Below are 71,788 nucleotides of genomic sequence, written 5' to 3'. Positions count from 1 at the left end.
GCGTTTGAAGCAGGGCGGCAATTCCGTGTACAAGTACAATGTTGACTTCCACGAGCTGGCCCGTTACGCGCTGCAGGATATCCCGGATCAGAAGAGCAAGATTTACCAGTTCAGGGGTGGCTTGAAAGAAGACTTGCAGTTAGCTCTTGCCTTGCACGATCCTGAGGAGTTTGACAAGTTCTACAACCTAGCTCTCAGAGCAGAGGCAGCCTTGCTCAGGGTGGAAAATTCCAAGAAGCGCTTCAGAGATTCCAGCTCTTCCTCGACTCAGGTGGTTCAGAAGCAACAGAGGTTCTGGGTTTCTCCTCCTCCTCCTCGGCACTCACAGCAGCTGAAGCACTCAAGTGGTCGTGGTTCTTCCCACCCACCCAACCCTGGCTTCCAGCAGAGATACCAGCATCAGAAGCAAGGGCCTCCTCAGACTCAGTACCGGCAGCCAGCAGATGTCACTTGTCACAAGTGTGGGCAGAAGGGTCACTATGCCAACAAATGTACTTCCCAGCTCCGACTGCCGCCTCCTCCTCCAGGCAAACCTCCAAGCAATGCTCTTGTCAAGTTCAACCCCTGATCAGCTCGAGTCAACATGGTGAACGCAGCTGAAGCAAACAACTCCTCTGATGTGATCATTGGTAACCTCCTCGTCAATGATATTCCTGCTAAAGTGTTATTCGATTCTGGTGCTTCGCATTCGTTCCTCTCCATTCCATTTGCATCCAAGCATAATGTTCCTATTGAAGAGCTTCCTAGTCCGTTGTCAGTAGTTTCTCCACGCAAGTTCATGCATGCTAGTACTCGTGCTCCCGATGTTTTTGTCAAGATGGGCATGTCACGCCCAAGATGCGACGCTATCCTCAATTTGGCACGAGGGCCCCGTCAGGGATAGAAGTGCATCTCGTCGTGTCGCAAGAATGGATATCGTTACAAGTACATGTACTGAAAGGAAGAGATATATAATAGAATTTGCTTACACTCGCCACAAGCTACATCAGAGTCACATCAGTACATTACACATTCCCGACTACGGATGAAAACAAACGAGAAAATAAGAACGACGTCCATCCTTGCAATCCCAGGCTGCCGGCCGGGAACCCATCCTAGATCGATGAAGAAGAAGAAGAAGAAGCAACTCCAAATGAACAATCAACGCGCTCGCGTCAAGTAACCTTTACCTGTACCTACAACTGGTGTTGTAGTAATCTGTGAGCCACAGGGGACTCATCAATCTCATTTCCAAAGGTATCAAGACTAGCAAAGGGAATACTCATGATTGACACCAGTTAAGATGATGGCACAAGGCTGAAATGATGAATCTGCAAGAGAATGACAAGGATTTGAGAGAAACACTCCTTCGGTCTTCAAAGCAGAGAATGACGAGAAGAACACCACCAAGAGTTACTGAGACACTCCGGAATAATGAAGAATGAAAGGTTGAGTCAATTATGAGAATTAATTCAAATTGATCTTGAAGAAAGAATATGACTGATGAAATTCATACTTATGTCATAGTTGAAAAGATTAATGATCTCCGGAAAATGATTAAAAGAGCCACGAAAGATCTTGGGAAAACCTGTGGGTTATGGGCCCACTCAAAGAAATCACAGTTGAAAAGATTACTAGAACGGGAGATATTGCACCGGTACAAGAAAACTAGATGAGGTTAGCACCTCAAAATAACTGAAGGGTTGCAAATCAGAACTTCTGAAATATCTTTAACACTCCGGATAGAAAGAGAGAGGAATTAATAAACAAGATAGGCTGAAAGAATTTCCAACGTCGGAAAGAATTTAATGGTTGAAAAGGATATGATGACCATGGATAACTGAACTGAATTCACGAGTAAGGATGACAAGAATGAATAAAGATGAACATGAAGCTCCTGAGAATCTTCACAATGAATCACCGGGTAAGAGAGAAAAGAAATGATAGCGGAAGCAAGAATGAAAAGAAAGCTCTTGGATGAAAATTGAATCACTGAAGAAAAGGTTGGGAGGGCGGGGAAAAACAAAGACAACTTGGGACATATGAGATAAACTCCGGTAAGAATTGAGAGAATGATCTGCAAAAAATTAGAGAGGATTGAATTCAGTTGCAGAGAAGCACACTGGTTTAATGGATTTGATAAGATGACTCCGGTTGTCAAAAATTGATATGACAATTGAACGAACAAAAGAATTTGCATTCTCAGATAAAAATATGAGAACACCTCTTAGGAAAGATCTGAAATCACCAGTTGACATCGAAGCAATTTGAATTACCATATTCCAACAAAGCAAAGGGTGAGGCTTATGAAACAAGCCCGAACAAACTCATGAGAAAGATTTCGTCCAATATTTTCGTGGACAGGAATCACCTAGATGTCGAACCCCAACCTAACATCATGCATTTGTTTGAAGATTGTCCTATAAGCAACTGCTTGAATTCCCACCTATGAATTCCTGAAATATCTGGTCATGCAATCTGGTACACGGATACAAGGAGTAATAATCACACAACTCCTATACTAACCCGTCACTTGTATCACATCCGTCAACACACGACCAGAATCTCGGACCTTCATCTACAACAGACCCTCGTGATCACAACGATACAAAGTATGGCAGTACCCCCGAACAATCTGCACCAGTACTGGGGACATCGGAGTTATCTCACCACTACTAGTATTGAAGCAATTACGAACATCCTTCGTTCTGAGATATTAAGAAATCTGAATGATAACGATGTGCTCAAGAATCCCCTGGAGCTCAACTCCCGTGAAACTCAAAGCAGATAGGAGGCACCAAGACAGAACTCCGTCACATCGGCATCATATAGATTCCAAAAATATCCGCGTGATCCTAAAAAAAATTTGAGTGAGAAGAGGAGTAGAATTAAATTATTACGTCAAGATTCCTCACCAGAGCATAGAAGAGGAGAAAAAAGAATCCTACTCTCCGATATATAACTAGACTCAAAGTATTTTTTTCACTAGACTCGACTCGGCCAAGTTCGATCAATCAAGGGGGCTCCTAGGTCGGTACTGCTCTGATACCAACTTGTCACGCCCAAGATGTGACGCTATCCTCAATTTGGCACGAGGGCCCCGTCAGGGATAGAAGCGCATCTCGTCGTGTCGCAAGAATGGATATCGTTACAAGTACATGTACTGAAAGGAAGAGATATATAATAGAATTGGCTTACACTCGCCACAAGCTACATCAGAGTCACATCAGCACATTAGATATTCATCAAAAGTAAGAGCAGTGTCCGAGTATGGACGAAAACAAGCGAGAAAATAAGAACGACGTCCATCCTTGCTATCCCAGGCTGCCGGCCTGGAACCCATCCTAGATCGATGAAGAAGAAGAAGAAGAAGCAACTCCAAATGACCAATCAACGCGCTCGCGTCAAGTAACCTTTACTTGTACCTGCAACTGGTGTTGTAGTAATCTGTGAGCCACAGTGGACTCAGCAATCTCATTTCCAAAGGTACGTGACTACTGATGATCAAATGAATGATCCTGAACACCTACCTGCGTCATAAATAACCCCACCGTGTCCTCGACCGGAGAAGGAACTCACGAAAGAGACAGTCACGGTTACGCACACAGTTGGCATATTTTAATTCGGTTAACTTCAAGTTATCTAGAACCAGTGTTAAACAAAGTATCCACGTTGCCGCATAACCGCGGGCACGGCTTTCTGAAAGATTTAACCCTGCAGGGGTGCTCCAACTAGTCCATCACAAATTACCACAAGCCGCATAGAAATCCTCAATCACGAAGCTCGCGATCTCGTCGGATTCCCTCGTGGAAAACCTCAACTCTGAGATTACCCAAAGCATCAACGGAATCCCGATGCACAAGATATCTCGTCAAAGGTAAAACTAATCCAGCAAGGCCGCCGGACGTGTCGACGATCCCGATAGGAGCTGTGTATCTCGTTCTCAGGACACGACGGATGAGCGATGGTTACCACGCCAAACGCCGAGTTGCCCCGGGTAGCGTTAATAAGCTGCTCTGTTTTGGACCAACACTCATGAGGAGCACTGGCCCGGGGGTTGATTAAATTATCCTCGGGGTCCAGAAAGTCCCTATGCAATTTTATTAGGTGATTAGGCAAATGTAGTACCAATGTTGGGCCTTGCCAGACCAGCTTTAATCTAAAACGAATTATCAAGGGGGTCCCCATAACAACCCCGATCGTGTTAGGAGCGCTCAATTATGGAACATAACACCGGTAGCCGAAACTAAGGGGGCAAAGGTGGAACAAAACACCAGGCTAGAAAGGCCGAGCCTTCCACCTTTTACCAAGTATATAGGTGCATTAAATTAAATAGCATCAATATACTGAAAAGACAAGGAGCCCATGTTATCACATGGAAGCAACTACACCTGCAACTAGCAACGCTAACAACAAGGTTAAGCAAGCGGTAACATAGCCAATCAGTGGTTTGCTAGGTCGAACAGGTTGTAGGTAATCATGGCATCGTTGAGAGGCTGATATTTAACAAGTGGTAGGCAACGAGACATTAACGATAGAAGCGATAAACTAGCATGGCAATGATAGTAATGGTATCTGGGGAAATGGTCATCTTGCCTGAGATCCCGCTTGGAAGAAGAATGACTCCGAGAAGTCGGCGAACCAACGTAGTCGAACGGGTCCTCACATTCCGACACGCTTGCGGAACTCTATCGAGACGAATCAAACCGGAAACAAACATCAACACAAATATCCACCACGACGAAAGCAAGACATGATGCATACCCTAATATGATGCATGATGAGTTCAATGATGCAAGGCATGGCATGGCAATTCACCTCACACAAACTCTACACATTAAGTGAATCTCGATATGCAACGGGTTACATATCGACGGAACTCCACGATTAATTATTTAGTTCACTCCCGGTTATTTACATGGCAATATTAAATTGTAGTTAACATGGCAAGGGTGAAGCGACGTTCCTACATTCATCCTAGTCGGTAAACACGCGAAACATAGATCGGAGCTACGGCACAAGAGACATGCAACACAATAGAATTATGCCATGAATGCGACATGCATGCAAGTTCATCAACATCACGGCAAGAAGGGAAAGAAGCATATGTCGCCACGGCGAGCGAGAGGGAACCATGGCGGCAAGACAGAAACGATGCCACGTCAACGTTCCTATCCCGATAACTCGTCGAGATATTGTGCCAACGTACTGGGAACGCGTGCGGGAATGGTAAATAAAGATGGGGTGATCCCGTTTACCGGGTTCCCATGTGTCGAGGCACAACATAAGAGGGACAACGTGCAACGGGCAACAACTATAGGCGCAAACAAATGATACATCTCATACAACATGCATTCGGTTCACGACACGTCTCATCGGTATACCTTCGACGCGTGCGAATCGGAGTGGTTCGGTTCGGTGAAGGGGAACAACGGTCGTCGTGAACGTCGTGGAAGTAGTTGTCGTCGTGGTACACGGTCTCGTCGATGGTACTCGTTCACTCGGCGTCGTGGTTCACGTCTTCGGCGACGGTAGTCGATCACGTCTCCGTCGATGTTCGGGGTTCGTCGAGGACATCGTTGTACTCGCCGGACTTGTCGACGACCCACGGCGGCGGGGATGGTGCACGCGGTCTTCGCAATGCTCCAACAGGCAACCGGGCAAGGCAACAACAAGCGGCGACGGCAAGCGGCAGCAGCAACAGGCAAGCTAGCAAAGCAAGGCAAGCTAGCAAGCACGACCAGCAGCTAGCTCACAGCAACTAGCAGGTATTAGCAAGCAAGCAAGCAGACTAGCAGCAAAGCAAGCTAGCAAAGCAAGCTAGCTAAGCGGCATGCTTATGCAGCTAACATCAAAAATCTACTAACAAATACTAGCTAGCAAAGCAGCAGCATCTACAGCAACTACATCAAGCATGCCAAACATCCACGGCAGCAGCATGCAACAGGCAAAAGCAAGAGCAACTAGCAACAGCACAAGCCAACTGCTAGCAGCAACTACAGGCAAAGCAAGGCACGGCAAGCATCCGGCCACGGGAACAGCAACTGCAAGCGCTACAGGCAAAACCAGCAGGCAACAGCGAGCAGCAGCTACATCAGCAAGCGCAGCAACACAACAGCAGGAGCAGCAATCGGCAAGAGCAGCAGGCTCGGCAGGGGCACAAGGGCGGCGCGGCACCGGCGAGCGGACCACGGCCGGCGAGGGAGGAGCGGTGACACGCCGGCGAGCAGGGAGGCGGGTGCGGCGACTGCGGCGAGCTCGCGAGGCGGCGCGCGCACGGGACGACGGGGAGGCCACGGCGCGGCGACGGGGAGGCGCGGGGCGCAGGGCTCCTGCAGGCGGCGGCGCGGCCAACGGCAGGGCACGGCGCGGGAGACGGCGAGGCCACGGGCGGCGCGAGGAGGTGACCATGGCGGTAGGGGAACGGCGAGGAGGAGGAGGTCGGGCACCGGCGAGGGCGGCGACGCAAATGAGGCCGACGGCAGCGGGGCTGACCTGGGGGCCTGCCGGCGAGCAGCGAGGCGGCGCGGGCACGCGGGGGAAGAGGCGACGCGCGGGGTGGAGCGAGGGGCTCGAGGGGAGGCAGAAGGAGGAGGCGCTGGGAGATGGCGACGGCGCGAGGGGAGGAGAGGGACGAGGGGGCCGACGCGCACGGGAGGCCTTCGCTAGGGCAGGGGTCTGCTCGGCCTTGGCCCAAGTGGGCCTGGCAGGCTCCTCCTCTCTTGGGTTTTTTTTTAAAAAAAATAACAGAAAAACACACTTTAAAAGATGAAGATTAAACAAAAAATAGAAAAATGCCTTTTTTACTGCTTTTAAAATACACCCCAACTTTTAAAATAGATCGGGCCTTTTAAAACAATTAAAAAATGAAACCTTTTTCTTAAGAATTAAATCAAAACCCTTTTACAAAAGAATAAAATAAAACCTCTTTATTTAAAGAATAAAATAAAAGCCCTTTTAAAGAGAAAAGGAAATGAGAGGGTTTTAAAATAAAACACAAGGAGTAATAAAAATAAAAACCCAAGGGTTGCCCCCACATTTAATAAAAGGACTTTTTAAAAGAAGACACTTTTTTAAAGGGGTTAAAACGGAAACTTAGCAAAATCACAAAATGAAATAAGAGGAGAGAGAGGGGGAACTTCTATCACTCTACGACTCGGTGATCACTCGAAGCACAACACTCCAAACACCACACGCGACAGACGATGCAAGATGCCATGCATGATGCGATGATGCAACTACATGATGATGCAACAAGTAAAAATACCCACACGACGGAAACGGAAAGGAAAGGGGAATCTTTTGGAACGTCGGCATCGGGCTGTCACAACTCTCCTACACTACAAGAGGATCTCGCCCCGAGATCCAAGAATGAAAGGGGGGAGAGGATGAGAAAGAACAATAGGTAAAACTTAGTCGCTTCTTTGAAAAACGAGTGAAACCAACGATCCTTGAAGGTTGCAAAGAGATGAGGAATGATAAGAGAAAGAAGCAAGAATTCACGGAAAATTTCGGCAGCACTTCGGTAGGAAAATGGGACAAAAAATTCGATAAGATGGAAGAAATAGACAATATTCACAACAAACAAGTAAATAGAACAAGGGACCACCATGGTCTTGATAGAACAACATAATAGACCTCAAAAGAGCAACATCACAAAGCCTCCGGAACAATAGAATAGGAACTAGCTCATACGGAAGAAGAGAATGAAGAGAGAATGACAACTACTATCACGATAGAATTGAAGAGCCCCTGGATAGAAGAATAGACGGAGTAGTTGGAAAACCAACAACGAAAAGAACAAGATAGTAGTGGGCTTATGAAAATCATCTCAACATTTATGAGGTGACAACCAACCACTAAAAGAAACAAGGAATGATTGGGAGAAACAAGATATGAGCAATTCTTACACCAAAAGGATACCTTGAGAACTTGGATTAATGACAAGCACCATGAAAGCAGCAACCCATAGGAAAAGCTTTAGGTGAAATCCAACCAAGATAGCTCAATGAAGAAATCATGGGTTGAAAATATATCATGATCAGAGAATTGGTGGGTTTAATTATCTCATTCTTGAAAAGAAAACTCTTCGAGGCTCCTACACTAACAAGAATGCTATAATACCACCTCAAAGGATAAAGGAGAACAAACGCACATATAAATGCAAGAGAAATGATACTTGAGGCTCTCCAACAAGAATCTTGAAGAACACATGAGAATGGATTGAAACCTTGATGAACCACCATGACGGACCTCCGTATACAAATGAATGATGCAACGAAATAAAGGTAAAAAGAGTAAGATTATAACCTTGCCAAGATATAGATGAAGCTTCACAAAGAGATACTTAATAGAACTTGGAACTCCGGGAAAGAAAAGATAAGAATACTTGAGAAAAAAGGAATTGATATCATGAGCCACTCCGGAAGAAAGATTGAAATCACTATGAAACAGGAATAAGAATTATGTTATGCTTATCCTTCATCAAGTTTAATTGATGACAAACAACGGATTAGCGTAGCACTTATTCTTGAAAGAATCTTGAAGAGGCAGAGAGATAAGCACCATTTGAGGCAAAATTGAAGGAAGCACCAGTAAGAATTCACAACTAAATGGGAATTCCAAGAATGCATGGAAACACCTGAGAATAAAGAGATCATGAGCCACCTGAGAGAAAACTTGAACAAGGCACCGGATAATCGAGAGACGAACGAAGAGACAACAATTGAGAAGAATTGAGGATGACAGCTGAAAGCTGAGAATGAAGAATCTTCTAAAATGATGTCCTTCGGAGGAACGAGAAATAAAAACAACTCAAAAATGCACCGGATAGCAAGAAAGGGCATACTCATGATTGACAACAGTTAAGATGATGGCACAAGGCTGAAATGATGAATCTGCAAGAGAATGACAAGAATTTGAGAGAAACACTCCTTCGGTCTTCAAAGCAGAGAATGACGAGAAGAACACCACCAAGAGTTACTGAGACACTCCGGAATAATGAAGAATGAAAGGTTGAGCCAATTATGAGAATTAATTCAAATTGATCTTGAAGAAAGAATATGACTGATGAAATTCATACTTACGTCATAGTTGAAAAGATTAATGATCTCCGGAAAAAGATTAAAAGAGCCAGGAAAGATCCTGGGAAAACCTGTGGGTTATGGGCCCACTCAAAGAAATCACCGTTGAAAAGATTACTAGAACGGGAGATATTGCACCGGTACAAGAAAACTAGATGAGGTTAGCACCTCGAAATAACTAAAGGATTGAAAATCAGAACTTCTGAAATATCTTTAACACTCCGGATAGAAAGAGAGAGGAATTAATAAACAAGATAGGCTGAAAGAATTTCCAACGTCGAAAAGAATTTAATGGTTGAAAAGGATATGATGACCATGGATAACTGAACTGAATTCACCGGTAAGGATGACAAGAATGAATAAAGATGAACATGAAGCCCGTGAGAATCTTCACAACGAATCACCGGGTAAGAGAGAAAAGAAATGATAGCGGAAGCAAGAATGAAAAGAAAACTCTTTGGTGAAAATTGAATCACTGAAGAAAAGGGTGGGAGGGCGGGGAAAAACAAAGACAACTTGGGACATATGAGATAAACTCCGGTAAGAATTGAGAGAATGATGTGCAAAAAATTAGAAAGGATTGAATTCAGTTGCAGAGAAGTACACCGGTTGAATGGATTTGATAAGATGACTCCGGTTGTCAAAAATTGATATGACAATTGAACGAACAGAAGAATTTGCATTCTCACATAAAAATATGAGAACACCTCTTAGGAAAGATCTGAAATCGCCACTTGACATCGAAGCAACTTGAATTACCATATTCCAACAAAACAAAGGGTGAGGCTTATGAAACAAGCCAGAACAAACTCCTGAGAAAGATTTCGTCCGCTATTTTCGTGGACAGGAATCCACTAGATGTCGAACCCCAACCTAACATCATGCATTTGTTTGAAGATTGTCCTATAGGCAACTACTCGAATTCCCACCTATGAATTCCCGAAATATCTGGTCATGCAATCTGGTACACGGATACAAGGAGTAATAATCACACAACTCCTATACTAACCCGTCACCTGTATCACATCCGTCAACACACGACCAGAATCTCGGACCTTCATCTACAACAGACTCTCGTGATCACAGCGATACAAAGTATGGCAGTACTCCCGAACAATCTGCACCACTACTGAGGACATCGGGGTTATCTCGCCACTACTAGTATTGAAGCAATTACGAACATCCTTTGTTCTGAGATATTAAGAAATCTGAATGATAACGATGTGCTCAAGAATCCCCTGGAGCTCAACTCCCCTGAAACTCAAAGCAGATAGGAGGCACCAAGACAGAACTCCGTCACATCGGCATCATATAGATTCCAAAAATATCCGCGTGATCCTAAAAAAAATTTGAGTGAGAAGAGGAGTAGAATTAAATTATTACGTCAAGATTCCTCACCAGAGCGTAGAAGAGGAGAAAAAAGAATCCTACTCTCCGATATATATCTAGACTCAAAGTATTTTTTTTCACTAGACTCGACTCGGCCAAGTTCGATCAATCAAGGGGGCTCCTAGGTCGGTACTGCTCTGATACCAACTTGTCACGCCCAAGATGCGACGCTATCCTCAATTTGGCACGAGGGCCCCGTCAGGGATAGAAGCGCATCTCGTCGTGTCGCAAGAATGGATATCGTTACAAGTACATGTACTGAAAGGAAGAGATATATAATAGAATTGGCTTACACTCGCCACAAGTTACATCAGAGTCACATCAGTACATTACATATTCATCAAGAGTAAGAGCAGGGTCCGACTACGGACGAAAACAAACGAGAAAATAAGAACGACGTCCATCCTTGCTATCCCAGGCTGCCGACCTGGAACCCATCCAAGATCGATGAAGAAGAAGAAGAAGCAACTCCAAATGAACAATCAACGCGCTCGCGTCAAGTAACCTTTACCTGTACCTGCAACTGGTGTTGTAGTAATCTGTGAGCCACAGGGGACTCAGCAATCTCATTTCCAAAGGTATCAAGACTAGCAAAGCTTAATGGGTGAGACATGGTTAAGTGGTGAGGTTGCAGCAGCGGCTAAGCATATATCTGGTGGCTAAACTTACGAGTACAAGAATAAAGAGGGGGGAAAATCTACGCATAGCGGACGTGACTACTGATGATCAAATGAATGATCCTGAACACCTACCTACGTCATAAATAACCCCACCTTGTCCTCGGCCGCCAGACGTGTCGACGATAGCGGCCGTCGGACGTGTCGACGATCCCGATAGGAGCCGCGTATCTCGTTCTCAGGACACGACGGATGAGCGATGGTTACCACGCCAAACGCCGAGTTGCCCCGGGTAGCGTTAATAAGCTGCTCTGTTTTGGACCAACACTCATGAGGAGCACTGGCCCGGGGGTTGATTAAATTATCCTCGGGGTCCAGAAAGTCCCTATGCAATTTTATTAGGTGATTAGGAAAATGTGGTACCAATGTTGGGCCTTGCCAGACCAGCTTTAATCTAAAACGAATTATCAAGGGGGTCCCCATAACAACCCCGATCGTGTTAGGAGCGCTCAATTATGGAACATAACACCGGTAGCCGAAACTAAGGGGGCAAAGGTGGAACAAAACACCAGGCTAGAAAGGCCGAGCCTTCCACCTTTTACCAAGTATATAGGTGCATTAAATTAAATAGCATCAATATGGTGATAAGACAAGGAGCCCATGTTATCACATGGAAGCAACTACACCTGCAACTAGCAACGCTAGCAACAAGGTTAAGCAAGCGGTAACATAGCCAATCAGTGGTTTGCTAGGTCGAACAGGTTGTAGGTAATCTTGGCATTGTTGAGAGGCTGATATTTAACAAGTGGTAGGCAACGAGACATAAACGATAGAAGCGATAAACTAGCATGGCAATGATAGTAATGGTATCTGGGGAAATGGTCATCTTGCCTGAGATCCCGCTTGGAAGAAGAATGACTCCGAGAAGTCGGCGAACCAACGTAGTCGAACGGGTCCTCACATTCCGACACGCTTGCGGAACTCTATCGAGACAAAGCAAACCGGAAACAAACATCAACACAAATATCCACCACGGCGAAAGCAAGACATGATGCATACCCTAATATGATGCATGATCAGTTCAATGATGCAAGGCATGGCATGGCAATTCACCTCACACAAACTCTACACATTAAGTGAAGCTCGATATGCAACGGGTTACATATCGACGAAACTCCACAATTAATTATTTAGTTCACTCCCGGTTATTTACACGGCAATAACCTCATTAAAGCGAATGTTCCAACTCTGAGATGTTCCAACTCATTAAAGCGAATGTTCCAACTCTGAGATGCTTGCACCAGCCCATAGATGGAGCGCTGGAGCTTGCACACTTTGTTAGCACCCTTAGGGTCGACAAAACCTTCTGGTTGCATCATATACAACTCTTCCTTAAGGTTCCCGTTCAGGAACGCTGTTTTGACGTCCATTTGCCAAATTTCATAATCATAAAAGGCGGCAATTGCTAACATGATTCGGACTGATTTCAGCTTCGCTACGGGACAGAAATGTTGGAATTATGCCCTAGAGGCAATAATAAATGTATAGTTATTATTATAATTCCTGTATCAAGATAATAGTTTATTATCCATGCTATAATTGTATTGAATGAAGACTCATTTACATGTGTGGATACATAGACAAAACACCGTCCCTAGCATGCCTCTAGTTGGCTAGCCAGTTGATCGATGATAGTCAGTGTCTTCTGATTATGAACAAGGTGTTGTTGCTTGATAACTGGATCACGTCATTGGGAGAATCACGTGATGGACTAGACCCAAACTAATAGACGTAGCATGTTGATCGTGTCATTTTGTTGCTACTGTTTTCTGCGTGTCAAGTATTTATTCCTATGACCATGAGATCATATAACTCACTGACACCGGAGGAGTGCTTTGTGTGTATCAAACGTCGCAACGTAACTGGGTGACTATAAAGATGCTCTACAGGTATCTCCAAAGGTGTTAGTTGATTTAGTATGGATCAAGACTGGGATTTGTCACTCCGTGTGACGGAGAGGTATCTCGGGGCCCACTCGGTAATACAACATCACACACAAGCCTTGCAAGCAATGTAACTTAGTGTAAGTTGCGGGATCTTGTATTACGGAACGAGTAAAGAGACTTGCCGGTAAACGAGATTGAAATAGGTATGCGGATACTGACGATCGAATCTCGGGCAAGTAACATACCGAAGGACAAAGGGAATGACATACGGGATTATACGAATCCTTGGCACTGAGGTTCAAACGATAAGATCTTCGTAGAATATGTAGGATCCAATATGGGCATCCAGGTCCCGCTATTGGATATTGACCGAGGAGTCTCTCGGGTCATGTCTACATTGTTCTCGAACCCGCAGGGTCTGCACACTTAAGGTTCGACGTTGTTTTATGCGTATTTGAGTTATATGGTTGGTTACCGAATGTTGTTCGGAGTCCCGGATGAGATCACGGACGTCACTAGGGTTTCCGGAATGGTCCGGAAACGAAGATTGATATATAGGATGACCTCATTTGATTACCGGAAGGTTTTCGGAGTTACCGGGAATGTACCGGGAATGACGAATGGGTTCCGGAAGTTCACCGGGGGGGGCAACCCACCCCGGGGAAGCCCATAGGCTTTGGGGAGACACACCAGCCCTTAGTGGGCTGGTGGGACAGCCCCAAGGGGGCCTATGCGCCAAGAGAAGGAAATCAAAGGAAAAGAAAAAAAAAGAGGGAGGAAGTGGGAAGGGAGGGGGACTCCTCCCACCAAACCAAGTCCAACTCGGTTTGGGGGGGGGGGGTCCTCCCCCCCTTGGCTCGGCCGACCCCTTGAGGGTCCCTTGGACCCCAAGGCAAGGTCCCCCTCCCTCCTCCTATATATATGGGGCTTTTAGGGCAGATTTGAGACGACTTTCTCACGGCTGCCCGACCACATACCTCCATAGTTTTTCCTCTAGATCGCGTTTCTGCGGAGCTCGGGCGGAGCCCTGCTGAGACGAGATCATCACCAACCTCCGGAGTGCCATCACGCTGCCGGAGAACTCTTCTACCTCTCCGTCTCTCTTGCTGGATCAAGAAGGCCGAGATCATCGTCGAGCTGTACGTGTGCTGAACGCGGAGGTGCCGTCCATTCAGTACTAGATCGTGGGACTGATCGCGGGATTGTTCGCGGGGCGGATCGAGGGACGTGAGGACGTTCCACTACATCAACCGCGTTCTCTAACGCTTCTGCTGTACGATCTACAAGGGTACGTAGATCACTCATCCCCTCTCGTAGATGGACATCACCATGATAGGTCTTCGTGCGCGTAGGAAAATTTTTGTTTCCCATGCGACGTTCCCCAACAAGAAAGTCTCTTCGTAGTCAACTCCTTGAATTTGTCGAAAACCCTTTGCGACAAGTCAAGCTTTGTAAACGGTTACATTACCGTTTGCATCAGTCTTCTTCTTGAAGATCCATTTATTTTCTATGGCTCGCCGGTCATCGGGAAAGTCCACCAAAGTCCATACTTTGTTCTCATACATGGATCCTATCTCGGACTTCATAGCTTCAAGCCATTTGTTGTAATCCGGGCCCGCCATCGCTTCTTCATAGTTCGAAGGTTCACCGTTGTCTAACAACATGATTTCCATCACAGGGTTGTCGTACCACTCTGGTGCGGAGCGTGCCCTTGTGGACCTTCGCGGTTCAGTGGTAACTTGATCTGAAGCTTCATGATCATCATCATTAACTTCCTCTTCAGTTGGTGTAGGCTCCACAGGAACAACTTCCCGCGCTGCGCTACTATCCTGTTCGAGAGGGGTTGTAATTACCTCATCATGTTCTACCTTCCTCCCACTTACTTCTTTCGAGAGAAACTCTTTCTCTAGAAAGGATCCATTCTTCGCAACAAAGGTCTTACCTTCGGATCTAAGATAGAAGGTATACCCAATAGTTTCCTTAGGGTATCCTATGAATACGCATTTCTCCACTTTGGGTTCGAGCTTTTCTGGTTGAAGTTTCTTCACATAAGCATCGCAGCCCCAAACTTTAAGAAACGACAACTTAGGTTTCTTACCAAACCATAGTTCATACGGTGTCGTCTCAACGGATTTAGATGGTGCCCTATTTAAAGTGAATGCTGCAGTTTCTAATGTGTATCCCCAAAATGATAGCGGTAAGTCGGTAAGAGACATCATAGATCGTACCATATCTAATAAAGTGCGATTACAACGTTCAGACACTCTGTTGCATTGCGGTGTGTCGGGCGGCGTCAGTTGTGAAACGATTCCACACTTCCTTAGGTGTGTGCCAAACTCGTGACTCAAATATTCTCCTCCACGATCAGATCGCAGACATTTAATTTTTCTGTCACGTTGATTCTCAACCTCACTCTAAAATTCCTTGAACTTTTCAAACGTCTCAGATTTGTGCTTCATCAAGTAGATATACCCATACCTACTCAAATCAGCGGTGAGAGTGAGAACATAAAGATAGCCACCGCGAGCTTCAACGTTCATTGGACCACACACATTAGTATGTATTATTTCCAATAAGTCGGTTGCTCTCTCCATTATTACTGAGAATGGAGTCTTAGTCATCTTGCCCATGAGGCACGGTTCGCATGTGTCAAATGATTCAAAATCAAGAGACTCTAATAGTCCATCAGTATGGAGCTTCTTCATGCGCTTAACGCCGATATGACCAAGGCGGCAGTGCCACAAGTATGCGGGACTGTCATTATCAACTTTACATCTTTTGGTACTCACACTATGAATATGTGTAACATCACGATCGAGATTCATCAAGAATAAACCATTCACCATCGTGTCTCCATGAAGTCGTCACGCCAACTACTACTATCACTACTACTATAGCTAACCGTTAGCAATGAAGTAAAAGTAGTAAGCACATGGCGTTGCATCTCATACAATAAATTAAGACAACACCTATGGCTCCTGCCGGTTGTCATACTCATCGACATGCAAGTCATGAAACCTATTACAATAACATGATCATCTCATACATCATACATGCAACATCACAACTTTGGCCATATCACATCACATGTCAAACCCTGCAAAAACAAGTTAGACGTCCTCTAATTGTTGTTGCAAGTTTTACGTGGCTGCTTTGGGTTTCTAGCAAGAACGCCTTCTTACCTACGTGACAGCCACAACGATGATATGCCAAAGCTATTTACCCTTCATAAGGACCCTCTTCATCAAATTCAATCCGACTAGAGTAGGAGAGACAGACACCCGCTAGCCACCTTTATGCACAGTGTGATGTGTGTCGGTGGAACCAGTCTCACGTAAGCGTACGTGTAAAGTCGGTCCGGGCCGCTTCATCCCACAATACCGCCGAAAAAGAATAAGACTAGTAGCGGCAAGCAAATTGACACATCATCGCCCACAACTTTTGTGTTCTACTCGTGCATAGAATCTACGCATAGAAAACCTGGCTCGGATGCCATTGTTGGGTAACGTAGCATAAATTCAAAATTTTCCTACGCATATTCAGATCTTCCTATGGAGAGACCAGCAATGAGAGAGGGGTAAGAGCATCTTCATACCTTTGAAGATCGCTAAGCGGAAGCGTTACTAGAACGCGGTTGATGGAGTCATACTCGCAGCGATTCGGATCGCGGTGTGATTCCGATCTAGTGCCGAACTACGGCACCTCCGCGTTCAACACACGTGCAGCCCGGTGACGTCTCCCGCACCTTGATCCAGCAAGGAGGAGGGAGAGGTTGGGGAAGAACTCCAGCAGCACGACGGCGTGGTGTCGATGGAGAGACGAGGTCTCCCGGCAGGGCTTCGCCAAGCACCGGCACAGAGGAGGAGGAAGAAGGGCAGGGTTGCGCCGAGGGAGAGGAAGAAGTCTGTCTCCAATGGCCAAAAGTGCCCACTATATAGGGGGAGGGAGGGGCTTCGCCCCCTTGAGGGTTTCCCTCTCCTGGAGGGGCGGCAGCCCTAGATGGGGGCTGGTGCGGCGGCCAAGGGGGGAAGGAGGGGTGTGGCGCACCCCTGGTGGGCCTTAGGCCCACCTGGCTTAGGGTTTGCCCCCCCCTTTCCCTCTCCCCTGCGCATTGGGCTGAGTGGGGAGGCACACCAGCCCACCTAGGGGCTGGTTCCCTCCCCCACTTGGCCCACCTTACCTTCCGGGGTCGTTGCCCCCCTTCGGTGGACCCCCAGGGCCACCTCCGGTGGTCCCGGTACGTTACCGGTGATGCCCGAAACACTTCCGGTGTCCAAAACCATCCATCCTATATATCAATCTTTACCTTCGGACCATTCCGGAGCTCCTCGTGACGTCCGAGATCTCATTCGGGACTCCAAACAACTTTTGGTAACCTCGTATAACAATTCCCTATAACCCTAGCGTCACCGAACCTTAAGTGTGTAGACCCTACGGGTTAGGGAGACAGGCAGACATGACCGAGACACCTCTGTAAGTGCATCTAGTGCCCCTTAGTGATTTTGGTGGTTTGAAGACTTATAGGTTAAGTATCTAATGTGTTTGTGAGTATACACAGGATCTATAAGTCATTGAGGAGTTTGAGATATTTGAAGAATATCGACCCCTAAAAATATATGTCTTTAGTTGAAGAAATTGGTCTGAAGCTGAAGAAATGAATCGCGAGGAATCTGCGATGAAGTTGATATTCCTCATGAAGATACTGATATTGAGAAGTCTGGTGTGTCCTGAAGAAAATCACTCTGAAGAATTTGAAGCATGAAGACTTACACTTTCTGTTTTATTTTCTTCGCATTTGAGTAATAGGAACACCGTACTGTTAAAGGGGGTCGAAGTTACACTATGGAATGAATTTCCTCATGATGCTCAACCCAAGCCTAAATCCTACCAAAAGCCTCAAGTGAGGAATACGAGTGACATGAGGACTCTCACAGTTGAGGGTCCCGACCGTTTTGATAGCCATGCCAAGTCATTGGTCTTATCCATTCCAACGGTCATATTATTTAAGGGCATTAATGTCAAATCATGTCGGGATGCTCCCAGGCTATAAATAGCCACCCCCACAACCACTAGTTGGTTGGCTGCTCCGTTAGAAACTGACACTTGTCATAAGAGCAACCCAATTCCTCAGAGCCTTCGAGAGTAATTCATCAGTGAGAAAATACACCATACACCGAAACCACAAACCAAACCTAGTGATTGAGCATCACTGAAGAAGTTGTTCCTGTGTGGGACTGGTGCCTTTTACCTTTGAGGACTGTGCATCCTCCAGACGGTTAGGCGTCATGGTCTAGAGCTTTCCAGCAGTCAATTGTGGATCGCCGGGTGACCAAGTTTGTGAGGGTTTGGAAGTCTGCCCTGAAGACTTACCACGAGTGTTGGGCGAGGACTGTATGTCCTTAGCTCAAGGAGAATACGGTAGGGACTGTGTGTCCCGGGACTGTGTGTCCTTTGGTTTCAATTACCAAGCCGCTCCAAACCAGATGTACGACTGTCACAGCAGTTGGAACTGGGTCATCAACGATTGTCTTCACTGAGAAACGGGTTCTAATTCCTCAACTCCTTACTTTCCTCGTATTATGTGTTGATGACTTTCACTGCAACTGTTTGAAGAATTTGCTGAAGACTTTCTCTGAATTTCCTCAACCCCAAATTCTTCACGTCAGTTAATCCTCATCTGTATTCTGCGTGCCTGCTCACTGTGCAATCTGTTTTCACATTCTTCACTCTGAAAAACTGTTGTTGTGAAACTTTGCACTTCTGATCCTTTACTGTTTCCGCTGTAAGTTAGTCATCATAGAGGAATTTCCTCAAAAGGAATTTTCTCAGTGATGAAATTCTAAAAATCTCCTATTCACCCCCCTCTAGTCGATATAACACACTTTCAACCTCTCTGGCCAATAACCATCAGCAAGGTCTGGATACCCATGGTGGATCCCACTTGCTCCACGATGATCTCATCGGATGAACCACGATGTCAAGGATTCAATCAATCTCGTATACGATTCCCTTTGTCTGTCGGTATAGAACTTGCCCGAGATTCGATCGTCGGTATACCTATACCTTGTTCAATCTCGTTACCGGTAAGTCTCTTTACTCATTCCGTAGCACGTCATCGTGTGACTAACTCCTTAGTCACATTGAGCTCATGATGATGTTCTACCGAGTGGGCCCAGAGATACCTCTCCGTCACACGGAGTGACAAATCCCGATCTCGATTCGTACCAACCCAACAGACACTTTCGGAGGTACCCGTAGTGCACCTTTATAGTCACCCAGTTATGTTGTGACGTTTGATACACCCAAAGCACTCCTACGGTATCCGGGAGTTGCACAATCTCACGGTCGAAGGAAAAGATACTTGACATTAGAAAAGCTTTAGCATACGAACAATACGATCTAGTGCTATGCTTAGGATTGTGTCTTGTCCATCACATCATTCTCCCAATGATGTGATCCCGTTATCAATGACATCTAATGCCCATGATCAGGAAACCATGATCATCTATTGACTAACGAGCTAGCCAACTAGAGGCTAGCTAGGGACACATTGTGATCTATTTATTCACACATGTATTACTGTTTCCTGTTAATACAATTATAGCATGAACAATAGACGATTATCATGAACAAGGAAATATAATAATAACCATTTTATTATTGCCTCTAGGGCATATTTCCAACAAATAGATCCACCACCACCACCATACCGCCGTGTTGGAGAACTCATCTATCTCTTCGCCCCTATTGCTGGATCAAGAAGGCGGAGATCGTCATCGAGTTGTACCTGTGCTGAACAAGAAGGTGCCGTCCGTTCGGCACTATATCGGGATGGATCGTGATGGGATCACGGGACGGGCTGGGATTTGGATCGCAAAGATATTCCACTACATCAATCGCGTTATATACGCTTTCGCTTAGCGATTTACAAGGGTACGTAGATGCACTCTCCCCTCTCATAGATGATCATCACCATGGCTAGGTATTGCGTGTGCGTAGAATTTTTTTCCCATGCGACGTTCCCCCAACAGGGCCCTGGGTGTGCCCTGGTGCCTAGTGGGCCGCATGGGCCTCCTATTGTGATCATCCTTGGTCCCCAAGTTTTCTTCTGGTCCAGAAAAAACTCCAAAAAGTTTCGTGGCATTTGGACTTCATCTGGTATTGATTTTCTGCAAAGGAAAAAACAACAAAAAACAGTAACTCGCATTGGACAGTATGTCAATAGGTTAGTCCCAAAAAATGATATAAAGTTGCTATAAAATGATCATACAACATCCGAAAATGATAATATAACAGCATGGAACAATACAAAATTGTAGATACATTGGAGACGTATCAGTTATGCACCCAAACATCTGTGTGTTTGTTTGAGATTATGATTTTGGTTAGGCTAGAATCTGAGAATCAGTAGCTCAAACCCAAACAAAGGCCGCTTTAGCATCATAGTTTCATCCCACGCCCATAGCCTACAATAATCATATCGTCTGTTTCCGGGATTTAGGCATGAACATGCTTGGTATTTTAGAGAAAGTTAAACGATTTATCATTTTTTCGTAAGTGTGGAATTACTTTGGATTTGTATTGTGTGACAGTGAGTGCCGAAACAATAACAAATAGGATTAGAAGGTATCCACTAAATTGAGGGGATGGTTTAGGAGTCTTGTCGAACATGTGTTGTCTACAGGGATCTCTCATGCTATCACTCGCTTGGGTTTGAAGATCATACATCATACATTAGTTGTTGATTTCGCATTCTCATGTCGCAACATAAACACTTGACCACAAACCTCTATCTTATCCTCTCCACAACTGCTCACACATTTGTACATCTCAAACGAAAATGACCGACCGCATGCGCATATGCCGTCAATCACTCAATGGATGCATATCCCAGGGACCTTCCACCGCACGGGGCCACCCCGACGTTGCGCGTCGTCCATCCCCATGTACACTCGCCACTCCTTCATTAGGTTCCCAAGGTCATGCAGCTTGGCTGCGAGGCCGACGCAACAATTGGCGTGCATGGTGTAGAGCGTGTTGAAGTCCCGGGTGTTGTTGCAGAACCCGGCATTGTGCACTGTGTCGAGGAACTGCACCCGGAGCCCGCGCTTGTCGACGAGGTCGAATTTGATCTCGTTGAACACCTGTTGCTCGTGCTTTCCCGGGAAAGTCAACCTCGCATGCTGCCATGCCTCGAAGACACCCACCATGCGTGCGCTTGACCTCACGTACAGGAACCCCGTGTTCGGGGCATTCACGGGGTTGTACGGGTCGCCGAAGTAGAAGTCCGACGATGTCACCATGTGCGCCGCCACCGACATCCGCTCGAATGGGTTGCGGAACCACATGATGTCCACATCCTACATTATTAAGATGCAAATGCAACTAAAGTTTTAGTGGTGTGATGAAGTTTGGGAATACCTACTATAAATTCAATCTGTGTATCTAAAAAGAATAGAATATCTTAGAGATTTCTCACAAACTTATACAGACGATTTTTGAAATTCCAGCACACATGTTGTGTTTTGGTAGGATATTTACCCCACATGTATTTCACAAGGTACGAAATGCTGGTGTCATCGCCAAGCTAATAAGCCTCAAGTTTTTTGTTGCCAAGTGTGAGAGGGATGTTTATGCAAAAATGTGGTCACGTTGGACCGTTTCTTAACTTCCATTTTTTAATCTTTTATTATATCTTTGTCCAGGCAAAACTGTTCCACCTGCTCCGACGACGAATACGTACCGTGAAGAGGAAGTTGTAGCCGAGCTCGAGGATCCTCTGCTGCAGCCGGACCTTGCTCCACACCAGGTCGAGGTAGTCCTTGCTCATGAACACCTTCTCGTCGGAGAGGTTCTTGTTGCCGCCGGCCACGGGCGGCAGGAGGTAGCAGTGCGGGTGCACGGCCCGGCACCGCTCCAGCGCCCCGGCGTCGAGGGCCACGACGAGGAGGTTGTCCACGAAGTGCGCGATCCGCTCCCCGGCGCGGAAGCTCTCGAGGAAGAGGTCCAGCAGCGAGCCCTCCGCCGCCCACGCCTCGTTCACCGACGTCATGATCACCGTCTTGTGCTCGTCCGCCACCTCCCGCAGCAGCCGCTGCAGCTCGTCCTCCGCCGCCTGCCAGACCAAATCAAGCATTCAGTCAGAGACGCTAAAGGCAAAAAAAACAGACAACTAACCGAGCAAGAATCGCAAGGTTTCGAAACCTACCTGGCTGGCGTTGTGGCTGGCCTCCTGGGGGGAGGCAACGCCTTCGACCTTGCTTGAGCTTGTGTGGTTAGCCTCCTGGGCAGAAGCAACCGGCACCGCCATGGTTCCATTGACCCAGCTGGATATGCCGGCCGCGGACGGCTCCGTGCCGATCCCGGCCGAGGACATGAAGAAGATGAGCACCCCGGCGACGGACGCCCCGAGGAGGAGCGACACCAGCTGGTTCAGCAGGTTCGGCTGGATCCCCATCATGTCTGTGTCCGCGAGAACTGATCGTCGGCAGCGGCAGGGAAAATAAATAATCAGGTCGGAGGAGGACGAGAAGAGGAGTGGCGTGGAGGGAAACTGCTTAGCAGCTCATGCAGCTTCTACTTGCTTAATTAACTCTGAATCTGGTGTTGCTGGGATGCTGAGGTTGATGTATTCAAACCGGGACATTGCCCAATCAGACCGTTTCTACATGGTCACAGTATATGCAATGCACAGATGGTGCAACGTGCGCTTCTCGTGTCATGTGATGTGACAAGTCAGAGACCCCTCCTGGCTTTGACAGACAGGGAGGCGTCGAATGTGCTGTGTTCTCCATGTGTGTGTATGCCATCGGAATTCAGGCAGAGGCCCTCCTGGTGTATGTTTGCTGCCGTGCCCTTCAGAAGCACCTTGCTCCATGTGTGTGATGTGTCTATACATCTGCCATCAGAAACTCACCACTGGGAGTGAAATGCTGTGTGTGTTTCCAATGCAGTTTGTGCATTCCTCCACTCACATGCGTGACTTCATTCCTTGCGCAACCACAGTAGAAAACAGTTTGTACTACGAATGATTCTGCGCACGAGGCGGCCCTGCAATTGCTGCTGCTTCCTCTACTGTTCTTAGTAAATAATACAACCGGCTGCTTAGTGCAGAAAATTAGCTTGGCAGCTGGATCTCTTGCACCCGTTTTAGATATACTCCCTCCGTACCATAATATATGACGTTTTAGAAGTTCATTTGAGTTGCTAAAGCGTCATATATTATGATGAAGAGGTAGTACTATAAAATTAATAATTCTAGACCTACGGGCCCTTTACGGGGTCATTACGGAACCTTCCTAAATACTCTCAGCCACCTCATGATTTTCCACCGTGGTGGCCCGCCTCACTCTCCTTCTTCCAATCACCTGTTGCCATCGGAATACAGAAAATTTTGGGAGGAAGAAAGGAAAATCAGCTTGGATACGTGCAATAATGCTGAAAACAGTGGCAATTTAGTATTGTTCAGTTGCTTTCGCCAACTGCCCCTTGAATTGAATCATGCACGTCTCACGTGGACGAGCGCGCCAGTTCAAACCCTCTTTTGAATATTCAGAAGTTTGTCAACTGCGACGCCGATGGCTGCGTGAGATGCTGTTGGACAAAAGCAGGTTACATGGGCAGCTTGGCTATCCATCCATCCACGCTTTGTTTACCTCCGTGCTTTTTTCCCAATTAAAAAAAAACTAAAATAAACTTGACGCCGAGATCTCAATGGGCCATCGTCATGACCTCAGGACTTGGGATTTCGTCGCAAAACCTGGTCTTGGCTGAACACGACATCTCTTCTTTTTCTTGCCAGCGAGAGAAAAACATCACCAAACTGCATTGGCTCTTTCATACTTCTCAAGCCAGATTCTGCCACACACACACAAAAAAAAAATCTCACTCGTCTCATTTTAGTTCTAGAAGAAGAATCTCATTCCGAACCATGAGGTTTTTATTTGAGAATTCCTTGCGGCCAGGTGTCAATACTGTTTGACGCCACCTAGCCTCAAATGGTAGTGGCTTTGCTGACAGCCACCCTTCATACGGGCAGCCCCATGTTCGGCTGTTTCGCTTCGGTTCTTCTGTTATGGTTCGGCTGTTTTATTTTAGTTTGATGTCATGGTTTATTAATACATGGTGAATAACATTTTAATACATGGCGACTCATTGTTTAATAAGTATATGATAAACTTTTTCGAATAAATACTTCGCATTTTGGTAATAAGTTGAACATTATTTGATATACAATGAACATTTTTATATATGGTGAATTTATTTAATTACACACACACAAATTACACAACTGGTATTTTTAATATACAATCAGTATTTTAAGTATGTACTTTTCTAAACACGTATTAAACAAAGAAAACTGAAGAAAACCAATGAAAACTAGTAAGAAAACACACAAAGGAAAAGACTCGTATAGAAGCTAAACCGGACCGAACCGGTCGATAGAAGTTTCACAAAAGCATTCTTAGCAGGTATAGTACTAGGCCGATGCGAGACCAAAGGATGGATATAACCCTGGCGAGGGACCTCCTAATTAACGCGGTGCACGCTCGCGACGAGCCAACCCGCATAATCCCTCCCCCCGACGTGCCCTTTTGGGTCGACCCATGTGCGGGGCGGGATGCACCCTTTTTTGTCCCTTTATTTTTTCTTTCCTGTTTTTCCTTTATCTTTTAAAAATGTTCATAGTTTGGAAATAAATGTTGGCTAATTCAAAAGTTGTTCATTATTTGGATAAAAAAATGTTTTACAAATCAACAAATGTTCATGATTTGGAAATAAACGTTTGCTTATTAAAAGAATGTTCTTGAATTTGAACATAAATTCATGAATTCAAAACAAATTCCTGAACTTTAAAAATGTTCATGACTTACAAAAAAAGGTCATCAAGTCAAAAATGTTCGTCAATTCAAAACAATGTTCATATATCAGAAAATGTTCAGGGATTATGAAAATGTTCGGAAATTTAGAACGGGTTCACCAATTCAAAAAATGTATATGAATTTGCAAATATGTTTTACAAGTTTAAAATGTTCATTATTTATCTAGAATGTTCACAAAATTCAAAACAAAATTGGAAATTTCATAAAAAATTTCCCGAACTGAAAGAAAAGTTCATCAACTCAAAAAGTGTTCATGAATGGGGAAAATGTTTATGCATTCCAAGAAATGTTTTGATTAAACACAACCAAAATGTCCATGTGTTTCAGACATTGATCCCAAAATTTTAAAGATGTTTGTTGGTTTAAAAATGTCGTCGATTCAAAAAATGTTCATGATTTCAAAATCATTCACAATTTTAAAAACTGTTGACTAGTTTGGAAAAATTTATCATGAATTCGATTAAATAATTGAATATTTTCGAAAATATTCATGATTTAAAAACTGTTACAAATTGGAAAGACGTTTGCAAATGAAAATGAAAAGGTCAAGGATAAAAAAGAAAGAAAATGAAAATAAAAGAGGGAAATAAAAACATAAGTAAAAAAACATGATAAATCCGAATGCAAAACAAAAATGTAAAAATAAAGTTTTGAAAGAAAATAACACAAAAACAGAAAGGAAATAACAAAACATATAAAAGAAAGAAAAAATGGGTCGTGCTTAAAACGGTCTTAATTGGGCCTGGGCTAGCAGCGGTTGGAGGGTATAGCTGGCCCATTACGACGGTCGGGAAGCCCAACAATTTTCCAGCGCGGACAAGCGGTGCGTGATCTCGGAATCGATCGTGCCAGCCTAGCTCCAACTTCAATGTCCTCAATGATCACTTCTCTCGATTTGTACGAATCATCAAGCAAGGAAAAAAAAGAAGAAGAATTGTCTCGGTACTGGTGGGCGCCACGAAAAGATCGCCCTCACGGTCAATGGCCGCACCATCACCGTCACCGTGCTGCGGGTCTCCAGGAGCAGTAGGAAGAGCGCGTTGGACTCTCGTGGACCGTCCATCTGGCCGCCGCTTTTGCCTGGACGGTGGGGATGGCGCATGTACCACCACCCCTCATGCGCGCCCAAAAGAGAGAGAGTTGCTGTCGCCGGCCAGGGTGCGGGTCGGCTTCAACGGCAAGACCCGCCGCGCGAGAAACATGACACTACACCGTTCCCCGTTCTACCCTTCGCAGGTGGTCTGGCACTCGCAGAGACGTACGTACACAGCCACTCCTTTGATGATCCATGTAACTAATCAGTCAGCATCAACGCACGCAGTATGATTTGTAAGTTTACAGATCCCGATCCGGCGGTATGTACGACTTCATCCATAACACATGGTCAACTATATCATATCAAACCTATGTGCCAGGATAAAGAATCACAGACATGACAGCTACTACACATCGTTCTTGCATGTAAATAATTTTATTGTGAAAAGATCAAAATCTATTAGTACCACCTCCGACACGGTTTAGAAGATGTGTTTGGGAATTCTCTGAAACCTAGGTGGTTATTGATTGGCCGTGAGATGAGTTGAAAAAAAAAACATTCATACTACGCATGCATATAGAAGCAGTACAACGAAATACTAATTAGTTGTCAGGAGTAAATGCAATGCGTCTTAAACCTTGTCAATAATGAAAATAAACGTAAAATGAACCGTGTTTTTTAAATTGTGACCGAGGGAGTATAAATGTTCATGACAATTAGAACGGCACCTTCAAACATAATAAAAATTACTCCACCGGTCCCTAATATAAGGGCGCTGCTCGGCGAGATCCGTCTCCTCGCAAGCCGTGCGATCTGACCGACTGAGGCGTCCTGGCGTTATGCCTTATCATTGCAACGCCGAACATGTTGCAGAAAAATTCTGCAATACGGGTTATGTTGCAGAATTTTTCTGCAACACATATCAAGTTTCATTTTTTTTATAACAAAGGTCTTGTTACAGTTTTTTCCTATAATAATGGTTTTGTTGCAATTTATTTTTCTACAACAAAGATCTCGTGTCAATTTAGTTTTTCTCCAACGGTGGTCTTGTTGTATATTTTTGCAAGAAAGACCTTGTTGCAGAAACTTATCGTACTAACGTACAGTGAGTAGTGAGTAGATTGACTGAAGAAAGAAAAAAAAATGTTTGGACAACATATGTGTCAGACGGACAAGCCGTCAGATGCTCGCATGAGATCCGCCAGTGGAAGCAAAGCGTTTTCCATAATATAAGTGCATTTTTGATACTTTGATGTCCTAGACCATCAAACGACCATTTTCACCGTCAGAACAAGACAACGACGCATCGCTGTCACCACTCCCCTATCGGATTCGACTTGACCTTGTCCATGACATCCGGAAAAGTCGTTGTAAACGTGCCTTTAAAGACCAGTGCCCTTAAGCCGCAGCCATCGCCGTTGAACCGTGCATAGATGTGAAGCATCTCATGAGAATCTCGCCATCACACATGCACGGTGAGAGATCTAACCTCACAGCCCCAACGAGGCGATAGTAATTTATGTCGGAGCTCCGTCGATTATGTTTAGATGGACGAACTCAAAGATAATCGGATCTTGAAACACAAATTCACAGAAGAGGTGTCGCCATTCATCTGAACGATGCACATATGTGGACTAGAAAAATCCTAACCTAAACTAGTAGCTGGAGCATAAGCATCAGTATTCCCCTCCCCGCCATCGATTGTGGGAGTGAAAGCGGAGGGGAGGCGAACCCATAGACTCACCAACAAACATAAGGAAAGAGTTTTCTCTAGCCATCAAGAGGAAGGTGGGAACGCATGAATGCCCGGTAGCTTGCATGTCAGGGCATGTACAAAGTTATTACTTGCACTAAAAGATCTACTACTAAGAACATCTACAACTGGACCCCTCATAGCCGCACGTCCAGTTAGGTTGCCCGATCACTACCCCAACAAAAAAAGCACCACTCAACCAGAATCGCCATATCTAGACCAAACGTCTGGACGGACCAATACTCCCATGCCTGACCCATAACTAGGGCGGCTATGGGGATGCCTGGACGCGCCCAGACTCCCTATACCTAACTGCAAGGGCTCACGCGGTCACGCAGATATGCCACTGGTCCGACGGGTGTCTCCTTCTCTTCACATCGCGCGCAACCGATCCGGTGTGCCGCCCCAGGGAGAAAGTCAACTATTTTATGCTAGACAGTGGCAACCGGACCCTAGTTGTCCCCATTCCCTCCCCTTTCCCCTCCTCACCGTCGTCACTTCCAAAGCCGTCAACCGCTAGCCACGCGTGGCACCGGATCACCACACACTCGATGCTGACGGCAGAGTGCCGGTTGTAGCCCCTGAAGGATACATGCCAGACGCGCTTCTCGTTTCGTGGCGGGCATGCCTCCGGGTTCGTCAAAGCCGGAGGAGGTGGGGGATGATGGGGACAAGGCAAGGGGGGATTGGCCGGTCACGGGCTTTGCCATGACGGATTACGAGGTCGCAAAGCGGCGGATATGGTGGAGCAGTCCGTCATCCTCGAGTCCATCCAAGACGAGGCCTACGTGAAGGACAACCGACCCTTCATCCGGCATCACAGCTACATGAAGGACGACGAGCTCTTTGCCCCTACCATATCCGAAGATGAGCTAGAGCTGTTGTAATTGTCTGCCTACTCGGAGCCTGGCACGAAGATAACGGACATCTTCAAAGATGAGTTGTTTAGATATGTACGTGTACGAACTATATATTTATTTTATCTACATGATTACTATGGATTTTTAGGTTTCATGCGTGACACATTTTTTTTTGTGCGTTGTCCGGTCACACGAACCAATGAACGCATCGGAGTTTGCTTGTTGTGGTTGTAGATGTTCTAAACGATTATTCTTGCATCGCCCAGTTAATCAAGCAATCTAGAGTATGCTCCTACATAATTTGTTGGCGATTAAAACCACTCCCGGAAACGGTGTTCACCGGCTTATCTGAACGAAATATAAATGTTTAGTTTAGATATATACATAATATATACATAATATATAAATGTTTCAATATATTATACATAATATATAAATGTTTCATCTGCATGATTAGCATGGATTTAAAGTTTCATATTTGAGGTTAGTGGGTGCAGCGGGCGTTTTGGTGTGCCATTCGATCACTTTCCGTAGGCACAACAGTTTTTACTTGTTGCTAATTAATCTATACCTACTAATAAAAAAATATGTATTTGTAGTCCGTTATACTTTTTTTATATAAACCACCCTTAAGTTTCTAGTAATCAACCCGCAGTACATATTAGTTGATTTTTTGATAATTCATATCTTCTTAACGCTAACTTCAAATTAAACATGTTATATATGAAATTTGATTAGAAAAATATGTAGAATCTGAATATGATATTATTTTACGTGTTAACATTTAAAAAAATGCTATTTATGATAAAACCTTAATCGATAGCGCATGATCAGTCTTTCCTTCATATCGATGCCGATTCGAATTGAAAATGAACACTTTGGCAAAACTAGGATGGAAAACAAAAACAATAACTATAATCACGCATGCACGCCTTGTCAAAACCTCACAGAAAAAATGAATTAATCATTTTATGTCGGGAGAGATGTCTTTCCTTCATATCGATGCCGATTCGAATTGAAAATGAACACTTTGGCAAAACTAGGATGGAAAACAAAAACAATAACTATAATCACGCATGCACGCCTTGTCAAAACCTCACAGAAAAAATGAATTAATCATTTTATGTCGGGAGAGATGTCTTTCCTTCATATCGATGCCGATTAGAATTGAAAATGAACACTTTGGCAAAACTAGGATGGAAAACAAAAACAATAACTATAATCACGCATGCACGCCTTGTCAAAACCTCACAGAAAAAATGAATTAATCATTTTATGTCGGGAGAGATGTCTTTCCTTCATATCGATGCCGATTAGAATTGAAAATGAACACTTTGGCAAAACTAGGATGGAAAACAAAAACAATAACTATAATCACGCATGCACGCCTTGTCAAAACCTCACAGAAAAAATGAATTAATCATTTTATGTCGGGAGAGATGTCTTTCCTTCATATCGATGCCGATTCGAATTGAAAATGAACACTTTGGCAAAACTAGGATGGAAAACAAAAACAATAACTATAATCACGCATGCACGCCTTGTCAAAACCTCACAGAAAAATGAATTAATCATTTTATGTCGGGAGAGATGTCTTTCCTTCATATCGATGCCGATTCGAATTGAAAATGAACACTTTGGCAAAACTAGGATGGAAAACAAAAACAATAACTATAATCACGCATGCATGCCTTGTCAAAACCTCACAGAAAAATGAATTAATCATTTTATGTCGGGAGAGATGTCTTTCCTTCATATCGATGCCGATTCGAATTGAAAATGAACACTTTGGCAAAACTAGGATGGAAAACAAAAACAATAACTATAATCACGCATGCACGCCTTGTCAAAACCTCACAGAAAAAATGAATTAATCATTTTATGTCGGGAGAGAGACATCTTAAGATTGACAACATTCAAACATGTTGTGATGGTGTGAACACTAAGGCCAACGTCGACGAGCGTGGGAAGAAGGGTAAATAGAAATACAGATGGGATGTCATGTGTTGAAATAAAGGACATGGGCCTATGGACTCATGATTGCTAGATTAGTGAGTGTTTTTCTTACCCGTTGCAATGCACTGACTCTTTTGCTAGTTACATACCTAACGTTCTTGCATCGTCCAGTTAATCAAATACTCCATCCGTTTCTAAATATAAGACCTTTTAAAGATTATACTATGTATTACATACGAAGCGAAATAAATGAACCTATACACTAAGGTCCTATTTGAATCACCGTTTCTCTTTTAAATACACGTGTAGAAAATATAGACCCACGTCCGTCAGTTTCATTTCCCGCTGGAATTTGCATAATGGTCAGTAAATTACAGGTGTAAATTATACACCTTCGTATTGAAATATATCTATATGTCTACATACATCCGTATATAATTTATAATGAAATATCTAAAATATCTTATATTTACGAACGGAGAGAGTATAATCTAGAGTATACATAATTTGTTGACGATTAAAACCACTCCCGGAAACGGTGTTCACCGGCTTATCTGAACGAAAACAGCTAGTAGTTCCCGGTGTCTTCTTCAGCAAGCAAAAGCGCAGGAGTGACGGCGAGGTAAACGGCAAGCGCACGACCACGACGGGCGGACGATTCCATCATTCTATCGCCCCGATCGGATGCCCGAAAACAAACCACGTTCTTCTTGCTCCCTAAGCCAAGAAGACGGGGGCTATAAAGGTCAATTCGCCCGCCCCCCGCCTCCCCCTTCCCACGACCCCGCCCCAATACGGGATACCCCCCTCGACACCCCCCGATTCGAATCCGCAGCCCCAGAGACAGATACACGGAGAGAGAGAGAGGGGAACCAAATCGGACGCCGCCGAGCTCCTCCCCTCTCGATCTAGGGATTCCCTCCCCCTCCCCCTCCCTCACCCCAAAACCCTAGAGGCGGGTCCATGGCTGACGACCACTACAACCCCGCCTCCGCGTCCGCGCCGTCTTCGGCGGCGGCGGCGGCGGCCGAGGCCGCGGCGGTGGTGGGCTCCTCGGTGATCCCGATCGTCAACAAGCTGCAGGACATCTTCTCGCAGCTGGGGAGCAGCTCCACCATCGACCTGCCGCAGGTGGCCGTCGTCGGCAGCCAGAGCAGCGGCAAGTCGAGCGTCCTCGAGGCGCTCGTCGGCCGCGACTTCCTCCCGCGCGGCTCCGACATCTGCACGCGCCGCCCGCTCGTCCTCCAGCTCGTGCACCAGCCGCGACGCCCAGCCGACGCCGACAAGGACGAGTGGGGCGAGTTCCTGCACCACCCCGGCCGCCGCTTCTACGAGTTCCCCGACATCCGACGCGAGATCCAGGTCCGCCTCCTTGCACCCCCTCCTGTTGGTCTGTCCGTCTCCGCATATGGACCCCGATGGTACCTAGGTTGATCTGGTCATGCGGTTAGTGTGCTATAACAGCTCCAGTACTGCATTGCGGCCGATTACATTGGTTGGGGTGCGGACTATTGTTTGGTTGCGGTGCTGGTGGTTGTTTGGACGAATCATGCCCAAGCTGGTGGCGGTTTTTGATTAGTATATTATATGCTATAGCACAGCTGTTGCTGCTGCCTTACCAGATTTCTTGGGTTGGGAGATGATGCTTTTGGGTAGGCATTGTGGTAATTCCAGTAACTTGGCGCCGTATCATGATTTGGTTGTGCTGATGCTAGGTCCATGCTGCTTTCTGTTAGTGCTTGTGGTTGTTTCTACATCCTATGATTTGCCCTCTTTTGGATTTATGTAGTGCCCTTTATGTATTGCTGCATTCTGGGGTATATTGTTCGTTCGAACATTGAACTTCTTAACGGTATCCTCCAATGGTAGTATTGTTTGGAAATTTAATTATTGCTCTGTTTATTCAGCGACTTTGATCCAACGGCTGATACTGTTCAATTACTCTAGTGTTTGTTTGAAAAAAGTGCTGGAAAGTCTGCTGACGAATTATAATCTGGGGCAGAGAATCGTGTAGTGCACTGACTTGGTTTTAACTAGAATGATGATAACACCTGTTAACAATAAATCTCAACACGGATGCAGGCAGAAACGGACAGGGAGGCTGGCGGCAACAAGGGCGTCTCAGATAGACAGATACGTCTGAAGATCTATTCGCCAAATGTTCTCAACATCACTTTGGTCGATCTGCCTGGAATTACTAAGGTGCCAGTTGGTGACCAACCAACTGACATTGAGGCCAGAATAAGGACTATGATATTGTCATATATCAAGCACAAGACATGCATCATATTGGCTGTTTCTCCAGCAAATGCAGATTTAGCAAACTCTGATGCTCTTCAAATGGCTCGGCAAGCCGATCCTGATGGTATGTATGCCTCTCCAAGTCATGTGTTTAGTTTGATAGACCATTATTTCTATTAAGATGCAAATCATACTTGGCGGATTCTTTGTTTGTGTAGGTTCTCGAACAATTGGTGTTATCACAAAGGTTTGCCCCTGAACCTTAAAATATACTGTATATGCCATTGTATAAAAAGAAGGTTGCATCCTTTAAATGTCATCTTTACTGCTCTTCTGTTTTCTTCCAGTTGGACATAATGGACCGGGGCACTGATGCCCGGAATTTTTTGTTGGGAAATGTCATCCCATTACGACTTGGTTATGTTGGTGTTGTAAACCGCAGCCAACAGGTACTTTAGTTTGCAGCATGTTTTGCTTAGCTTAAGGATTATGCATCGATAACTTAATATCTTCATGACATTGCTTTCTTTTGCAAGTTTGGTAGTGGCTTAACTTTGTGGTCGCTGTGCTCATTCTGTATAGTAACAAAAAATTTCAGATGAAGTAATTTACTAATTTTGTGTCATTGTGGACTGTTGCCTGTCGATAAATACTCCCTCCGTCCCAAAATAAGTGTCTTAAGCTTAGTACAAATTTATACTAGAGCTAGTACAAAGTTAAGACAGTTATTTTGGGACAGAGGGAGTAGTTGTTAACAACCCTAACTAACTTAGGTGAACCTAACACGTGATGTAGAAAAAAATGGTGAACTTAACACCTATTTCATATGTATCCAAGATCAGTTTCCGAATGCTGTGATAGTAATTATTAATTGTAGGAATGTCTTGAACATATTTTGTTATTGCACAGCACCTTCTTTGGTGATACAAAAAGTTATTTTTTTCTTTTTCCTTAGCTTTCTAATGTATATCGTGCTGAATGATGTAGGATATCAATTCAGATGTCAGTGTCAAGCAGGCTCTGATCCGAGAAGAAAGTTTCTTCCGTACTCATTCGGTATGCTGCAGTGAAGTTCACTGTTTCTTCTGTTCTGTGTTCTTCTTTATTGCATCGTTCTGAAATGTAACTCCTTGCAGGCATACAATGGTCTTGCTAAGCACTGTGGGATACCACAGTTAGCAAAGAAGCTAAACCAGGTATTTTGGTGAAGCGGATGTCTGTTGTAGCCCATGTTATATGACTTTCAAATTTATGCTGTGATTTAACTAAAAAATACATCTATGGGGTTTCAGATCTTGGTCCAACATATAAGAACTATTCTGCCTGGACTGAAGGCACGCATAAGTTCTCAATTGACAGCCATTGCTAAGGAGCATGCCTTTTATGGTGACCCAGTCGAGTCCAAGGTCTGATGAATTAATTTTATTTGGTCAATGTGATAAGAAACATACACCTTTTGTTAACCTTTGTATGAGTAGGTTTGGTTAACAGCTAGTAAAATCTGGTTGCTCAATCTTGCTTCTGTTAATTCGTTTGATCTTTGCCTTGATGATCAATTCCTATGTTTCGTAATTGCAGGCTGGGCAAGGTGCTAAGCTTTTGAACATTCTAGCTAAATATTGTGATGGTAATAACTGAACCATGACCTATCTGGCTCCTTCGCTTCAGTCATGTATGTTATGCTATATGTCATTATTTGTAAATGTAAATAACATGTGTGTTCTGCAGCTTTCTCGTCTATGGTAGAAGGAAAAAATGAAGATATATCAACAATCGAGCTTTCTGGTGGAGCAAGAATTCACTATATTTTTCAATCAATCTTTGTCAAAAGCTTAGAGGTTTGTAAGTTCGTCGCTGAATCTTCCAGTATGCTACATCGTAGGATTCATCATATTCATTATCATTAAGATCTAAGATCTGTCTTTTATAGGGTGTTGACCCTTGCGAGGATGTCACTGATGAAGATATCCGCATGGCTATACAGAATGCAACTGGTCCTAGGAGTGCTTTGTTCGTACCGGAGGTATGATGCACTTGTGCCCTTTGCGTAAGAATTGTGTTAATATGTATTCCCTCCGTAAAGAAATGTAAGAGCGTTTACATCATTACTTTAGTGATCCAAACGCTCTTATATTTCTTTACAGAGGGAGTAGATGGTTTGGTACTGGTCAGTTGAGCTGATAATAATACCTTGTGCTAAAAATTTGTCAGGTGCCATTTGAAGTCCTTGTGCGCAGGCAAATCAGCAGATTGCTTGATCCAAGTCTTCAGTGTGCAGATTTCATATACGAGGAGCTGGTTAAGGTATGTCAGTCCAGCTGTAAAATCTTGGAACCTGAAATTGAATCATCTGTTTGGTTAAATTTGCACAATTTTCAACTTTCTATATTTTACTTCTCTTGCTAACTTGTGTTCTGCTGTAGATGAGCCACCGTTGCCTTTGCAATGAGCTGCAGCAGTTTCCTATACTCAGAAGGAGCATGGATGAAGTAATTGGGAAGTTTCTACGGGATGGGCTTAAGCCAGCACAAGATATGATAGCACACATAATTGAGATGGAGGTAAACACTGTCTTGCCCTATCAGGATTCTAATTATTATTTATCCTAACAAACACGTATGAGAATTGACCCTATTTGATTTGAGCTTCCATATACAGTGATGAAAACACCCCCACAATTCTGTTTCTCTTATTTAATAACCCCAAAACTGGTTATTTTGCAAAATTATTGCGAGTCTGTGCTCTGAATAATTTGTTCCCTTTGTTATTCCTTCTTTGCACTGATATCCGGTCTGTTTTCATTATTTTTTACTTGAGATGATATTGACTGTGCAGGCCGATTACATAAATACATCTCACCCAAGTTTCATCGGTGGCAGCAAGGCTGTAGAGCAAGCACAGCAACAAGTTAGAGCAGCTAGATTGCCTGCAACAGTGGTTAGAAGGGTATGTATACTTTTTAAATTTTTAGATAAGTAATTTATGCAAATGGTGCCTTGCAATTTAGTATTTTTTATCTGACTGCTTCCATTTCTTACTGACATGTACTGTCAGAACTTGGAATTAGAAAAAGAGTTAATTAGTGATGCCTTGCAGAGTGTTACTTATATACGATGTCGAGATTCCTATCAATATATAGCTAAACTGTCAATTATTTAAATATTCCCTCTGTCCCAAAATAAGTGTCGTTGGTCTAGTACAAAATTTGTACTAACTTAGTACTAAATCTGTGGCACTTATTTTGGGACGGAGGGAGTAGTAGTTACTACTATGTTGATTTTTTCATTGTAATGATCTCAATGCAATTCACGATGACCCTGTTATGCTCCAAGACAGTGCAAATCATCACATGAACATGTCAGTATCAAACCATTTATATTGTTGGGAGAAGGCGTGGATACCACACCAACTCTAGCTGTACATGTTAGAACTTCTGGTGCTATATAAGGATTTTGGGCATGCAGCCATTTATATTGTTGGGAGAAGGCGTGATACCACACCAACTCTTAACTGTACATGTTAGAACTTCTGGTGCTGTATAAGGATTTTGGGCATGCAAACTATATTTTTGGCACGTTTTAGCGATTTGATTTACAGATGATTGTTCTCTTACTAAGTTATGCACGTACTGAATGTTCTCTTACTAATTTACATATGTAATTTGAGCCAGTCCACATTTTTTGAGGTACACCCTAGTATGTAACAGTACTACATTGCAGGATGGAGTAGATGCAGATAGGCCACAGGCTTCTGAAAAAACCCAAAAAGCACGTGCATTATTGGGTAGAACTACTGGTGTAAATGGAGTTATCACCGACCAGATCCAGGTTTTTTGCCTCGCTATTTTTAATCAGTAAGGTTACTATTGATTTGGTGGAGTGTTTCTGAGATTATGTTCCTTTGCTGTTGTGGTCATTATTAGCAGGGGGTACGATCGGCTGCTGAGGCAGAGAGACCAGGATCTTCAGGTAAGGAGTGTTACAAATGCTATGTATTTTTTGATTATGTATATGCTATTATATTGGAGTGCAGTAGGTCAGTTTAGTGTTCTTTTGGAACAGTACAATTTCACCTAGTCCATTTTGCTTAAACTGCTTATCTTCCAGGTAGTGGAAGCACTTCGTTTTGGGGCTCAATATTCACCTCAAGCGAAGACCGTGCACCTTCTTCAGCAAGAGGTAGCTCAACGAACAAATCTTATGCTTCAGCTACTCCCAACCTGGAACATTCATTCTCTTCAATACAGTTAAAAGAGGTGAGCTATCTTATTCATGCTCTTTTAGTTTTTCTACCAGTGTTATTTGAACGTGTTAAGTGATTGATGGAGACCCTTGTGAAACAGCCACCGCTAGTCCTCAAGCCTTCAGAAAATCATTCTGAGCAGGAGGATCTTGAAATAGCAATCACAAAATTGCTGCTGCAGTCATATTACAATATAGTAAGGAAAAATGTCGAGGATTTTGTACCAAAAGCAATTATGCATTTTCTGGTAAGATTCTTGTAACTCAATATTTACTTGAGAGTGCCTACTGCAGTTTTTTTTTCTGCATGCACAACATATTTGTCTTAAGTTTCTTACGGCCTATATTTGCTTTGGATAAGTATGATGACTGTTTCTGTGTATGATCTTTTTGCGCTATTTCCTTAATTGCATAGTAAGCATACATGAAGGGCAGTACATAAATCTTAAACCCAGCAATGTTCTGGCCTCAGTTACTGCCAAGCAATGTTCAACACCATAGGATTATCAAACATTGTTGGGCATGTTTATTATTGTGACTTTTACAGCATGATTAAATTTCCTTCTTGCTTTAAGCATTTGTTTACTAGTGAGTTTGATTGCATTGGGCGGATTGCTGTAAAACACCTGATATTTTGTGTTTGTTAGTTCAGTTCTTTAAGGGATTGATTGTCTTGCAGGTTAATCACACGAAAAGGGAGCTGCATAATTTCCTCATAACTACCCTTTATAGGTGAGGAAGGCACTTTGTACTCTTTACTTAAATTTTGAGTAATGTCCGGTGAACAGAGTCGAATTAGTTGCTGCTGCTGCTGTATACTATGGTTATTGATATTTTCGTATACACCAATGCAGAGAGGAGCTCTTTGGGGACATTCTCAGAGAACCTGATGAAATAACTACAAAGAGGAGGCAGATACGTGATACCCTTAAGGTCCTTCAGCAAGCCTACAAAGTATGTTTCCGCAACTGCTCAGGTCTCCATCTAATTATGTCATGCACTATACTTGATCTGACATGTTTTGCACCCCGTGTTTCTTTGACAATGATGCAGACTTTGGACGAGATACCGCTTGAAGCGGAGACAGTGGAGAGAGGCTATTCCCTGGATTCTGATGCGACGGGTCTACCACGTGTCCATGGGGTTTACGATGGAAGTTCACCATATTCGACCCCGAAGCAAACAAGGCCTAGGAAATCAAGCCACTCCGGGGAGCAGCAACAACCTTTCAGTGGCAATGGATTCTGATATTACCTTTCACGATCATCCCCTGGATTAGTAGTGATTTGAGCCAGCGGATGTGCTGGTAGCAACACATGATTCCGCCTTGGGTTTGTCAGTTCGGTACCCAATAGATATATGTTTTTTTTCTCTAGCCATTGCTATTCTTTTTAGTGTTGCGCCCAACGAAAGCATTGGCGTGGTGCCAAATTTTTGCCATGTTGCCCTCCTGTACAGTATATCACTGCCCAATCATTTCGACTTAAAATGAAACCGGTGATGGGTATAGTTTCCTTTTTTGTTAAAAACCCAGGAAGAAGCCATGGGAACCTTTAGTTTTAGTGCCGAGTACTTGTATCTGAACACGGTTAGTTTTGCCGTGATAAGTATGACATGGTTCGTGTGAAGATGCGAAGAGGTTGTGCTACATGAATATGTTTCTTTTTTTTGCTCATCGAATAGTATGATATGTTTCTTTTGATTTGCTCGTTTGAGGAATTCTGGGGGCCAAATAGATCCGTGCATGCGATTAAATGAATGTACTACACCTTATCAGCATTTTAAATTGGAGAACCCTATAATAGGGCTTAAGAGCACCTTTAACGGGCCGATTCAAACGGACAACGATTTTGTTCGTTTGGGTCGGCTAGGCGGACACGAACGTCCGTTTCCGTAAATGGATCGACGCATGCGTCCAACGCTGATTGGATCATTTTTACGACCGTGCAAGAAAAAAAATACATAAGTGTATAATTAAACATTAAAAGCCGGTCACAAAGGCCGGCGAGAGTCCAAGCATCCGCATTGCACTAATTAAACATAAAAATACCTAAAACTACGAGGACAACCCTAGTCGGCGGCTTCGTCGGGGACGGTGAGAATAGGTCGACCAGCGCAGGGCCGGCCCACGGGAACGCCGTGTTCCAGAGCGCAGCTGCCTGTGCCTTCGTCGTCTGTCCCGCCGACGTGGGCTGTGCTGGTGGCGGTGGCAGCGCAGTAGCAAGGGCACGGTCCTCCGCCTCTGCCTCCCGTCGTTCCTCCTCCGCCTCCTTCTACAGCTCCATCAGCCGAAGGCCCTCGGCGCGCTCCGCCCTTCAGTGCTCGAGGTAGGCTTGCTCGCGCCCAGCCAGATGGGCGGCGCAATGACGAACTTGTGGATGATGCCGGTCCACAGGTAGACCTCCCGCGGCTTCGTGGGCTCGGGCTTTGGCGGGGGTGGCACGACACAGTCGCTGACGGCCGACAGCGAGATGGCCTCCGCGAGCTCCTGCTGGTAATCGCCTCCTCGTCGGCCCTGCGCCGCGCTTCCTCCTCGCTGTCGCAGAGAACAGCTGCGAGCGCCGCCTAGTAGGCGGCCTCAGCCTCCTGGTCCTCGTCGCTGACGACAGGCGGGGGCGACCGAGGGCTTCCTCGCTGCACTTCGCCACGCCACAACGACGCAACTCCTCGTGCTCCACCGCGAACCACACCTCCTAGTTAGGCGAGTCGGCCGCGTACGTAGGGTCTCGCCGCTGCTCCGTCGTCAGCAGACATCAACGACGACTCACCTCCTCCGCAAGCACCTGCGCCGACCGCGGCACGGCCGTCACCGGAATCCTCTCCGGATCCAGATGCCAGCTGTGACATCCTCGACTTTTGCTACAGTAGTAATCGTAATTAAGCTACAGTGATCAACCGTTAATGATGCCACGTCATCGGATTTCCATCTCAGACCCGCGTTGATTCGAGTTTGTCCGGATTTCAGATTTGAAAACAAAAGTAGAGTACGTTATGAGTTCATTGCAAATATTACAAGAATATATATGTAAAAACGAGGAAAGTATTAAAGAAACAGTAATGATAAAAGAAAGAAAGAAAACTGAAAGAAAGAAATAATAAAAAGAAAAGGGAAAAGAGAAAACAAAATAAATCTAATCAAAAAAAATAAATAAAATTGAAAACAACCCTCACTCCCCCGTGGCCCAACTGGGCCAAAAGGCCCAGCCGGCCACCACCCCCACCCTCCAAAACCCTAGCGCCACCCCACCCCCACGCCAACTCCCTCCCCCCCCTGGGCGCCGCCGCCAGCCCCCCCCCCTCGTGGGGGGCCCCACCCCCACGCCGCCACCTCTCCCTCCCCTCTCGTGACCCTCCCCAACCCACCGACACCCCCTCCCCCACGATCTCCCTCCTCTCCTCCCGTGGCCTCCTCCCCCAGATCTCTCCCCTGTCGAGCCCCCCTCCTCTCCCAACTCCCACGTCGTCTCCTCCTCCTACCTCCCGTCGACCCCCCCCACCGGCAGCCCCCCCCGACGGCCAGCCCTCTCCCCCGCCGGCCTCCTCCCCCCACGGCCTCCTCCCCACCCCACGGCCACCTCCTCCACCGGGCCACCCAACCCGGCGGCCCCCCACCTCACGGCGACCCCCCCACCTCCCCGGCCGGCGCGCCACCTCCACCACGCCGGCCACCTCGGCCCCCCCCTCCAGGTCCGGCGGCCGGGGCCCTCCCCATCCCGCCGGCGGCTCCATCCCGGGGGTCCTCCTCACGGGGCCCCTCTCGGCGAACATCCGACCGGTTCCTCCTCGCCGGCACGTCACCATCACCGTCACCGTCACCGCCTCCACGCCGTCTCCACCGTCATCTTCGTGCGAACTCCGGCTTCACCGGGCCGTCACGTCACCGTCGGTGAGCCCCTCTTCGGGCTCCTCCCACCATGTCGATCTCCTCGCCGTCCCGGTTCCGTTCCGGCAAACGGGGCCTCGATCCGTCGACGGTGGACTCCGGTAGAAGGATTCGAAGTTTGTGTTCTTCTAGGTGGAGTAGCAAAAGAACTTCTCTGTCTCTGTTAACAGAGAGAGGGAGATGAGTGTTTTGAGAGAAAAAGAAATAAAAACAATTGATGTATTAGATGCCGTATGTATGTATGTATGTATGTATGTATTCGATACCCGTATTATGTATGTATTTGCGTATATGGATATTTAGAGGAATACGGTATTTGCACGGATAAGTATCTAATAAAAATAAATGAGGAAATAACCTTAGGCCACTTACCGGTGGGGCCAATGCACCGCTGTCAATGACAGGGAGGCCCCACGCGATGATTAAAAATAATGTTTTCTTAAAATAGATAAATAAATAGATATTTAGTTAAAATAATTAATTAACATAATTAGAGTATGACACGTGGGTCCCTCGTTGAATTAATCTGATTAATAAATAATTAATCTTAAATAAAACTTGTGCCTATGACGTTCGGGACCCGCTGGTCAGTTGACCGGTCAAATGTGATGTCAGCCTGACCTCGCGATGATGTCATAATAGGATTTTACTAAATCTTTTAAATCTGTTTTTAATTCTTAAATAATTAATAAACCTTTGAAAATTAATATTAAATAATCCGTAAGTCAGATCAAAATATTTTCAACATGAAAGTTGATCAGCAAAGCGAGACGAACCCGGATACACGGCCCGTTCGTCTGTCACGCGTCCCTAGCATAGCAAACATGGAACTTTTCCATCGTTTCCAGTATAACCGGTAGTAACCCGAGACCCGGGAAAATATCGTCAGATATTCTTCCGACCCGTCTATGACGGATGTTGCTGCGTTAGCTCATGTCTAGCCTGCATATTTCCATGTCATGTTTTGTGTTGCATCGGTGCTATTATTTATTGTTTCTTCCCCCTCTTCTTACCGGTAGACCCCGAGACTGACGCTGCTGCCGGGTACATCTACGACCCTGCCGATCAGTCCTTTGCCGCAGAGCAGCAAGGCAAGCAAACCCCCTCTTGATCATTCCTATATCGCCTATGTCTTTCTTCCTACTGCTTGCATTAGTATTTTGCTACTGTTGTAGTTAGCTCCTATATCTGATGCATAGCCTGTTCTTGATGAACTGCTACTTTCAGTCCTGTACCTTTAACCTGCTTAGTATAGGTGGAGCAGTCATCCCCTCTGACCCCGTAGATCAGTTGCCCCGCTTGTTTCCAAATCTCGATCTCTGATCGACGAGCCAGACCCGACACAGCACGTTCACCCCCCTTCGTTGTACGACGCTACAGGGATACTATCGGGTACCGAGGGTGACACCTCGCTAAGTACTCCTGATGATATCTCTGTAGTATAGCTAGTCGGTCATGGTTATCGAGGGTGATTCCTCTTTCACCATTCCCGATGACGTCTCTGTCGTGCCACCCCGCGAGTGTGGGACCCCCGAGGGTGATTCCTCTAAGCCCACCTTGACGGGTACATCGTTCGGAATCCAACGAGGTGATACCTCGGATTCCCCCCGATGTTACAACCACACAGTTACTCGACCATGTTACTGGGATCTTCGGTGATTAGTTGTAAGACGGGTGGATTCCCGCGAGACTGTGTTGTTGGCCTAATTAAAATGCTAATGGATTTGGGTATTTGATCTGGGTTGGTCGGAGACCTTTTCGCACTAACCGGCTACGCGGGAAGAATTATGGGTACTCGGCGTCGCGGTATCAGCCGAAGCTTTTCAGATGCTAGCAGTGTAGCGGCGCGCGCCCGAGTGGTCCCGAGATGCATCGCGCTTGTGATTAAGGGATGCTAGGACTGACGTCGGCCGCCCACGCCACGTGCAGGAGCGTGAAGGGGAACTGGGCCCATGAACCCTTTGTGCTTAGGATTTAGACCGGCGGGCTGGCCTCTCTGATTAGTCTTAGGTGGGGTTGCGACGTGTCGATATTCCGAGGCCGGGCAGGACCCAGAAAAGTATGTCCGGCCAGAGTGTTATCGAGTGTGACGGGACATGTGGTGCACCCCTGCAGGGATGAAAATTAACTATTCGGATAGCCGTGTCCACGGTTACAGGACGACTTGGAGTTGTGCCCCGATCTTATACAACTAAAATTGTTACTTAACTGGAATTAGTTTGCCTCGGGATTGCTTCCTCGCAGGGAGTCGAGGGAGGATCTTTAGGCGTGACCTCACTTTATTATTGCTGCAACAATATGACTATTAGTGTGTTACCCCCCCTGTTCTACTCTCGTCTATTGCTGCAAGACCCTGAAGATGCTAGTCTTCGATAGGACTAGGCCTTCCCTCTCTATTCTCGCATTGCTGCAGTCAGTCCACATATAACCCCCCCTTCTTTGATACTGATGCATAAATAGAATAGTTCTGATGTAAGACTTGCGAGTACTTTGGATGAGTACTCACCGCTGCTTTGCTCCCCCTTGTTCCCTTGATCCGGTTGCTGCGACCAGATGATGAAGCCCAGGAGATGGAGGTCCCCGCCACCGACGACTGCTACCCCGACGGTGCCTACTACTACGTGGAGGCCGCTGATGATCAGGAGTAGATAGGAGGTTCCCAGGCAGGAGGCCTCGCCTCGTTCGATCGTTGTATCTTTTGTGCTAGCCTTCTCTAAGGCACCCCCATGTTTTGTGTCTGTACTCAGATATTTGTTGCTTCCGCTGACTCGTGTGTTTATCGAGCTTTCGTATTCTAGCCCTCGAGGCCCCTGGCTTGTAATATGAAGCTGATGTTGTTTTATTTGTGTCTAGAGTTGTGTTGTGATATCTCCCCGTGAGTCCTTGGGTTTGATCGTACGCATTTGCGTGTATGTTTAGCGTACGATTAAGCCGAGGGCGTCACAAGTTGGTATCAGAGCCAACTGCCTGTAGGTAGCCCCCCTTTCCAACTCCTTGGCCGAAGTTGAGTCTAGTGTTTGAAAAACTTACTAACACTGATGTTGTGGCTTACGGGCCCACATCTCAATTGGGTGGTATTAGTATCTTTTACTCCTTTCCTATACTCTGGGCTCTACTTTCTCTTCTCTTTCGGGTCAAAGATTTTACTAACTCTAACATTAGGTTCTCGAATCACATCAATCCGGAGCGCTGGACTATCTACTCTTTTTCTCCTGAATATGTATTACACACACTGTCATTGACATCCGTCAATCTTATTTTCAGATGCGTCCCGCAAGACAGCACGTGCGCCTGACACAGGCCACCGAGACGACTGGGTTCCCGGCCATTTTGGTCGATCTCCTGACCAGGCTGGGATATCGCTGGTACCCCGAGTACACTGTGTTCGAGGATTTCCGCGAGTACAACCAGTACCAGTACCAGGCTGAGGTTCGCATCTTCGACCAGAGGGGCGGTGAGACCCTCGAGCGCCACGTGTTCTGTGGTATTGGAGTGTCGGTCGAGATGGCCGTCCACGATGCGGCCTACATCGCCATCACCCGACTCCGTGGAGCGTACCCTCACCTGGAGGAGAGCCCTTTCAGATACATCCCGCATGCTCCTGCTGGGGATGAGACTGGGTCTGATCTCACTGCCTACGCTTCTGACGTTCGGGAGCGCAACGACCGTTCCTACGTCGCTGTCTGCGCCCCCTACGTGACGCGTCGGTACGACGCGCGGATTTTGGTGCAGTACACTGAGGCAATGGATCGTGCTTTCCGAGCTCTGACTGTGGAGTTGTATGCTACACGCGCTCGTCTTTACGACGCGTTGACAGAGCTGCAGCCATCACACTGTCCGAGGGATCCCCCTTTGCGCATCCGCGAGCCGAGCAGGACAGAGCTACCATCAGCTCTCGAGTGGACTGATGTTGGGGGTAGAACCCCTGCACTTGGACCTCAGCTCCTCGACTGGATGCGGTACCGTCACCAGAGTCACAACGGGACACAGGGTCCTGTCCCTACCTTCTATCACCGCCAGCTACCAGGATTCGTTCGTCCTCTCCGACGTTGATGTAGCCTTATCGCTACATCTCGTTGTGGTACTCTTCCACCGCGTGCCTGCGCGCCGCCTAGTGAGTCCAGGGTATCGTCAAATGCGTCCGGGCTATCGCCAAATTTCGAGTTTTTAATCGTTAGTCTGTAATCGAACTTATGTATGGGTCTGTATGTCGAACTCAACTACTATGGAGTATCTATCACATTTCCCTTTCGTTATGCTTGGTTACTTCATGAATGCGTGCGATGCCTTTCAATTACTTTAAGCTAAACTACCCCTGCTAAATATTTAACAGGATGGTTAGACCAGCTGGCCGCCCGCGTGGCCGTGCCAACGATGCACCACCCCCGCCTCCTGAGTATATGGCAGGGATGATCCAACAGTTTGAGCTGAACCGCCAGTTTATGCAAGGGCTCATGGATCAGTTCCAAAGGCCGAACATGAATCAACCACAAGGCGTGACACTGCAAGACTTCTGCCGTCTCAACCCTGCGATCTACCGCAGCTCAACTCAGCCTCTTGATGCTGATGACTGGCTCCGTGACATTTCTTATGAGCTAGAGTCTGCCAATGTGCCCCTGGCGAGCTATGTCAACTTTGCCGCCTACTTTCTGAAGGGTCCCGCTGCTCAATGGTGGGACAGCCACAGGCGCTCTCAGCCCGATGGAACTATCATCACTTGGGCAGAGTTCAAGGCTGCTTTCCGTGCTCGATACATTCCCCAGGGAATCATGGACCGGAAGAAGCGTGAGTTCCGCAACTTGGTCCAGGGCAACAAGACTGTGGATGCTTATCAGCGGGAATTTTTGGAATTATCTCGCTATGCTGAAGAAGACATTGCGACTGATGCACGCAGGCAGGAGAAGTTCCGTGAAGGCCTCCACCCTGATATCAAGCTGACACTCCTCGTTCAGGACTATGCTGATTTCGCCACCCTCGTGAACAAGGCTATTCAGGTTGAGACTGGTCTGCAGGAATACAAAGATAGCAGCAAGCGCAACCGTGACATGGGCTCATCTTCGGGCTCATCTGCACAGAAGCGGAAGATCTGGATTCCCAACAACATGTACCATGCACCTGCTCCTACTCCGAGGCCGTCCTATGCTGCACCTCGCCTGCCTCCTCCACCACCTAGGCAGCCGAGGCTTCCAGCTCCACCGCCTCGAGTTCCTCCTTCCCGTCCTGAGGACGGGTTGTGCTTCAAGTGTGGCCGTCCAGGTCACCGTGCTAGAGACTGCAGGCAGAATCAGAATCAGCTGGCACTTCCCGCTACTGGCCGTGGCAACAACCAGAACCGCAACTTCAACACTAAGCCTGCTTATGTTCGTGGTCAGGCCAACAACATTGATATGGGTCAAGCTCAAGACCAGCCTGCTACCGTGATGGGTACACTTCTCGTTAACTCAGTACCTGCTTCTGTATTGTTTGATACAGGAGCATCGCATTCCTTTATGTCGGAAAATTTTGCATACATGCATGACATTAGGAGCGAAGAGATGAACCTCCCGATAGTGGTAAACACCCCTGGGGGCGAATGTCGAACCTCTGTGGTTTGCCCCCATGTTCCAGTTGAAATTGAAGGATTAGAATTCCTTGCCAACCCCATCCTACTAAAGTCATCCAACATTGATCTCATATTGGGGATGGACTGGTTGAAGGCTCATACGGCATCGATCGTTTGTGCCACCAAAACCGTCCACCTCCTACACCCTTCAGATGAACTAGTAAGCTACCATGCTCGTCTCGTCCGTAATGCTGAGGCACGGCTGTATGCCTTGAATGCATTAAATGCGTCGCCTCTTGAAGGGATTGAAAACATTCCAGTGGTCCGAGAGTTCCAAGATGTCTTTCCAGAAGAACTTCCGGGGATTCCCCCTGCTCGAGCTGTCGAGTTTGTCATTGACTTGGTACCCGGTACCACTCCTATTGCCAAGCGTCCTTATAAAATGCCACCACATGAACTCCTTGAACTTAAGCAAGAAATTGACAACTCGCTCCGTCTGGGTTTCATCCGTCCGAGTTCCTCTGCTTGGGGAGCACCTTCTCTTTTTGTTAAGAAGAAGGATGGGACAAATCGATTGGTTCAAGACTATCGTCCTATCAACCAGGCCACTATTCAAAACAAATATCCTCTCCCTCGGATAAATGATTTGTATGATCAACTTGCTGGTTCCACCGTTTTCTCTAAGCTCGACTTGAGATTGGGATACCACCAGATCCGTGTTCGCAAGGAGGATATTCCAAAGACCGCCTTTGTTACTCGATATGGATCATACGAGTACACCGTCATGTCCTTCGGCTTAACCAATGCACCGGCAACCTTCTCTCGACTGATGAATTATATATTCATGGACTACCTCGACAAATTTGTCGTGGTATATCTGGATGATATTCTGGTGTTTTCGAAGAACAAAGAAGAGCATGCTGAACATCTTCGTCTTGTACTGGATAAGCTTCGGGAGCATAAACTCTATGCGAAGTATTCCAAATGTGAGTTCTGGCTAGACGAAGTGACTTACCTTGGTCATGTGATTTCCAAGGATGGTATTGCGGTCAACCCCGAACGAATTCAAGCTATTCTTGACTGGACTCCCCCGAAGAATGTCAAGCAAGTCAGAAGTTTTCTCGGACTCGCCAGCTATTGCCGTCGATTCGTCGAGAACTTCTCCAAGATTGCGAAGCCCTTAACCAACCTGCTTCACAAAGGTGTTAAGTATGAATGGACTGATAAATGTCAGGAAAGTTTCCAGGCACTCAAGGACAAACTGACGTCCGCTCCAGTACTTGCTCCTCCAGATACGAAAAGGGATTTCGTCATATACTGTGATGCTTCTCGTCAAGGAATAGGTTGTGTCCTAATGCAGGATCGCAAGGTGATCGCTTATGCTTCGCGTCAACTGCGTGCTCATGAAGAGAACTACCCAGTTCATGATCTCGAGCTTGCCGCAGTCATTCATGCATTGAAGGAATGGCGACAATACCTTGTCGGTAATCGCTGTGAAATCTACACCGACCATCAAAGTCTGAAGTACTTGTTCACTCAACCGGAGCTGAACCTGCGTCAACAAAGATGGATGGAGCGTATAGCAGATTTTGACTGTAGTATATCATATACCCCTGGCAAGGCTAACGTAATGGCTGATGCCTTAAGTCGCAAGTCATACTGCAACCACCTCCAGGTTCATCAGGTTCACGATCGTCTGCAAGAGGAATTCCGTAAGCTGAACCTCCACATTGTTCCTCAGGGTTACCTTGTTCCTCCCCCTGAAGAGTATCAAAAGATGAACCTTCGTGTTGTTAATCAGGGTTCCCTCAGTAACCTAGTGGTTGAACCAGATCTTGTGAGCTCCATAAAGAATATACAAAACTTTGACGATGATGTCGACAGGATTAAGAGTTATATTGCGAAGGGTAAACCCTCCTTTTTCACTGTTGATGAAGGTGGTGCCTTGTATTTCAAGGGTCGCCTATTCGTTCCAAATAAGAAGGAAAATCTCAGGATGACTGGGAAGGTGATGGAAGAAGCTCATGACACACCATTGTCTATTCACCCGGGTAGTACCAAGATGTACCAAGACATCCGGCAAAGATTCTGGTGGCCCAATATGAAACAAGACATTGCACGCTATGTGGCAGAATGTGATATATGCCGGCGTATCAAAGCAGAACACCAAAAGCCTGCTGGAACTCTGCAACCTATCTCTATTCCCGAGTGGAAATGGGATCACGTTGAAATGGACTTCGTCACTGGTTTTCCCAGGTCTCAGAAAGGTAATGATGCTATTCTTGTCGTCATTGATCGACTGTCCAAAGTTGCACATTTCCTGGCCGTCAAAGAAACGATTAATGCTAGTCAGCTGGCAGATCTTTATATGTCAAGAGTTGTTTCACTTCACGGTATTCCGTTGGTAATCAGTTCGGACCGTGGCAGCTTGTTTACTTCAAAATTCTGGGAAAGTTTTCAAAAGGCTATGGGGACTCATCTGTCCTTCAGCACTGCATTTCATCCTCAATCCCAGGGACAAGTTGAACGAGTCAACCAAATTCTCGAGGACATGCTTCGAGCTTGTGTCATTTCTTTCGGTAAGAAATGGGAGGAATCTCTCCCGTATGCCGAGTTCTCGTACAACAATAGCTATCAAGCTAGTCTGAAGATGGCCCCTTTCGAAGTATTGTATGGGCGAAGGTGTCGAACTCCTCTGAATTGGTCAGAAACTGGGGAACGATCACTCTTCGGTCCGGATATTATTCAACATGCCGAAGATCAAGTCCGCATTATTCATGAGAATCTGAAGGCTGCTCAGTCTCGTCAGAAGAGTCAGTATGACCGTCATCATCAAGATATGGTCTATCAACCTGGCGAAAAGGCTTATCTTCGTGTCACACCAATGAGAGGTGCACACCGTTTCGGAATCAAGGGCAAGTTAGCTCCTCGTTATATTGGTCCTTTCACTGTTCTCGAAAGGCGTGGAAGAGTGGCTTATCAATTGGAACTGCCGGCGAACCTTTCTCAGGTTCACGATGTCTTCCATGTTTCTCAGCTCCGTCGCTGCTTCAAGGACCCTATTCGAGCAGTGGATCACGATATGCTTGAGCTACAACAAGACCTCTCTTATAAAGAGCATCCGGTCTGCATTCTCGACCAAGCTGAACGTAAGACTCGTCGCAAGGTCACTAAGTTCCTTAAGGTGCAGTGGTCAAATCACTCTGAAGATGAAGCCACTTGGGAACGCGAGGATCATCTTCGTGATGAATACCCCGGGCTCTTTCCCTGTACCTCTTAATTCTCGGGACGAGAATTCTTGTTAGTAGGGGAGAATTGTGACATCCTCGACTTTTGCTACAGTAGTAATCGTAATCAAGCTACAGTGATCAACCGTTAATGATGCCACGTCATCGGATTTCCATCTCAGACCCGCGTTGATTCGAGTTTGTCCGGATTTCAGATTTGAAAACAAAAGTAGAGTACGTTATGAGTTCATTGCAAATATTACAAGAATATATATGTAAAAACGAGGAAAGTATTAAAGAAACAGTAATGATAAAAGAAAGAAAGAAAACTGAAAGAAAGAAATAATAAAAAGAAAAGGGAAAAGAGAAAACAAAATAAATCTAATCAAAAAAAATAAATAAAATTGAAAACAACCCTCACTCCCCCGTGGCCCAACTGGGCCAAAAGGCCCAGCCGGCCACCACCCCCACCCTCCAAAACCCTAGCGCCACCCCACCCCCACGCCAACTCCCTCCCCCCCCCTGGGCGCCGCCGCCAGCCCCCCCCCTCGTGGGGGGCCCCACCCCCACGCCGCCACCTCTCCCTCCCCTCTCGTGACCCTCCCCAACCCACCGACACCCCCTCCCCCACGATCTCCCTCCTCTCCTCCCGTGGCCTCCTCCCCCAGATCTCTCCCCTGTCGAGCCCCCCTCCTCTCCCAACTCCCACGTCGTCTCCTCCTCCTACCTCCCGTCGACCCCCCCCACCGGCAGCCCCCCCCGACGGCCAGCCCTCTCCCCCGCCGGCCTCCTCCCCCCACGGCCTCCTCCCCACCCCATGGCCACCTCCTCCACCGGGCCGCCCAACCCGGCGGCCCCCCACCTCACGGCGACCCCCCCACCTCACGGCGAGCCCCCCCCCTCCCCGGCCGGCGCGCCACCTCCACCACGCCGGCCACCTCGGCCCCCCCCTCCAGGTCCGGCGGCCGGGGCCCTCCCCATCCCGCCGGCGGCTCCATCCCGGGGGTCCTCCTCACGGGGCCCCTCTCGGCGAACATCCGACCGGTTCCTCCTCGCCGGCACGTCACCATCACCGTCACCGTCACCGCCTCCACGCCGTCTCCACCGTCATCTTCGTGCGAACTCCGGCTTCACCGGGCCGTCACGTCACCGTCGGTGAGCCCCTCTTCGGGCTCCTCCCACCATGTCGATCTCCTCGCCGTCCCGGTTCCGTTCCGGCAAACGGGGCCTCGATCCGTCGACGGTGGACTCCGGTAGAAGGATTCGAAGTTTGTGTTCTTCTAGGTGGAGTAGCAAAAGAACTTCTCTGTCTCTGTTAACAGAGAGAGGGAGATGAGTGTTTTGAGAGAAAAAGAAATAAAAACAATTGATGTATTAGATGCCGTATGTATGTATGTATGTATGTATGTATTCGATACCCGTATTATGTATGTATTTGCGTATATGGATATTTAGAGGAATACGGTATTTGCACGGATAAGTATCTAATAAAAATAAATGAGGAAATAACCTTAGGCCACTTACCGGTGGGGCCAATGCACCGCTGTCAATGACAGGGAGGCCCCACGCGATGATTAAAAATAATGTTTTCTTAAAATAGATAAATAAATAGATATTTAGTTAAAATAATTAATTAACATAATTAGAGTATGACACGTGGGTCCCTCGTTGAATTAATCTGATTAATAAATAATTAATCTTAAATAAAACTTGTGCCTATGACGTTCGGGACCCGCTGGTCAGTTGACCGGTCAAATGTGATGTCAGCCTGACCTCGCGATGATGTCATAATAGGATTTTACTAAATCTTTTAAATCTGTTTTTAATTCTTAAATAATTAATAAACCTTTGAAAATTAATATTAAATAATCCGTAAGTCAGATCAAAATATTTTCAACATGAAAGTTGATCAGCAAAGCGAGACGAACCCGGATACACGGCCCGTTCGTCTGTCACGCGTCCCTAGCATAGCAAACATGGAACTTTTCCATCGTTTCCAGTATAACCGGTAGTAACCCGAGACCCGGGAAAATATCGTCAGATATTCTTCCGACCCGTCTATGACGGATGTTGCTGCGTTAGCTCATGTCTAGCCTGCATATTTCCATGTCATGTTTTGTGTTGCATCGGTGCTATTATTTATTGTTTCTTCCCCCTCTTCTTACCGGTAGACCCCGAGACTGACGCTGCTGCCGGGTACATCTACGACCCTGCCGATCAGTCCTTTGCCGCAGAGCAGCAAGGCAAGCAAACCCCCTCTTGATCATTCCTATATCGCCTATGTCTTTCTTCCTACTGCTTGCATTAGTATTTTGCTACTGTTGTAGTTAGCTCCTATATCTGATGCATAGCCTGTTCTTGATGAACTGCTACTTTCAGTCCTGTACCTTTAACCTGCTTAGTATAGGTGGAGCAGTCATCCCCTCTGACCCCGTAGATCAGTTGCCCCGCTTGTTTCCAAATCTCGATCTCTGATCGACGAGCCAGACCCGACACAGCACGTTCACCCCCCTTCGTTGTACGACGCTACAGGGATACTATCGGGTACCGAGGGTGACACCTCGCTAAGTACTCCTGATGATATCTCTGTAGTATAGCTAGTCGGTCATGGTTATCGAGGGTGATTCCTCTTTCACCATTCCCGATGACGTCTCTGTCGTGCCACCCCGCGAGTGTGGGACCCCCGAGGGTGATTCCTCTAAGCCCACCTTGACGGGTACATCGTTCGGAATCCAACGAGGTGATACCTCGGATTCCCCCCGATGTTACAACCACACAGTTACTCGACCATGTTACTGGGATCTTCGGTGATTAGTTGTAAGACGGGTGGATTCCCGCGAGACTGTGTTGTTGGCCTAATTAAAATGCTAATGGATTTGGGTATTTGATCTGGGTTGGTCGGAGACCTTTTCGCACTAACCGGCTACGCGGGAAGAATTATGGGTACTCGGCGTCGCGGTATCAGCCGAAGCTTTTCAGATGCCAGCAGTGTAGCGGCGCGCGCCCGAGTGGTCCCGAGATGCATCGCGCTTGTGATTAAGGGATGCTAGGACTGACGTCGGCCGCCCACGCCACGTGCAGGAGCGTGAAGGGGAACTGGGCCCATGAACCCTTTGTGCTTAGGATTTAGACCGGCGGGCTGGCCTCTCTGATTAGTCTTAGGTGGGGTTGCGACGTGTCGATATTCCGAGGCCGGGCAGGACCCAGAAAAGTATGTCCGGCCAGAGTGTTATCGAGCGTGACGGGACATGTGGTGCACCCCTGCAGGGATGAAAATTAACTATTCGGATAGCCGTGTCCACGGTTACAGGACGACTTGGAGTTGTGCCCCGATCTTATACAACTAAAATTGTTACTTAACTGGAATTAGTTTGCCTCGGGATTGCTTCCACGCAGGGAGTCGAGGGAGGATCTTTAGGCGTGACCTCACTTTATTATTGCTGCAACAATATGACTATTAATGTGTTACCCCCCCTGTTCTACTCTCGTCTATTGCTGCAAGACCCTGAAGATGCTAGTCTTCGATAGGACTAGGCCTTTCCTCTCTATTCTCGCATTGCTGCAGTCAGTCCACATATAACCCCCCCCTTCTTTGATACTGATGCATAAATAGAATAGTTCTGATGTAAGACTTGCGAGTACTTTGGATGAGTACTCACCGCTGCTTTGCTCCCCCTTGTTCCCTTGATCCGGTTGCTGCGACCAGATGATGAAGCCCAGGAGATGGAGGTCCCCGCCACCGACGACTGCTACCCCGACGGTGCCTACTACTACGTGGAGGCCGCTGATGATCAGGAGTAGATAGGAGGTTCCCAGGCAGGAGGCCTCGCCTCGTTCGATCGTTGTATCTTTTGTGCTAGCCTTCTCTAAGGCACCCCCATGTTTTGTGTCTGTACTCAGATATTTGTTGCTTCCGCTGACTCGTGTGTTTATCGAGCTTTCGTATTCTAGCCCTCGAGGCCCCTGGCTTGTAATATGAAGCTGATGTTGTTTTATTTGTGTCTAGAGTTGTGTTGTGATATCTCCCCGTGAGTCCTTGGGTTTGATCGTACGCATTTGCGTGTATGTTTAGCGTACGATTAAGCCGAGGGCGTCACACCAGCCGTGCGACAGCGTGACATCGGGGCAAGGGAGTGACACGTGGTGGTCCTAGTGCCACCGCGCTTGGTGCACCGAGACGCTCACACGCTGGCGAGGCCGGTGGGAAGACGATGGCGGGGAGATGGCGCGGGGGTAGAGCGGGGCCTTGCCCTTGTTTGGAAAGCCCGCCGACCATGGTGCTAAGGTTTTGGTCACCGAGGAGGTGGCTGGATGTGGACGGACGGGGTTTTGGAAGCAGATGGCGGAACCCACAGCACGCTCGGATTAAAAAAGACCGGTCGCGGTCGCTGACGCGTGGGCCCGAGGATGGCGACCGTCATAAATAATGTTGACCGCGGTGGTTGGGGGCGGACATCGAGAGGGTGCGCGCGCGTCCGCTTCGCTTCTGCGCAACACATTTCAGTCTCAAATTTGGGCCGGAAATGGATCGGCGCGGACGCGTTTTGGCAATGGGTCGACGCGTTAGGTCATTATTTTTGTCCCCGCCGACCCAAACGGACGACGGCGGACGAAATGGGTCGTCCCATTGAAGTTGCTCTAACTATTTTTTTTGAACCATTTATAATTTTTTTGGCAGCCAAAAAAAAAAGTTTAAGTGCCGCAAATATACGGCACTTCCGTGGTTGCCTTAACCCAAAGCTCCCCGCGCGTGACACAACCACCGGTCGACTTCACCAGACCAGAGGCCACCGCCATCCCTCGTTAATGGCCTCCTCATCAGCAGCGGCTGCCACCTGCAGATTCCTGACCCCGCTAGCCACAACCTCGCGCACTCTGCTATCATATATCCCACCCACAGCCGCGGCAACGAGCAGGAGGCTGCTCCTCTCCTCCACCACCGCCATTTGCGCCGCCGCTATGGCCGCCTCCGGCAAGGCCGCCTCCGCTTCTTGCAAGGTCGTGGACTCCCATCTCCACGTCTGGGCATCGCCGCTGCAGGTAAAAAAGGCACCTCCACGGACGGACGCGCACCAATTCCCAATTGTTGGCACCTTCCCTTGATGAGATTTATGTGGTTGTGCGCGCGTGCAGGCTGCCGAGAATTATCCCTTTTTCCCGGGCCAGGAGACGACGCTCCGGGGTGATGTGGACTTCTTGCTCCAGGTCTCCATTATTCTTCTTTGCTTGTGGAAGTATCTTTGGATATGATGATAGTACTCAGTACATGGATATGATGATAGTACTCACTACTCAGTAGATGGATATGATGATAGTAGACCGCATCCTGGCATGATTTTTAGTTTTCTCTGATAATCGGGGCAGGATTGCGGTGGTACTGGTTGTTTGGCTGAACAAATGCATAGGCCATAGGGTGTTAAGGTGCCCTCCTTTTCTGGTTCCATAGGTTGTGTGTGTGCGTTGAGTGCTGCATTGCAAGTGTTCGACGGAATATGTGAACCAAATGTAAGCTATAGGGAGTTAAATTTGAGGATTCGGTTCGGTCCAGCCACCGTTTAACCCCTCAAATTATAAGGAGTTAAGTATAAAGAGGCATATAAGGAGTTGCATTTTAAGGGATCGGCTGGAGATGCCCTAAATTAGCTATTTGGAGCTTGGGAATTTAACGAGGAAACGCAACACCCAACGCCCCCTTCCCTATTTCTGTGTATCGACATGACCTCTGTTTCTTAGCTGCTAGCTATGTACTGCAAAATATTAGTTCCAACATGCATTTCATATTTCTTTATCCCGGCACTTATTTTTTTATTAAACTCTTGAGACCTGAGACTAATATGCCGGTCAGATTATCATTTTGAACCTATTTGTTTCTCTTTCCCCTAGTGTATGGATGAAGCTGGAGTTGACGGCGCGCTCATTGTTCAGCCTATTAATCACATGTTTGACCACTCTTTAGTTACTAGGTAAACTTTTCTTGCATCCAGATGAACTGAACTAGTCATATGATTTGTATCTATATGAAAAGTTCAGTGAAATTCCCTCTTTGATATGTCTCAGTCTTACTTGTTTTTCTCTGTAGTGTGTTGCAGAAGTATCCATCTAAATTTATTGGTTGCTGCCTCGCAAATCCTGCAGATGATGGGAGCGGCATTAAACAGCTTGAACATCTGATTGTGCAAGTACAATCTTTTTGAACTTCCCGACCATAAAAAAAGGCCCATCCTAATTTCTAACATGCATTTCATTTGCTTTTCACCAGGAAAAATACCGTGCTGTCCGTTTCAACCCGAACTTATGGCCTTCAGGTCAAAAGGTTTGCAAATGTGCAACTATGCATCATTGTACAAGCAGCTTTCTTGTACTTCTGAATTTTGCTTTACGAGCATAGATGACTGTGAACACAAAATTTATCATATTATAGATGACTAATGAGGTCGGGAGATCATTGTTTGCTAAGGCTGGAGAACTTGGAGCACCAGTTGGAATAATGGTGATGAAGGTAAAAGAAGCATGCCTATACTATATGCATGTGTACTCAAAATATGTAATGGCTGCAATCGAATTTTAGGTTTCATATTATGTGTTTCTGCTGCAAAATTGCTAGTGGTAATAAACTCTGTAACTACAAAAAAATTTAACAGCTTGACAGAAGTCAAGTTCACATCATGGGCTCCAGTAAGGTTCCATCCAGAAAAATTGCACGCTTGAGATCATTGGTTGTGTCACTAAGCAGCTAGAAGTGATGCAATATTAAAAGCTAGTTACAGACTTACAGTTGTGTATTAGTATCCACTGAAATGTAAATTCCCTGCTACTTCCTCCGTTCCTAAATATAAGTCTTTCTAGAGGTTTCACTAGTGAACCACATACGGATGTATATAGACATATTTTAGAGTATAGATTCACTTATTTTGCTCCGTATGTAGACCTTTAATGAAATCTCTTAAAAGACTTATATTTAGGAACAAAGGGAGTACTTCGTAAAAGAACACATATCTTCTGTTCCATGAATATCCTTTTATGTTCTTGTTCATGCAGGGGATCAGTTCATATATTCAGGAAATAGAGGAGCTGTGTACGGATTATCCTGCAACCACTGTTATATTTGATCATATGGCTTTCTGCAAGCCACCAACGTATGCTTGTGTGTCTTCTCGTTCATAAACTGGAAGAATGTAATTCTGACCATGTTGTCGTCTATATTAACTTCTTCTGCATCGACATGCAGGAATGATGAAGAAGAAAAGGCATTCTCTTCATTTCTGAGCTTAGCCAGATTCCCACAGGTACCTTCCTTAATTCTGTTCCCTTGTACAGGTAACTCAACTAACTCTGGTTTATATTCTTGCATGATTGTGAATAGTTTCTGAAAAAGAAATCTTGCGCAAGTTGGCTATTTCCAGTATTTATCTTCTTTTGTGCGGGTATATTTCCATCATATGTCAAAGCTAGTATTCGTATTGTAATTTCTAGTACCAGAACAAAGGGATCAGAGATTAACAGAAGCATTTTATGAGGTGGAGTACCTGTTGGCAGTCAAGTGACTGTACCCAAAATTAAGCCAAAGAGGTAGAATGATGTCTGGTGTCTGATTAGAAAGAAGTTGCTTTGCCACAGTACCGTGTTCAGATCTGTTGTTCAGTGTCATCCTGTAAACACTGATTCAATGACGCATTACTTCAACAGGTTTACGTCAAATACAGTGCTCTTTTCCGGATCACCAGAGAAGCGTATCCGTATGAGGACACGTCTCAGCTTCTTTCTCGGGTGATCTCCAGCTATGGAGCTAACCGAATAATGTGGGGAAGGTGAGTTCAATCAGCGCACCAGTGAGAGTTTCATTGCATCAGACTATTTTTACCATACGTCTATACCCCCATGAGCATGATGGTATGTTCTGGGATTTTTTTTGCAGTGACTTCCCCTACGTCGTTCCTGAATGTGGCTACAAAGGAGCAAAGGAGGCAATCTCTCATGTCGCTGGCAAGGTAGCTGTTTCGTCTTCAGATCTGGAGTGGATTTTAGGCAAAACAGTAAGCCAACTATTTCAAGGTGCATGGGTTACTCCATGAGTGAGATGTAGCATGGCAGGTATGACAGTGTTGCAGCTCAGTCTGGTATTGTTCAGTTTAGAAATCCTTGTTTGAAAGGGGGAAGGATCTATCTAGTTTGTTATTGTTCAGTTTGACAGTCATGTTCAAGTGTGTGCCCCTTCTCCAGAGGTTTAATAAATCCAATAGCTCTTCCTACTGCCAACCTTTCTGCTCCCCAATAAGGGTACAAAGCATATGCAAAATATTGACTTGCATCACAAGAATAGACCAGATTTTGCTGGTTATTTTTCGGTCTGGGCTGTCTTCTGGAGCCTTGTATGTCTTTGCAAGATAAGTGTATTTTGCTGATATGACCATGCACCTTAGCATATGACAGTGATATCTATATAAGAGCTCACCCGGTGAAGCTCTAATTCTCCATCTACAGGTCTATGACTACGATAGATATGCAGAAAATAACAGTGTAGGGACTAGGGAAGGAAATCGCTAAAGCCACGAGCCAACATGTACTATATAACATAGAAAAACATGCTTGTCTATTCTTGACAGTCATCAACAATCCGCCTTCGTTTTGTCGATACCCAATAAGTATATGTTTTTTCCCCTAGTCATTGCTATTCTTTTTAGTGTTGCGCCCAACAAAAGCTTTGGCGTGGTGCCAAATTTTTGCCATGTGCCCTCCTGTACAGTATATCACTGCCGAATCATTTCGACTTAAAATGAAATCAGTTATCGGTGATGTGTATATGTTTTTGTTAAAAACCCATGGAATAAGCTATGGGAACCTTAGTTTTAGTGCATTTTGCTGTGATAAGTTTGAGACATGGTTCGTGTGAAGACGCCAGAGGTTGTGCTACTGCTACATGAATATCTTTCCATTGCGGCATTATTATTACGTAGATGAAATTAATTATTACTATTGTGACTTTATTTGGAAACAATTCGATTAACTCCATGATTCCTCTTTTCCCGGTCACAGACAACCGTGTAAAACAGACGCCATTGACAACTGATTAATAATTACTATTTTTTTAGCAACAGAGACAACTGTGTAAGACTGTCAAGCGAGTTAATTTCTTTATAATATTTTCTTTACTTATATATTTTGGATCTTGTGTTGCGCAACTTTAAAATTAATCTTGCGTTGAGGGGCTTCATTGTCAGAGGCGGCGCTGTGCGGGCCTGGCAACGGGAGCACCTTCACACTTGCGGGCCGTCCCTTGACAGGTAAGGTGGCTTCTTCGGATTCGGAGGGGCGGTTCCATGTGGTGGGCATGACGGCGGCTCCCTAGTGGGCATGACCGCAAGATTGAACCACTACTATGTACCACTCCCTCTAAAGATCTCATCATCTAACTGGCCAAAGAAGACTTATAGATCAGAAATCATACATAGCTATAATAATCATGCATAATAAAGCTTTAAAAAGACTCAATTAATTTCAATGGATAATCTGATCATAAACTCATAATTCATCGAATTCCAACAAACAACCGTAAAAGAAAACTACATCGGACATAGCTCCAAGAAGATCAAGGAGAACATGATATTGAAGATCAAACAGAGAGAAAGATCCATCTAGATACTAGCTACAGACTTTTAGGTCCGTGGTGAACTATTCACACATCATCATGAAGGCAACAAGGTTGATGTATATGGCCTCCGTGATAGATTCTCCCTTCGGTAGAGTACCTGTGTATGCCTTCAGATGGGATCGCGGCGGAACAGAGACTTGCGGTGGTGGAAAAAGTGTTTCGGGACTCCCCTGGTGTTTTGGGAATATTTGAGAATATATAGAGGTGGAATTAGGTTGATAGGCATTACGGGTGAGTCACGAGTTCAGGAGGCGCCCCTACCCCCAGGACGCGTGTTGTGAGATCGTGGCTGTCTCGTAGGTCTTCGGGTCTCCTCCCGAACCTTCTAGGGTCTCTTCTGGTCTAGAAGAACCCACTGTAAAGTTTCGTCACATTTGCACTTCGTTTAGTATTGATTTTCTAGAAAATGAAGAGGGCAGTGCTACGCGTCCGCCGGATGATCTTTTTAAAAGATTGGCCTGGTTACGAGCCGTTGGATATGGCATCATCGTGCGGACGTGCTATGTCTTCCACCACCACAACAAAGCTAGTGTTGCGGAAACTTTCGCAAAATAGGTCTTGTTACAGAAACTTCTCACGACGATGACGACCTCTCACATGAGTCACTCCTTCGTCGTTTTCTGCAACTCGAGCTATGTTTCTGAAATATGCCTCATGTTGCAATGTATGATCACTCACTCTCTAACTTCAAGCACTCCTCTTCGGTGCTACAACTTGGGCTATGTTTCTGAAACAAGATCCCTGTTACAGAAAAAAAAACCTTCACCATCGAACCAGTTTTTCTTTGTGAAACAAAAGATATGTTGTAAAAACCTTTTGAAACAAGACCTCGGTTGCAGAAAAAAAACTTCACCACCGAATCGTTTTTTATTTCTGAAACTAGTCATGTGTTGTATAAATCTACTGAAACAAGACCTTTATTGCAGAAAAAAAGCTGATTGCGCGGGACTGATTTATGGCAAGCGTGAGCGCTCGATCAGAATTGGTCGGACGGCTACGCAAGCGGCGGACGCTCGCGTGTGCATCAACCGGCTGAATGATAGTGTTTTCCAAATGAAAAAAGCATAAATAGAAACCGGCACTGGGCACTATGTTAATAGATTAAATTATATAAAATAACCTCTAGAGTATATAAGATTGATATAAAAATAGCATGAAACAAAAAAATTATAAATACGTTGAAGGCGTATCAAACATCCCCAGACTTAATTCCTACTCGTCCTCGGATAGGTAAATGATAATTTTTTTTTATGATGAATGCTATCTAGCATGTTTACCATGTAATCTCTTTGTGGTATAAATGTTGAGAAATGATGACTTAATAGATATCAAAGTGATAATAAAGATGAATGCTAGCAAATGACAATTGCTTTTCAAAATAACAACACTAAATAATCGTTATCCCCTAATTCATTTAATCATGTAAGCAATGACATAAATCATGATCACTCCGGTGCATAACCAAGCATTTGACTCGTACTTTCTCACGAGCTTCAGATTTTTCAACATCACTAAATACCTGAATGTGAGCCATAGACTTTCAACACTTGGATGGAATAAAATGGTGGTCGGGATAAAAAAGGAAGGCAAAAGTTTGCTAACAGGATTATCAGTAGCGTTGGTCCATGCCGTGCTACTGATAATTTGTAATGATGCTCTCTGCCACCCCTCGCTACTATTATGTTTAGTTCATTTCTTCTGTCTTTGTATTGTATTTATACATCATTATACAAACTTTGATACAGTAGCAATTAAAAGATTATTAGATCATTATAATTATGATGAGTTATTATTTCAGTGGATGGAAGAAACGGATTAGATTCAAGTGGACGGATCTAAAGTGATCAAGTTGGATTAGTACATGCATGTTTCTTCCACCAATTGATATAATAACTCATCATTATCCATCCACTACAAGTGCTGAATAATAGGCACACTTGTTTGCCATTCCAACATCATTATCATAACTCATCATTATATTATCATAACTCATCATGTAGCATATCACAAGTTACCAACAGTAACAAATTAGAAATAGTTAAGTGCCGGTGCGTTACTACGGGGCGAACAACAATAATTAATAATATAATTTTCCTGTATGAGGTCGCTAAGTGTATTAGGTTGTTTCTCTAATATTGTTAGGGAAAAGTTTATGTTCAGCCGACTGATCATACGCGAGCGATCCGCGGCTCCTCTGTACGACGCGTGTTTCTTTCCTGTAACTTTATCTGTGGTGCAAAATTTTCCTCCGCAACAATACACACGTTGCAAAACATAAAAATGAAGAAAACGCCGAAACATGCGCAAAAAAAAAAATGCAACAAAGCGATTGTTTCAGAAACTCGAGCGTTGTTTCAGGAATTACCAGGTGCCCAGCCGAAGAAAAAAAACTGCAACAAAGCGATTGTTTCAGAAACTCAAGAGTTGTTTCAGGAATTACCGGATACCCAGCCGAAGCGCGCGCGAAGAAAAAAAAAAACTGCAACAAAGCGATTGTTTCAGAAACTCAAGAGTTGTTTCAGGAATTACCGGATACCCAGCCGAAGCGCGCGCGAAGAAAAAAAACTGCAACAAAGCGATTGTTTCAGAAACTCGAGCATTGTTTCAGGAATTAGGCCAAAGCCCCGCGTGCGGATCGGATGGATGAAATCGGCTGGATGCATCAAATCAAACGACTATGAAGGTGGCGGATCATTGGAAATAATCCGCAAGTGGATGTGTAGAGTTGCCTATATTGTTAACCTACAGTGAAAAGTTTTGTATTACGAAACGAGGACAATATATGGATTTTTATTCAACTACCGTTACAGTTTGCAAAACCGCATGCAACCATGATTTCAACCACGAACGAAACTGACACCTTGTGATCCCTTCCCCCTCTCTAGTTACCACCATGCAAACCTTGATTTCTCTCGTCTTCTCTAAATGCCTCCTTATCCAACCGTGTCCTAGAAAGTGTCCTAAAAGACACCATCATTCTCATATCATTCCTCTCCTATAGCTGTGACCACAAATATAAGAATGATTAGATCAAATCAGATATGGTTGATCAATCGACGTTCACCAAAATATTGTTATTGCGAACAACAACTGCTGTTTCGACATCTTGAAATAATACAAATAATTTCCATATACACAAATTTAAAAAGGAAACACATAGGTAGAAATTACAAATGAAAATAAAATAAAGCGGATATTGCTTCCGTCGGAAAACCCACCACGACATTTTTATAAAAAAAGCCCCTGTAATTTTTGTTATTCAACCAACGCTTCATCATTTATCTACAACACAAAAGGAAAAAACGATTGGCTGCAAAATTATACCCATACGCATCGCCTCCTCCCGTCGACCCTGGGCCATCCTGGCCTGTGCCCAGGCCACCGCCACACCACTCGTCGCCGCGACCGACCTCAACCGCCACCACTGCTGATCTCAACCCATCCGCCTCCGCGGCTGTACCTCTCCCCGCTCACTGCCCCCGTTGCGGCGCTCGAGCGCATCGCGTCGATCCTGGTCCACCCTGGCCGCTGCCACACCACTCGCCGCCGCGGCCGACCTCAACCACCACTACTGTCGATCTCAACCCACCCGCCTCCACGGTCGTACCTCTGTCCGCTTGCTGCCCCTGTTTCAGCGCTTGAGCACAACTTCTGGATCAAATCAACATGACAGCTACATCGACTTGGGATGATGCGTCTGCTCAATGCAGAACGGTGGCGACGCGCGAATAAGGCGCGGCGGAGCAAAGTACTTGCAGGTGGAGGCGGGCCTCCATGCATGGCTCACACGGAAAACTCCGAGGTTATGGCGCGGCAACGGCGACTACTTATGGCCAGATAGAGGCGCCTAAACCTTGATCCCCTCATCGTATCCCCTCCTCTGGCAGGAACTCATCATCTCGTGAGATCCCCTCCCCATGCCTCCAACCGTGTGCCCAGCACCGGCAAGAAATTTTGTTTTGTGGGAATTTGTTTGCTGATGAATGAATGTATTGAATGTAAGATTGCATTGTTGTAGAGAGAGAGAATGAAACACCACCTTCAGTTTGTCATCTGATCCCACATTCTCTACCCCATGAGTGAAATAAGATAACAGTCCATTGATCAATTCACGTAGCCTCTTTGTTTTGCTTTGCTTGTCCCGCTCAATTTCTCATCATGGTGGAATTAACAATGGACGGGTTGATTTCTCAACAAAATAGGATAGGACTCACTACATTAGTTAGTTAGTTTATTATTTTAATAAATCAAAATGATTATAAAAAGATTAAAAGCGTATGGTATTTTTTCTCCCGTTGCAACGCACGGGTCCTTTTGCTAGTGAAAATAACAGAGGTTCCCAAGCCTATCCCTCGTACAATATTCTTTATTTCGAGAAACCACACTTGTGTCTCAATCTATTGATAGAAATAAATCCTGTTATAGTAAAGAGTGGTACAACATAAAACCGGAATGCTTCTTGGTGAATTTCCAGAGAAAGTAAATTAATTAATATCATTTGTCTGACAGCACATGGCACTTTGATGCGTTGATGAGTCATTATGAACTCCCCAAGAAAATATATGAGGTCGTTTAGAGCATGGAGTGCTACAGAACAGAATGGAACCAACGATCTTGTTCAAAAATAAAAAAGAACATTCATACGGTGCAGCCGTTGCTGACAAGGGCGAACACGAACACGTCATTGGAGTGTACATCCAGCTTCCTGAAGAACCCCCATCAAAGAAACTAGGCAACCATCATCGTACCACTACTCTCACGGAAAAACAATTGTGATGAAGAGAAGAAACACGACGAATGGTTTGCCTGGACGCTGATGATCAATTTGAGACAATTCAATCTAATTTCTGACAGAAAAGACCCATCTGTAAGCACTGACGTGGCGTAAAAAGTAAAAAAAAAAAACTGTGCTGACTGTTAAATAGACAAAGGGCTCATTGGTCAGGAATCTCATTCTCCCACCATCCCACGAGCTCGTGCGTCCTGGATCAGATCAGATGGCCGGCGGCTCGAGGTCGAGGAGGTGAAGCTGTGAAAGAACAACCCGTTGCCTGCTGCCGTCGTCGTCGACGACGACGACGACGCGAAGCAGTAGCTGGCCCCGGTCGCGCGCGCGTACATCTGCTGCATGGGCGTCGGCATCCGGCCGACCAGCACCCCCGCCGCGGCCGGGGTGAAGAAGGCGGCCCTGTCGCTATAGCCGGCGAAGGAACGGGGCGGTCCGGCCATCATCATCATCTGGTCGTTCCTTGTGGCGTGGAGCACATTGCGCTGGTTCCACGCCTCGTCCCTCTCGTGCGCCATCCTGCGCGTGGCCGCGGTGGTCTCGTCCCCGTCAGCCCTTTGTCTATTTTAACAGTCAACAATTGTTTTTTGACCTCTTTATGCCACATCAACGCTTACAGGTGAGCGCTTTCTGTCAGAAATTAGATTAAATCGTCCCAAATTGATCATTAGGGCATCAGCAGTGTGTTGGAGGCGGTGTTGCCTTTAAGATGGGACCCATGCGAAGCCACGAAGTTCAGTTAAAAATGACGTAGTGTATAGCATCTCCTAGTGCATCTAAGTTGGGACCCATTAACAAGTAAACAAGTAATTCCTTCCATGACTTTTGAGCCGATTCACACGCATGAAAGAACCAGCCATGCAAATTTTGATTTTTTTTAAGTGAATGAAGGCTGCCTCTTATCTTAGAGGCGACCCCAACGATTAAGAGGCTGTTGAAATTAGAGATGGGCCTTAGGCCCATAAGACAAATTTTAGAAAAATCTTCAAGGACCCATGTAGGTGGTGGCATGACAAGATGGTGGTAAGTTTAGTCCCACCCCGCTAGTGGAGGAGAGTTTGGACCCCTTTATAAGGGTCTCTCTTCCACATGCTATTGAAGAGTGAGAAGAGAAGGTGCCCTCGCGCACCCCTCCTCCGCCGCCCGCCTCGCCACGCCTCGTCACAACACACGGCGGGTTGCAGGAATGAGCTGAGCCGAGCTCATACCTACGCGCTTATTTTTGCCAGTCAGGAACGGAGAATACGTAACGCCGACTCGGACGTGGGTTTGGCCCATGTCTCTCCACCAAGCCGCCTTTATAAGCAGGCGATCCCCTACCCTAGCCGTGACGAGAATCAGATCACATCTGCCTCACGCGTTCCTTCCTTGACTGCTGCTGCCGCCGGCGACTCCGTCCCGTTTACCGCATACACGGTCGACGGGAGAGCAGGCCTCCGAAACCTCGCCTCTTCGGTTCCTGTACGGGAGAGGGGCGATTAGGTTTTTGGGGAGCGATCACGCGACTGCTCGCCTCCGTCCGTCTGCTTCGTCTACGTCCGCGTCGCCCTCGTCATCGCCATGTCTTCACCAAGCGAAGCTGACCGTCTCCGCGAGAAGGCCGAAGCTGAGAAGAAGGCGGCAGAGGATACTGTCGCCGCCGCCGCCGCTGCTACGGCGAACTGGCCGATCGGAGGGTATGATGTGTTCGTCTCTCTCCTGTTTCTGTCTGCACTAGTAGTATTGCCTATATGCGTAGATGTTTCTGCTATATGCGTAGTACTTGCTAGTATACTCCGTGATCAGTATGTCATGAACCTAGTCAATGCCATGTTAGTAATTATTTCATGGATTAATCTGCTCGGAAAATTGCCTATTTACTCAACAATCCAAAAACCTAATTTCTGTAGGAATTTTTCGAGTAATGGTTTTGCTGCTGCACTGAAACCGGATAAATTTACCGGTACCTTTTTCAAGCGTTGACAAACGAGAACCACCTTATGGCTCACAGCTATGAACGTGTTCTGGGTAGCCGGTGTCACTCCTACGGAAACTATCACTCCTGAACAGGAGAAGATGTTTAAGGAGGCCACCGTCCTATTCCTTGGAGCAGTCATTAGCGTGATCGGAGATAAGCTGGTTGATGCATATTTACATATGCATGTTGCCAAGGATTTGTGGGAGGCGCTTGAATCTAAATTCGGGGCCACCGATGCTGGGAGTGAGATGTATGTTATGGAGCAGTTCCACGATTACAAGATGGTTGACAACCGTTCTGTATTGGAACAAGCTCATGAGATAATATGCATAGCTAAGGAACTTGAGGTTCTTAAGTGCAATTTGCCGGGCAAGTTTGTCGCGGGCTGTATAACTGCTAAGCTCCCTAATTCCTGGAGGAACTTTGCTACTACTCTGAAACATCAGAGGCGTGAGTTCTCAGTAGAGGACATCATCGGCCATCTGAGTGTTGAGCAGAACTCGAGAGCAAAGGACTCCAATGGAAAAGCGGTGGAAAGCTCTTCTGCTGCCAATATGGTACATCAGAGGAACTTCAATTCCCACAAGCCCAAGGGAAAGAATTCTGTCCAACAGAATACCGACTTCAAGAAGAAGGGAAAGAAGCCCTTCGAGAAGAATAAGAAGGGAGATGGCTGCTATACTTGTGGTTCAGAGGAACATTGGGCGAACAAATGCCCAAACAAGTACAAGAAGACGACGCAGGACTCCAAGTCTGCCAATATGATCGTGGGCAACAATGAAAGTGGTGCATCTGGGTACGGTAATTTACTTACTGTATTTACAGTTTGTCAGTCCACCGATTGGTGGGTGGACACGGGTGCAAATATTCATGTGTGTGCTGACTTATCATTGTTCTCTTCTTATCAGGCCACCGGTCGCGGGTCCGTATTGATGGGGAATGGCGCGAGTGCTTCTGTTCTTGGTGTTGGCACGGTCGATCTGAAGTTTACTTCGGGAAGGATCGTGCAGCTGAAGAACGTGCAGCATGTCCCCGCCATCAAGAAGAATCTCGTTAGTGGCTCCCTTCTGTGTAGAGAAGGGTTTAAGTTGGTATTCGAGTCTAATAAAGTAGTAGTTACGAAATATGGACTTTTCGTTGGAAAAGGTTATGAATGCGGAGGTCTGTTCCGCCTTTCTCTTGCAGATTTTTGTAATAAAGTCGTGAACAATATTCATTCGAGTGTTAATGAATCTGAAGTTTGGCATTCACGTCTTTGTCACATAAGTTTCGGTGTTATGTCGCGGCTAGCAAAACTGAATTTAATCCCAACTTTCACTTTAGCCAAAGGTTCTAAGTGCCATTCGTGTGTGCAAGCAAAGCAACCTCGCAAGCCTCACAAGGCTGCAGAGGAGAGACACTTGGCACCATTAGAACTCATACATTCTGATCTTTGTGAGATGAATGGTGTGTTGACTAAAGGTGGAAAGAAATACTTCATGACATTGATAGATGATTCCACTAGATTTTGCTATATGTATCTGTTAAATACTAAAGATGAGGCTCTACACTACTTTAAAATCTATAAGGCAGAAGTTGAGAATCAATTTGAAAAGAAAATTAAACGAGTCCGGTCTGATCGTGGTGGAGAGTACTTCTCAAACGAATTTGATTCATTTTGTGCGGAACACGGCATTATTCATGAGAGGACGCCTCCCTATTCACCCCAGTCAAACGGGTTGCCGAGCGGAAAAACCGTACTCTAACTGATTTGGTTAACGCCATGTTAGATACATCGGGTTTATCCAAGGCATGGTGGGGGGAGGCTATATTGACCGCTTGTCATGTCCTGAATAAAGTTCCTACAAAAGATAATGAGGTCACTCCCTACAAGGAGTGGTCGAAGAGAAGGACGATGCTCTCGTACTTACGTACTTGGGGCTGCTTGGCGAAAGTCAATGTACCGATCCCCAAGAAGCGTAAGCTTGGACCAAAGACTGTGGACTGCGTTAATTTGGGATACGCTAAGAATAGCGTAGGCTATAGATTTCTAGTAGTGAAATCTGAGGTATCCGACGTGAAGGTCGGTACAATAATGGAGTCGAGGGGTGCTACATTCTTTGAGGATATATTTCCCATGAGAGATATGCAAAGCACTTCTAGACAGAAATCTGAGATAACTCATGAGCCTGCCATTCCTATGGAATACTATGAACAAACACATGATGAAAATCCTGAGGAGGATGACGAGGAAGCCCGTGGTAGGGGCAAGAGACAAAGGACTGCAAAGACCTTTGGTGATGATTTCTTCGTATACCTCGTGGATGATAATCCCACTTCTATTTCAGAAGCGTATGCTTCTCCAGATGCTGATTACTGGAAAGCCGCGGTCCGTAGCGAGATGGATTCCATCATGGCTAACGGGACATGGGAAATCACTGATCGTCCCTATGGTTGCAAACCATTGGGATGCAAGTGGGTGTTCAAAAAGAAGCTTAGGCCTGATGGTACGATTGAAAAGTACAAGGCTAGGCTTGTGGCCAAGGGCTATGCCCATAAAGAAGAAGAAGATTTCTTCGATACTTATTCACCTGTGGCTAGACTGACCACCATTCGAGTACTACTCTCATTGATGGCCTCTCATGGTCTTCTCGTTCATCAAATGGACGTTAAGACGGCTTTCCTGAATGGAGAGCTAAATGAGGAAATCTATATGCAACAACCAGATGGCTTCGTGATAGAAGGTCAGGAAGGAAAGGTGTGTAAGTTGCTGAAATCTTTATATGGTCTGAGACAAGCACCTAAGCAATGGCATGAGAAGTTTAATACAACTCTGACATCTGTTGGCTTCGTTGTTAATGAAGCTGACAAATGTGTATACTATCGCCATGGTGGGGGCGAAGGAGTTATATTGTGCTTGTATGTTGATGACATACTGATATTTGGAACCAACCTCAAAGTAATTGAGGAGGTTAAGTCTTTTCTGTCTCAAAACTTTGAGATGAAGGACCTTGGGGTGGCTGATGTTATCTTGAACATCAAGCTGTTGAGAGATGATGAGGGTGGGATTACACTTCTGCAATCCCACTATGTTGATAAGATTTTGAGTCGCTTTGGATATTCAGACTGCAACATTTGTCAAACACCATATGATCCTAGTGTGCTTATTCGAAAGCTTAAAGGCACAACTATAGATCAATTGAGATTCTCTCAAATTATCGGTTCACTTATGTACCTAGCTAGCGCAACGAGGCCTGACATCGCGTTTGCTGTTAGCAAACTTAGCCGGTTTGTGGCAAACCCGTGCGATGTTCATTGGTGTGCTGTTGAAAGAATTATGCGCTACTTTAAAGGTACTGTCAACCACGGGCTTCACTATACGGGATTCCCATCGGTACTTGAAGGGTATAGTGATGCGAATTCGATCTCTGATGCTGATGAGATGAAGGCCACTACTGGGTATATGTTTACTCTTGGGGGTGGTGCTGTTTCCTGGAAGTCTTGCAAGCAAACGATCTTAACAAGATCGACAATGGAAGCATAATTAACAGCATTAGACACATCTGGTGTCGAAGCAGAATTTCTTCGAGATCTTTTGATGGACTTACCTGTGGTTGAGAAGCCGGTTCCGGCTATCCTTATGAACTGCGATAATCAAACAGTTATTGTTAAAGTGAAGAGTTCAAAGGACAATATGAAGTCCAACAAACATATAAGAATGAGATTGAAGTCTGTCAGACGTTTGAGAAACTCCGGAGTGATAGAGTTGGATTACATCCAAACGGCTAAGAATCTGGCAGATCCCTTTACTAAAGGGCTATCACGTGTTGTGATAGACAGTGCATCGAGGGAGATGGGTATGAGACCCACATGAGTTGCCATGGCAGTAACCCAACCTATATGATCGGAGATCCCGTGAAGTAGGACCTGGGAAAACAAGCCAATGGTGAACTGAGGAGAGTAACTTTACTAACCCACTCCGCTGGAGATGCAATACTCTCGGATACTGTATGGTAGGATGACTACTGTCTTAATGTGTTCTAAAGCTTATATGTAAGCAAGATGCTGTCCTACAGAGCGATCTTTGGAGGAACACACCTATATGAGCTTGACTGCTGGTCACAGTCTATGAGATTTGGGTGATCTCTAGTAAACTCATGAATAGGCCAGGAGTGTGACTAATATGCTCCACCCGAGGGGTCACCTTCGGCAGCCTAGTACTAGTAAGACTTGTGGTGAAGCTCCTTCACGCCAAATTGACAATTCAAGGCATAGTCCATTGTTCAGTTGTAGCGGGATGTAGCTACTTGCTCTAGGTGAAGCTCAACCTTAACAGGTCTTCACTGAAATGCTGGTATATTAAAACAGTGTTTGGAACGAGGGAACACGATGTGCCCTTGAGATCTGGTGGGGGATTGTTGAAATTAGAGATGGGCCTTAGGCCCATAAGACAAATTTCAGAAAAATCTCCAAGGGCCCATGTAGGTGGTGGCATGACAAGGTGGTGGGAAGTTTAGTCCCACCCCGCTAGTGGAGGAGAGTTTGGACCCCTTTATAAGGGTCTCTCTTCCACATGCTATTGAAGAGTGAGAAGAGAAGGTGCCCTCGCGCACTCCTCCTCCGCCGCCCGCCTCGCCACGCCACGCCTCGTCACGACGCGGGTTGCGGGAATGAGCCGAGCTCATACCTACGCGCTTATTTTTGCCGGTCAGGAACGGAGAATACGTAACGCCGACTCGGACGTGGGTTTGGCCCACGTCTCTCCACCCAGCCGCCTTTATAAGCAGGCGATCCCCTACCCTAGCCGTGACGAGAATCAGATCACATCTGCCTCACGCGTTCCTTCCTTGACTGCTGCTGCCGCCGGCGACTCTGTCCCGTTTACCGCGTACATGGTCGACGGGAGAGCAGGCCTCCGAAACCTCGCCTCTCCGGTTCCTGTACGGGAGAGGGGCGATTAGGTTTTTGGGGAGCGATCACGCGACTGCTCGCCTCCGTCCGTCTGCTTCGTCTACGTCCGCGTCGCCCTCGTCATCGCCATGTCTTCACCAAGCGAAGCTGACCGTCTCCGCGAGAAGGCCGAAGCCGAGAAGAAGGCGGCAGAGGATACTGCCGCTGCCGCCGCTGCTGCTATGGCCAACTGGCCGATCGGAGGGTATGATGTGTTCATCTCTCTCCTGTTTCTGTCTGCACTAGTAGTATTGCCTATATGCGTAGATGTTTCTGCTATATGCGTAGTACTTGCTAGTATACTCCGTGATCAGTATGTCATGAACCTAGTCAATGCCATGTTAGTAATTATTTCATGGATTAATCTGCTCGAAAAATTGCCTATTTACTCAACAGAGGCAAGGACTAAAATGTATAGAGTCAGCCTCCAAGACCTTAGAGGCAAGCTTAGAGACCGAAAAAGACCACACCGTGGATGCTCTTAGTCTTTATTAATTTTTTTACAAGAAAACTGATAGATCTTTGGGACGTTCTAGGAATGTGGTGGCAAATAAAATGTGGTTGTTTTTTATAATTCATTCTAAACTGGAACAACATATACATCTTACATACATATATCTATATAGCCTGTTTACATATGCATATCTAGTATCGTAAACAAACCATAAAACACACCTAGCTGACCGAAAAAAGATTACCACAACAGAAAAGAGGATCCCCCTCTCGTTTTGTAAGGGGGTCGTGGCTCCCTTTGGCCCTAAGAGCATCTCTAGCAGACTCTGTATAACGTGATCCACAAAACGTATTTACAGTTCGCGGAAAAATGGCTTTG

At 45.9% G+C, this 71,788-nt stretch overlaps 3 protein-coding genes across 4 annotated transcripts; 2 read left to right on the top strand and 1 right to left on the bottom strand.

The window, feature by feature from the left end:
* Nucleotides 1-20,804: 20,804 nt before the first annotated feature.
* Nucleotides 20,805-22,658, bottom strand: LOC123445236 (uncharacterized protein At1g28695-like). Its single transcript, XM_045122199.1, has 3 exons — nucleotides 22,223-22,658; nucleotides 21,758-22,129; nucleotides 20,805-21,374 (listed from the first exon to the last, which is right to left on the bottom strand). Exons 1-3 carry the CDS (start codon nucleotides 22,472-22,474, stop codon nucleotides 20,889-20,891), a joined length of 1,110 nt encoding a protein of 369 aa, XP_044978134.1. The 5' UTR covers nucleotides 22,475-22,658; the 3' UTR covers nucleotides 20,805-20,888.
* Nucleotides 22,659-31,287: 8,629 nt separating this feature from the next.
* LOC123445235 (dynamin-related protein 3B-like) lies at nucleotides 31,288-38,611 on the top strand. 2 transcript variants are annotated; one of them, XM_045122198.1, is made up of 20 exons: nucleotides 31,288-31,863; nucleotides 32,584-32,866; nucleotides 32,961-32,989; nucleotides 33,090-33,191; nucleotides 33,730-33,798; nucleotides 33,879-33,938; nucleotides 34,035-34,148; nucleotides 34,321-34,369; nucleotides 34,471-34,580; nucleotides 34,673-34,765; nucleotides 34,954-35,046; nucleotides 35,166-35,303; nucleotides 35,578-35,688; nucleotides 36,462-36,569; nucleotides 36,668-36,710; nucleotides 36,849-36,997; nucleotides 37,085-37,231; nucleotides 37,663-37,715; nucleotides 37,838-37,937; nucleotides 38,037-38,611. In XM_045122198.1, the coding sequence occupies exons 1-20, from the start codon at nucleotides 31,465-31,467 to the stop codon at nucleotides 38,229-38,231; spliced, it is 2,445 nt and encodes an 814-aa protein (XP_044978133.1). In that variant the 5' UTR covers nucleotides 31,288-31,464; the 3' UTR covers nucleotides 38,232-38,611. The 2 variants fall into 2 exon arrangements, with proteins under 2 accessions (XP_044978133.1, XP_044978132.1); XM_045122197.1 differs by having other exon boundaries at nucleotides 36,665-36,710.
* Nucleotides 38,612-54,375: 15,764 nt separating this feature from the next.
* On the top strand, nucleotides 54,376-57,891 carry LOC123445234 (2-pyrone-4,6-dicarboxylate hydrolase). Its single transcript, XM_045122196.1, has 10 exons — nucleotides 54,376-54,675; nucleotides 54,769-54,840; nucleotides 55,519-55,598; nucleotides 55,715-55,814; nucleotides 55,895-55,948; nucleotides 56,057-56,134; nucleotides 56,674-56,771; nucleotides 56,864-56,921; nucleotides 57,322-57,443; nucleotides 57,551-57,891. Exons 1-10 carry the CDS (start codon nucleotides 54,442-54,444, stop codon nucleotides 57,705-57,707), a joined length of 1,053 nt encoding a protein of 350 aa, XP_044978131.1. The 5' UTR covers nucleotides 54,376-54,441; the 3' UTR covers nucleotides 57,708-57,891.
* The last annotated feature ends 13,897 nt before the right edge of the window (nucleotides 57,892-71,788 follow it).

Source organism: Hordeum vulgare, chromosome 3H (assembly GCF_904849725.1).
Source record: "Hordeum vulgare subsp. vulgare chromosome 3H, MorexV3_pseudomolecules_assembly, whole genome shotgun sequence".
Taxonomy (NCBI): domain Eukaryota; kingdom Viridiplantae; phylum Streptophyta; class Magnoliopsida; order Poales; family Poaceae; genus Hordeum; species Hordeum vulgare.
Note: the sequence above shows the minus strand (reverse complement) of the source record. Positions and strands in the feature narration are given on the sequence as shown.

Bases quoted from the DNA above. Each gene is read 5' to 3' on its own strand.
- LOC123445236 (XM_045122199.1), bottom strand. From the start codon at position 22,474: ATGATGGGGATCCAGCCGAACCTGCTGAACCAGCTGGTGTCGCTCCTC. The intron at 22,130-22,222 runs GTAGGTTTCGAA...TTGGTCTGGCAG, and splicing joins CCAGCCACAACGCCAGCCAG to GCGGCGGAGGACGAGCTGCA. The intron at 21,375-21,757 runs GTACGTATTCGT...TTAATAATGTAG, and splicing joins GCTACAACTTCCTCTTCACG to GATGTGGACATCATGTGGTT.
- LOC123445235 (XM_045122197.1), top strand. From the start codon at position 31,465: ATGGCTGACGACCACTACAACCCCGCCTCCGCGTCCGCGCCGTCTTCG. The intron at 33,799-33,878 runs GTATGCTGCAGT...AACTCCTTGCAG, and splicing joins GTTTCTTCCGTACTCATTCG to GCATACAATGGTCTTGCTAA. The intron at 34,370-34,470 runs GTAATAACTGAA...TGTGTTCTGCAG, and splicing joins TCTAGCTAAATATTGTGATG to CTTTCTCGTCTATGGTAGAA.
- LOC123445234 (XM_045122196.1), top strand. From the start codon at position 54,442: ATGGCCTCCTCATCAGCAGCGGCTGCCACCTGCAGATTCCTGACCCCG. The intron at 55,599-55,714 runs GTAAACTTTTCT...TTTTCTCTGTAG, and splicing joins GACCACTCTTTAGTTACTAG to TGTGTTGCAGAAGTATCCAT. The intron at 56,922-57,321 runs GTACCTTCCTTA...TTACTTCAACAG, and splicing joins GCTTAGCCAGATTCCCACAG to GTTTACGTCAAATACAGTGC.